General features: G+C 38.0%; 3 protein-coding genes across 4 annotated transcripts; 2 read left to right on the forward strand and 1 right to left on the reverse strand.

Annotated features, from left to right (window-relative positions):
* The first annotated feature begins 2,221 nt into the window (after positions 1 to 2,221).
* Positions 2,222 to 48,952, forward strand: LOC147222200 (integrin alpha-5-like). The gene is made up of 30 exons (XM_086169050.1): positions 2,222 to 2,674; positions 7,961 to 8,085; positions 10,657 to 10,757; positions 12,193 to 12,316; positions 12,590 to 12,651; positions 12,817 to 12,862; positions 13,027 to 13,152; positions 13,747 to 13,791; positions 13,986 to 14,029; positions 14,218 to 14,274; positions 17,659 to 17,711; positions 19,263 to 19,471; positions 20,314 to 20,505; positions 20,604 to 20,649; positions 20,734 to 20,847; positions 21,979 to 22,034; positions 22,549 to 22,703; positions 25,216 to 25,353; positions 30,338 to 30,405; positions 34,137 to 34,287; positions 34,391 to 34,483; positions 34,834 to 34,913; positions 35,265 to 35,345; positions 35,458 to 35,563; positions 39,091 to 39,249; positions 39,396 to 39,503; positions 43,143 to 43,256; positions 45,600 to 45,701; positions 45,784 to 45,906; positions 46,405 to 48,952. Exons 1-30 carry the CDS (start codon positions 2,469 to 2,471, stop codon positions 46,486 to 46,488), a joined length of 3,168 nt encoding a protein of 1,055 aa, XP_086025176.1. The 5' UTR covers positions 2,222 to 2,468; the 3' UTR covers positions 46,489 to 48,952.
* Positions 48,953 to 49,549: 597 nt separating this feature from the next.
* On the forward strand, positions 49,550 to 53,865 carry fbxo2 (F-box protein 2). The gene is made up of 6 exons (XM_086168922.1): positions 49,550 to 49,671; positions 50,975 to 51,034; positions 52,483 to 52,609; positions 52,716 to 52,808; positions 52,894 to 53,032; positions 53,457 to 53,865. The coding sequence occupies exons 2-6, from the start codon at positions 50,998 to 51,000 to the stop codon at positions 53,589 to 53,591; spliced, it is 531 nt and encodes a 176-aa protein (XP_086025048.1). The 5' UTR covers positions 49,550 to 49,671; positions 50,975 to 50,997; the 3' UTR covers positions 53,592 to 53,865.
* Positions 53,866 to 54,018: 153 nt separating this feature from the next.
* Positions 54,019 to 56,228, reverse strand: svbp (small vasohibin binding protein). 2 transcript variants are annotated; one of them, XM_086168923.1, is made up of 3 exons: positions 56,099 to 56,228; positions 55,711 to 55,837; positions 54,019 to 55,579 (listed from the first exon to the last, which is right to left on the reverse strand). In XM_086168923.1, the coding sequence occupies exons 2-3, from the start codon at positions 55,822 to 55,824 to the stop codon at positions 55,493 to 55,495; spliced, it is 201 nt and encodes a 66-aa protein (XP_086025049.1). In that variant the 5' UTR covers positions 55,825 to 55,837; positions 56,099 to 56,228; the 3' UTR covers positions 54,019 to 55,492. The 2 variants fall into 2 exon arrangements, with proteins under 2 accessions (XP_086025049.1, XP_086025050.1); XM_086168924.1 differs by having other exon boundaries at positions 56,095 to 56,146.
* Between the last annotated feature and the right edge of the window lie 15,861 nt (positions 56,229 to 72,089).

Consider the following 72,089-nt stretch of genomic DNA (forward strand, 5'->3'; position numbering starts at 1 on the left):
TCTGCCTTAGAAGACTTTCTGTAAAAGAAGACAAGTTTCCCCGATTTCCTGGAACGAAAAAAGTAAATTAAAAAAAAATACTGTTAATATTGTGTCTGTGAGCACTGACAATTCTCAGAACACCCACTCTGGACTTTCCTTTCAGAAAAAAAGAAAAGGTTTCACAATGTTAACACAACTGAAAAATAATTTCTGCAACCACCTCTGGGCTGAACACCAGTCATGAGCTCCATGGCTGGTATGACAAGACTTTTTTGCACATACATTATCTTTTCTTCCAAAAGGATTCTTACAAATGACATGGGATATATAACATTCTGGTTACTGAAAACAAATATAAAAAAACCTTATAATAAAAAAGGAAGTATAGAGACATTGTTTAAATACAATCAAGAAATTAAACAGATGATTCAGAAATGTAACAATGGTATTATATGCCCAAAGGTTGTAATAACAAAATGAATACCTCCATTTTTAAACTTGTAGCAGTTTTTAAACAAGTAGGAAGTAACCCCCCATTCCAGAGGGGACCCCTAATCTGGCTTTGAGCCTCCTTGTAATTCAGATCTAATCCCACCGAGAAATGGCACAGAGAAGACAAATTTTTAACCAACACAGGGACTGATATTCCTTCAGGCATACTTTTCTACCAGTGTATCCTGGCCACCCCCTTTCAATAAATAAATAAGTAGATAAAATCATCAAATAAATAATTAAATGGAGAAATACAAAATTTCGTAAATAATTAAATTTATATACACACACACACACACACACACACACACACAGACATACAAAAGAAATAATTAAATCAATCAGTAAAATACATCAACAATAAATACATTAATACATATATAATCAAATAAATCCATAAATAATCGTCTTCTTCTCGGCTTTTCCCTTCAGGGGTCGCCATAGCGAATCAACCCTTTACATCCAACCCTATTTTCTGTATCCTCCACTCTCACACCAACTACCTCCATATCCTCTCTCACTACATCAATAAATCTTCTTGGTCTTCCTCGAGACCTCTTGCCTGGCAGCTCTAATTGCAGCGTCTGTCTACCAATATATTCACTATCCCTCCACTGCACATGACCGAACCATCTCAGTCTGGCTTCTCTGACCTTCTCTCCAAAACATCTAACATGTGCTGGTCCTCTGATGGACCATGCCTGATCCTATCCATCCTGGTCACTCCCAAAGAGAACCTTAGCATCTTCATCACTGCAACCTCTTGCTCTGCTTCCTTTCTTTTTGTCATTGGAACTGTTTCTAGGCCATACAGCATCGCTGGCCTCACCCCGGTCTTTTACACCCTTCCTTTCATTCTGGCTGATAGTCTTCTATCACATAGTACCCCTAAAACTTTTCTCCACCCGTTCGAACCTGATTGAACCCGTTTCTTTACCTCTTTTCCACTCTCTCTACTGCTCTGGATTGTTTACCCCAAGTACCTGAAATCCTCAACTTCTTGATCTCCACTCCCTGTAGCCTCACCGTTCCACCTGCGTTCCTCTCATTCACACACACATATTCTGTCTTGGTGTGACTAACTTTCATTCCTCCTTTCCAGAGCATACCTCCACCTCTCGAGACTTTCCTCAACCTGTTCCCTGCTCTCACTACAGATAACAATGTCATCTGCAAACAGCATGGTCTATGGAGATTCCTGTCTAACCTCATCTACCAGCCTGTTCATCACTACTGCAAACAACAGAGCTGATCCCTGATGGAGTACCACCTCCACCTTGAACTTCTCTGTTACCCCTACAGCACACCGTACCACTGTCTCACAGTGAGCATACATGTCCTGCACCAGTCTAACATACTTCTCGGCCACTCCAGACTTCCTCATACAATACCACAGTTCCTCTCTTGGCACCCTGTGATATGCTTTTTCTAGGTCTACAAAAACAAAAGGCGGCTCACTCTGGCCTTCTCTGTACTTCTCTACTACCATTCTCAAAGTAAATACCCCATCTGTAGTACTCCTTCTAGGCACGAAGCCATATTCACAAATGCTGACTTCTGCTCTCAGTCTAGTTTCCACTACTCTTTCCCAAATCCATAAATAATCAAATAAAATTAATGTACAAATGGAATGAGCCTAAATAACATCATCAAATTAGATTCTTAAAAGATGTCAGTATTATAAATTCACAGGGCGATAATCCTTCACATAATCCTTTTTTTTTTTTTTTTTTTTTTGGAGGCAGGGGGTTTCGAAGGGAAAAGCTCCACCCCAAAAGGAGGTTGTAGTGATTCCCTCCCCTCCCCGTTACTCCTCCCCCACCCTCCGGTCCTCCGAGCAGATCGGTGCTCCAGACCTGCCAGAGTTCCACGGATTAACCGCCGCGCTCCTTTCATGACCACGACCCGCACAGTCCTTCACTGGGACCGGCACGGATGATGCGTCGTGCGCTGCAGCCGTTCAATGAAAGAACCGACGCTCCGAAGAAGAAGAGATGGGCACCCTTCCTGGAATCGCATCATCTACCCGTTCGCGGGAAAAACGCTCCCCCTGCGCCGCGCTGCTTCTACCTGTAGCGGCGGCGCTTCTGCTGCGCGGCGGCGCAGCGTTTAACCTGGACGAGGAGCGGCGCGTCGTTTTCACCGGACCACCGGGAAGTCACTTCGGCTACTCTGTGGAGTTTTTCAGCGAATCTTCCAGGTAATCCCCCCGCATCATCATCTGGAAAAAAAGTTTATGGAAAAGATCGAGTAATAGATAAATAAATTCATAGGCGTTTCTTCCAGTATCTGAGAGGGTTTGGAATAAGAGTGACATCTTCCTACATTGGAAATTCTCATTGATGTTTTTTTTTTTTTCTTTTTTTTGCTCTTTACCCAGATGAACGAAGCCACATTTCTCACAAAACATTTACAAAGTCGGCATGGATGTTAAAGTTTGATTTTCAAAATCATGATCAATGATGACACATGAGAGATCGAATGATTGAAATGTTTGAATATAATGTTACATCAAATCCTCAAATAAAACTCTTTTTTCCCCCCCAACACACACACACACACACACACACACACACACACACACACACACACACACACACACACACACACACACACACACACACACACGCCGGATTCCAGCTCAACTATGATTGGAAACAGACATGCGAGTCTGTGTGTAATGGCAGTGGATTAAAAGCAGGGGGTTAAACTGCAGAGCAGCGATATGTAAATCCTTCACTTAATAATATTCTACAGTCATAGCAACAAGGGGTTTCCTGCCGGATTCAATCTGTCGACAGATGAGTTACTGTGGAGTGATAAAGTCAAAGATCAAGCATGTTCTTCTTACCTTGACCCAGCGGTAATACCTTCAAGTGTGGAACACACACGTTTCCATCCTGTTAAATAGAGACACACACATGTTGAAATGTAGGTATAATGCTATACTTGGTAAAATCTATGGCAGGTTATTTTCCGAAAGCCTCTTAGGATGCTTGTGCAAAAAAGTTTTCCAACTTGAGGTTTAATGTCATCATGTACAGGAGTCACAAACACTGATAAATACCCAAGTTTTAGCAGTTTATGCAGTAAAATGCAAGAGCTGTGAGTTGTAACTTTTTGTCTGCTAACAAAGCTTTACTGCTTCCAGAAGGGATGTGTGGCTGCAGCTTTTTGAGCTGAATTTCTGTTCGAGGTATTTTGTAGTATTAAAATAAAAAAAAGTTTGAAAAATGTTGTGAAGCAACTCAGATGCATTGGAAAAAAAGAAAGAGTTAAATAACAGATGGAAAGAAGTTTGGTATGATCAATGAGTTACTTCAACTGTGTGTGTCTTTAAAAACATGAAAACATTAGCAATAGATATATTTGGAGGACGATTTGACCATAATACAGTTCACATCTGTTTTCCTAACATTTAAAAAGTTGTCCTGAATATACTCCGAGCTCTGGACAGATGTCCTTGTGGATAATTAGTAGTGAGACTTAAATGGCTCTATTCAAGTAGATGCATCGGGGTATTTTTTTTGTCTTAATAATGACAAAGGATTTTATTTGACATTGGTTTTGTTTTAATGTTGCATGGGATTTTGTGGTGGTGGTATTATGTGGTTTTAAGAGGCTGTGGTCATTGCACCCTTTTTTTTTTGATGTAGTTGGCTTCATGACATTGATTACTAGACAGTGCTGATGATGGGTCGTGATGTTTCATTTTTAATGTTTTATGTACTTTTTAGTTTTTCCACACTAAATAGCCACAGTATCAGTTGTTAACACTCAGTGTTCCTCAAACCTCAGGAGGTTGTGTTACGTCATCCGAAAGCTCTTAGTCGATGATGACAGGAATCCCATGCATATCTGCATTTAAGCTTATTTTAAAATCTTCAATCTGATAATCTGATAACAGCAGGTTCTAGAAGACGCCAATTAGTGAAATACAGACCTCCATTTGTTGAAATCAAACATCGGGATGAGGCTTTTATTTTTGTTTGATAGCAGCTTGTAGCAAAAAAGTATTCAGTTTCATGTACCCATGTGTACACAGCTGCTCAGTTTAAACTCTGCCATATGAGTAAGTATAACATGTTATTGATGTGTTTCCCTCACTTCGTCACATGTTTGAGGGTTAACAGTAGTGGAAGTAATGTTTTAATGATTGTTGATATTTTCCTGTGAGGAAATACTCAGTTTTTGTAACTAAGCTCTGATGATTAAAGTAATTTCCAAGATGTTGAATTGGATAAAGTAGAACTTTTATTCCTTTCTGACCTATTCTTTACTTCATAATTCTGCTGAGTAAAAAAAAAAAGATGATTTACAGAATTGCATGTAAATAAAGAGCTTCTTATTAAATATATCACAATAGGCAAATTATGGCAAACACTGTATTCATAATCGGTTTAATCTCTGGTGTGATGCAGTCGGTCTATATGCATGTTGTAGCCTGATTACTAGTTATGTACAATAGTGACTGCATTGTTTTTGTCTCAGCACAAATTTCCAGTCAGTAGTCAAAGGCGCATGCAGGTGCTTTTTCAGAACACATCATCACTCAGTGTTCCACTTTGCTCTGTTATACGTTAGTTCATTTACTGTATCATGCTCTCAAATGGCATTTGTGGACCAGCACCACTGTGGAATATGTGAGGTGTGACTTTTCCCCCATATTCCTTATGGCACATAATTTTTCCTAATTTAGACATTAAACACATTTTAATTACTTTAATTACTTTAATTAAAATGTTGTAATATGAGTTCTGTAACTTTTCAAGCCTGCATTCAATTTCTAAAAGGAAAAGAAAGGGATATGTAGACATTGATAAAAAAAAATGATGTTTTGAATATCCCTGCCAGTTCAACGTCTCAACCATAAGAGATTTATTGCTTATCTTTTGGTTGTTCCAGATGTTTGTCGTCACTTCTAGTGCTTAGAAATGTGAAACAATGTTTGCAGTAAAAGATGAATATCTAAAAATTGATTAAGTGATATATTTTTTTTTTGGTTCAGAAGGGTTTTGTTCAGTCCACTTTAATTGCATCAGCAATCCGTGAAATCACATATGATCTCATTCCTTTAACAAACTGGCCACTATTGTGACCTGAGTTTTACTGAGGAACTGTTCTAATCAACTGGTGCCTTCTGTATAAGAGTTCAATGCTTTTTCTTGACAATTTATGAAAACTTGGTAAGACCATGGAAAGATATAGCAACAACAAGAGAATGGACACAACCAGTCACTCAAGAAAATTATCACAGAAATTAATATCACAGAACGATTAATGAAAATTGTTGGCTTGAGTTGCTCACGTCCTATGCTTGAATGCAGTATTTGTATTGCAAAAGCAAAATATAACTGTACAACTACTGCAAGTAAAAACTACAATGTTTGCTACACCTTGTCTGAGCTATCTGTGTAGAATGAACCATTACCTATGTAATATGCAGAATGAATCAGGGAAGAAAAAACCTGACTAGGATGCAAATATATATGACAATTTAATTGTTTCTAGATGCTGCATTCTATAAGAAATCCAGAAATTCTTAACTGATACATTGTCATCAACATATGTAAGCTTTTCTAGTTTGATGTTTGAACCTTCTGGAGTGGTGTGGATGAGAGGGTGAATCTCTGAAAATCTTGTTGTAAAAAGAATGGATGAAACCATATTTGTCTGCATGCAAATTTTGAATAGAGGGGATACAATGGAGAATCTTTGTCGTAATACAAGTGGCCACACCAAGAGTACTTGCTGACCATTAAACCTCTAAAACAATTTAGATTTAATAGCTTGCACAGTCTGCATTATGGGGCAAGGTTTGGGTCACGGTATTGTAATTGCCCATTTTCAGGCACTCTATTGTGGAAGGGGCTTATGGGAACTGTGGTCAGAACGTCATCGGTACTTGTTATGGTGGCACTCAGAGAGCCCATTGGTTGAAACCAGCAGTCCAGCCTGAGCCTTAGAGATAGGTTGAGGAGAACAGACATCTTACATCTTTGGTGGTGGTGGTGGGGGGGGGGCTCTCAAAGTAGAGCTACTTCACCTCAATTGAGGTGGTTTGGGCACCTGATAAGGATGGCTCTTGTGTGCCCTCCATTAGAGGTGCTATTGACACATGCAGCTGATGAAGGGCCATGTGTTTGGGCCATGATGCACTGTTTGGTATGAGAACACCTCTCAGAACACTCTAGGAAGTTTTCTGGGAAGTTGAAAGGATGGGTTGACTTACTCATCTGGCTGCTACTGGACTCTAGTCCTGGAAGAGAAGTAGGACTTTGAATGAAAAAATGAATTACTTAATAGTAGTATTTTGAGCTTTCAAAGTCACAATTAAAAAGATCAATTTTGAAATTTAATTAAGGGGCACAATTAAGAAGAACATATGTCCGTTAAGTAGGATCATTTCTATTTTGAAGGTTTGCTGGCCATTATAAAGAATCAACGTTAAAGGGTCTTTGGCTGACTTTGTGACTTTTAGCATTTCAGATGTGGAAGCTCCATCCACTACTTGTATTCGGTCTCTGGGTGTTTAGTCTTTTTGTGAAGTCATAAATCCTTCAGCAAAATGATGTTATACTTTGAACATGTAATGCCTCTAAGCCATTTCCTTCATTAACAGATGTTCATGTTAAACATGGCTTGAAGAAAAAGAATGCTTATTTCATTTCCCATTAAACACACCAGGAATTTAAGTTGGATAACATCATATTATTGAGTGACTTATGCAATATTTTAGGTTCTAATTTAATAGTCTTTTTATTGATTCAGATTGTACTTGTAAAGATCATGGAGACTTAAAACATGCACTTACAATTCAGTCATCTATGATTCTTCCTGTTTCCTACACTTTTTTGAGTGGTGGTTGGGGGCTGGTACAGGGTCTGTTCTCTCTCTGCTAATGTCATCAGTCAACACTGCCATTCACTTTAGGCCAGGTCTTATTAGTATGGCTGCTGAAAACCTTGAAACTGCATACGCGCAGATACAGAGCCCTGTAGCTGTAAATTTGGACGTGTACATGCATATGTTACTCACACACAAACAGACACAGAGATAATGTTTGGTTGAAGCATCTGTTTTGCTGTTAGCCTCATATGCTTTTGCTTTGCTCTCAGTCTCAGACTGTACTGGAGTGAAAATATGCAGAAATACTTTTCACTTTTTGTCTTTAAACACCCTTCCTGTACCTTACAAGACCCAAGGAAGAAGTATGTGGGCTGGTTTTTGAAGTAACAGATCTGTTTCTTATAGCATTCCTTATTGATATGATGTGGTTTTCTCTAATTAACAAATCCAAGGAAGTTCCTTGGTTCTATGTATAAATATATATTTAATGCTTCCATCAGCTATGGGAATGCAGAAACCTTATTTGTACACCCTAAATGCATACAAGTTCAAATTATTGCAGCTGTTTCTTGAACTTCCTCCAGACTAATTTCTTCACCGCAACATTGCATTCTCTTTTCCCCCCTTTGCCTTCTAGTGTCAGTATTTTGATCGGCGCTCCAAAAGCAAACACCAGCCAGCCCAACATTACTGAAGGCGGAGCAGTGTTCGTTTGCCCGTGGAGCCAAACTAACTGCAGCATTATCAACTTCGACAAGCAAGGTAGGGTTTCCTGTTAAGTGTAAGCCAATGTTCAGCTCTTTTACAGCATCAGATACAAAGAAGCAAAGCAAGAATTGAAAAAGTGCTCAGTGTTTTAAGTCCTGAGAAGATCCCTTTCCCTGAATCATAATCACAGCAGCGGTTGGTAAATCACATGGTTCCAGGGAATAAAAAGCCACTTTCCTTAATGGCACTGTTAAACAGTTGAGACAGAACTATTTATGTAGTAAAAATTCAGCTGTGTCTAACCAGCCATAAAAGTGGCTGAGGATCGCTATGGGGAGCATCATGAGTTAGGGGGCCGCTGTGTTCGCCTCCGAGGTCAAAAGTGTGTCTCCCTGCCATCCTAAAGCTCAAAATCCATAATTTCCCTGTTTTGATGGAAAGCGGCCTTTCATGTCCCTCCTGTGTTTTTTAATGGTGGCTTTATCTTTCCTCCATCCTTCGGTAAGGTCTCCTTTTTGGGGCATGGGCCATGTTTTCAGTGTTTCCACAGAGCTGTGATTTCCTGTTGGACTCGGGCCCAGTGTTGTGATCCGTCTTTAATTAGAGCGGTGTCATTATGGGGACAAGGACCCCAGAGGACCTGGGCTGCCCCAAGCCCTGCTAGAAAGTAATTATCTTCATCAAAAATGCAGGAAGCGATAAGGACCTCAGTGTTTGATGATCACAGGGCTTTTCTAATCGCACGCATGATATGGAATTGTGGTTTACCCAGTCTGAGCCCCGTGACCACACAAACGCTGCGTACATAAATAGAGACTTACAACCTGTTTACAAACCCAACCTGCGTCATGTTTTAGACCTTGTTGGCTAAAGCTGAAATACGATTTAAAAGGCAAGAGAAAAACAAATATGTCGAGATATACTCATTTTTAAAGATAATTATGTTAGTTAGTTGCAACTTGAAACAACCTGTATGATTCTAAAATGTTGTGCAAACAAATTTTAACATCCAATAGCCCATATATATTTGTAAGGTTTTATATTGTGCTGTTGCAAAAGTCTCTCATTGCATTTTTCGCGTAAGAGTTTTTATAATTTTTCTTTGATAATGTGGCCTTCTATACAAAAACCTCCAAATGTAAACATCTTTGTATTTACAGTATCTAAGATTGCAGTATTAGTTTCAAAAGGCATCAAATACAAATTTGTATTTACCCCTGTAGCAACTGTAGGCTGTATTAAACAATCAGTAGTAACCCTAAAAAATGTTATTTGACTTATGATTCATTATATTTTTTGACAAATATCAAAGGCAGGTCTTGATTTATTTCAGTGCCACCTAAGATGCAGTTGTATGTGCTGCTGTTGAACTTGCTTGAGAATACAAATGTTTCATTTAAATGCATCGGGGTAGAGAAAATATTCCATATGTTCTTTACAACCCAATACATTTTAACCACACCGTAAAACACTGCCTCCAAAGTGACCTCTGAAATAAATCAAGCCCTCCCTGAACCACAATAAAAACCAAACATTATAATTCTCTTGAACATAGTAGTTGATCCAGCTACTGAATTACTGTCCATTACCTTCTATCTAGGTGTATCTTAAGAATTGGCCAGTGAGCACGTCTTAGTCTGTGCTCACGTTTTTTTTTCTCCTCTTTCTCTTGCATTTCCCATTACTGGCCCCAGAATTCATGGAGTGTTAGAAGACAGAGCCAAGTCTCCAGTAACCAAACAAACCCACTTTGTTGCCGCCAGAAGACTTTATGTCATCACTCTGTTGAAGACAGTCGCCACATATATCAAGAAAAGAGGAAAACTTATGGTTACTTACAAATTTATAAATTGTTTGGTGATGCTATAAGCTTCAGGCAGTAAGGTGTGTGTGGACGAAAGTTTTCTTTTTTGTCTCGCAGTAAATGAAAGAAAGGTGCAGAATTTACAAAAAGTGATTAGTCATAAGATTTTACTGAGCAGGTCGAAGGAAAGAAAGGAAAGGGAATTTTTTTTCATAGTGATTGATATGACATAAAGGCCACCTGGCTCACTTATCTGGCATCGGCAGTTATTTTTTCGACCAGGAAAAACAATTAAACTAGAAACATTTTGGGATACTTCCATTTGCCTCTCATTGTATTAACAGCATAGAGTGGAAAATAAAAAAAAACTGCATTGGTGCTTCAAAAGTATGGCCCCTACAGCTGACCTCCCCCTTCCCATCAATGTTTCTTGCTTAGCACTGCTCGGGCCTCTTAAAACAGACTCTGACAATGAGGTACAGCCGTTTGGGTTACAGTAACAACAAGGTCCAAGTCCCTTTGAGCCGTCTGATGTCTGCCATAGCATGGAGGATGGATTAAGACTGCAGACCCCGGGAACAGCGCCATAAAATATCCATGTAAAAAGCCAGGAACATGTGGGGAAAACTCCCGAACGAAGTTCCGACACCACAGATGACTCCAGATGACTGGATGATCATTGACTAACTTAAAATAGAAACTTATGACACATCATTTTTTTCCTTTCTCGGTCCCCTGAATGTAGTCAACTGACTATAAGACATTTTTAAATGAGTGTCTTGCACCCCTTTAATCCCTTCTTTTTCTCTGTCTTTATCCAGGTGATCAGTATTTCTATATAAACAGAGTCAAAACTCAGGTCGAGTTCAAATCCCATCAGTGGTTTGGAGCCACAGTGCGTTCCCATGGCAGCAGTATACTGGTAAGAATGATTCCTTAATGTTTGGTCAATCTGAGTTGTTAAATTACAGCCAGAATCCCACATCAATTCTATGAAAGAGCTCCAGAAATGCATCTATTGCCGAGGCTTGTTATTCACAGTATGTTCTAATGAAACCACAAAATGTAATGTCTTCCAGGTGGCTGTTTTCCGTATTTCCCTAAGTAGAGTTGCTTGATGTAGCCTGATGATCTAAAAAGAACGAATAGCTCGTTCATCTCAGTAACTGTTGTCTCTCTGTTGATGATGGCTCTAATGGAGCTGGTGCTCTGCATGCAAGAGGTGGCTTTAACTGGCATTACATGATGTCATGCTAACAAAGCAGAATGGAGGGGACACATGTTTTGTTTATTCAAAGGTAAATGGTCAGTTCCTCCATTGTTTGCACTCTTGTGTAAGACTTCCTTGTGTAAGAAACTGTTTTGTTTTTTTCATTATTTGACTTTAAGATAAGTCTGTGAACAGTTGTACCTTAGAGGCCACAAAGTTATTATAAGGTGTCACTGCGGTTGCAATTTCCTCCAGGTTGGTATCAGTGTCATACTAGAAAGATTAATTTGTTTCATTTATTTTTCCTCAGACGATACATTTCAATAAAGATTAAAATCAAGTTAACTAACAAACCCCTAAAGTTGAAACATTAAAGTCTGAAAGTGTATTGACAGCAAACTTAGGAGGAAGCACATGTGTTTAATAGGTATAATGGATGTCCTAAGATTTGATTTGTTGCAGCTCTTGCACTGTCAGTATTCAAGTGAGGGATGAGTTAAGGAGAGTATGTAACTGAAAGAAACTAAATGCCTTGATGCGCAGTTCCAATGTATTTTGAAATATATATATATATATATATATATATATATATATATATATATATATATATATACACATACACACACACTTGCATATATGTATATATATGTAGCAAAAAAGTATATATACTTTATGTATGTATATATATATATATATACATACACACACACACATATATATATATATACACACATACTTATATGTATGTATGTATATGTCATAAAAAACTATATATATCTGCATATATATCTGCATTCACACTTTAAATATTAGAAATAACCTAGATGTGAACCCAGAGAGTCACAAATTGCGCAACAGTCAAATTTCCAGTGATACGATGTCCAATCTGTCTGGTTAGATGATTGGTTCTTTTGTTGTCATCAAATTAATATTTTCTTCATTTTCACATACAAATCAAGGTCAAAATGGATCTTCCAATATTCAGTTTTCATGTAACTTTTTCAAGCTTACGAGTCTACAAGACCAAAAAAGGAGATTTAGGTCTTAGCCATAGTCATATGGCTAAGACATATGTCATATGTTTTCTAGCCATAGCTAGAAAACACAATCAGCTTGTAAAATGGCTCCATCTTGGTTGTTTTTCCAGGCTTGTGCTCCCAGGTATTACTGGAGGACAGAACATGACATCCCCTTTGCTGATGTGACTGGAACTTGCTACCTCTCCGTCGATGGCCTCAAAACATTTGTGGAATACGCTCCCTGCCGAACAGGTGAGTTACCGCAATGCAAGGCGTCCTCGAGGTCACAGGAATAGACCGCCAACAAGTTTGTCCATCCAATTTAGTACCAAACTTGCCTCAGTCCAAGAGAAACGTAACATTTATAAAGCGAAAAAAAAACAGTTTTGTATGTTTGTGGAATAATTTTTCATTCTGATTGCACAATTCAACCAGATGGTAAACTTGACAAAAGCAGAATGAACAAGAAGGCAAGAGCTAAACTCTTTTGCATCCAATTGCCATGTTTCTTGCTTTTCTCGACAGAAAGACATGGACCTGCTGGACAGGGTTATTGTCAAGGTGGATTTAGTGCTGACTTCACCAAGGTAGGAGCAATATTAGTTGAAGTAGTTACAGGTCATTGTTTTCCTTTTTGGCTGAAATAAGCACTGGAGATTACACTGCCTACATCAAAATCGCAGAGGTTGTTGTATCTCCTGATGAAACAAGCAGAGTCTGAGGTTCTGCTATTTTTTTGTTGTGTGTTACAGGATGGAAGGATTGTGCTCGGAGGCCCTGGCAGTTTTTACTGGCAAGGTGAGCTTGCAAGAATTTGCAACAACAAATAGATTTTTAGGAGGTATGAGGAGTCAGAGGACATTAGTTCATTTTCTATTTCAGTCAATGGGCTCCAGTTTGAAGGTCATATGTCCCAATCTAACGCTTTATCTTTTACCCTTTGATACTTCTCTGTTCTGCAGGACAGCTGATCTCTGCTGCCCCAGATGAGATTGTTAAGGCCTACTACCCCTCTTACTTTCTGCTCTCAGTTGCTGGTCAGATTCAAACGCGGCAGGTGCAGGGGAGCTATGACGACAGTTACCTTGGTGAGAAAAGTACAGTGCATTTATATCGGGGTACCATATCGTACCATCACAGCTATACAAAGCAGCGGTTTACAAGTGTTACAATTTTCAATGTGACCAGATGCAACACACTTTTCCATGCAGGGCCTTTCAAAAACTCCTCAAATTTCTTACCTTTCTCACCCACCCCCTCGTTTCATTGTTATTTTCATTACTATTTATAATGTAGCACAGCTGCTGCACACCCTGTACTAGGACTTTGATTTTGAAAAGAAAAGCTGGGTAAAAGGCCATCTGAGCTCAGCGAACACATCCACTAGCTAGTTGACCCCTTCTTCCATGTTTGTGTGTTCCTTTTTGTCAAATAATTCTTATCCTGCAGGATAAGTCAAAACAAATCTTGTCAATGGCAGGGAAGTGGTAAATCAATGTGACGTCTTCCCTGTGCCTGATATCCCTAACAAGCAATCTGTTGACTGTTCACATGTAGACACTTCATAAAATAGTTTTCAAGATACATTTCCATGAAGACTTTTCTTCTGCAATATTCATTGTAATAAAAACATTATTCCTCCAGCAATCATCCAACCATTTCTCTCTGTGTCTTTCCTGTAGGTTATTCTGTGACTGGTGGAGAATTCAGTGGGGACAGTGAGGAAGGTGAGGGTCATCTATATGCTGCAGAGTTCCCAAAATACCCCCTTATGTCTGTCTGAGTTGTCAGTCTTAATTCACATGATCAGGCTGATCTGATGCAGCTGGAACATAAAAGGAAAAACCAGAAAGATGTAAACTCAGCTGTACACTATCAGTTTTGGACCGACGATTCTAACGGTTTGCTCTTTGCTTTTCAGATTTCATCACTGGAGTTCCAAAAGGACTCATGCTGTATGGTTTAGTAAGGAGTCCCAATACATTTATTGAACTTTTTTTTTTTTTTACCATATCACAAAACATGAAACTTGCGTCATTATTGTTTTTTCACTTGCTATGCTCTTGAATGAAGATGACACACCTTCAATCATTCAGTTTGCTTTACATTTTGGAATTCTGAACCATGAACTCAAACCGATTCTCTTTTTACAGGTGTCCATATTAAACGGAAGGAATCTGGAGTCGTTGCTGAATGTCACAGGGGAGCAGGTATGTGGACATCTGGCTTTCGTCCAGTGTTGCTCGCTTATCGTGTGAGTACACATTTCAGTTGCCAATTGCAAAGGAGGATTGAAGGTAGAGGACTTATATCTGGGCGGAAGTGGAACTACACAAGTTTGAGCTTTTACAGTATGAACCACTGGCATTTTTGAAAATCTGTGAATCACACCGAGTTGCAGCCAATGCTGTAGGACACTGGCTAGAATATTGGTCATTATGCCATAAATAGAGGAACTATTTTCTTGCTTCAATGTTCTGTCAGTTATATTTTTGTTATGGGTAATAAGCAGACAGATTACTCACCCACTGTGCATACCAAAGCTGGAAATGTGACTAAGAATTTCAGGCACATCCATCACTTACTGACATGGTAAAGTTCCAAACTAAAAGTGGGAGGATCTAATGCGTGTCTGTTGAACAGAAAATTTCCTGCTCGGAAAATTGGTGTGTTTTGTCAGGTTAGCAATGAAAGAAAGGAATATCCTAGTACTGTGCTGGAATAAGTTATTTTATGGTGGCTTTGGCTTGTGCTCATAAGCACATCTTATTTTGAAGTATTTTTTCGTTTAAACTTGATTTATTGACCGAAGGTGAGAGGAGGTTGACACACCAGTGCATTCCCAAGCGTCTCCAAAGTCTATAACTGCTGGTCGCTGAACAGCTCAGTTGAGCGGGAGCCATAGTGAAAATGAATATAATTTAATTTCTCACAGAGATTTATTCTGGCTAGTATATCAAAGACACAATTGTGTTGTTAACTATTGTTTGTCTTTATAATTTTGCTAGTTTTCACTACTTAACATAGAGTAGGCCTCCTGGTTGGCTAATTGTATGAAGGAGAATGAAATTGAATATCACTTTAATCAAAATACATCTGCTCATATAGCTAGTAAATAGGTAAATGTCACAGGTTATTTTAAAAATTAAATATTCTTGTCCTCACTAAAAAGGTAAACAGGTTATTTGTAATATATTTCCAGGCATGTTATTATTCTATGTAGGAGATACTCACTACGTTAGTGGCATAAAGACAAGACAGAGTGTGCCAATAGTCAATGTATATCATCATTGCGAGTGTATAGAATGTGTGACATTATCATTTCCATGCTGTGGAAATGTTGGCATGAAATTGGTGAAACCAATGTGCTTTGTAATTGCCGTAAAGGTCAAACACGACTTTGACCTCACATCTTGTTATATGATAGTATTGTCCGTATATAGCAAGATATAAGTGTGCAATGTTCAGCTGGAGAGTGCTGAGTAAATTGTTGATATAAAATAATATCCAAGTACTTTCTCTCTCCAGCAATTTAAGTCTAATTTTTCTCTGGAAATGCAATTTTGTTATATAACCGAGAACAACAAAGATGACCAAGATATCTCTTTTGAAACCATAAATAACATTAAGCAATATATTCTCTTCAATCTGCTCTTGACCTCTGTTCTCTCAATCTGTCATGCATCATATCTTTCTACAGATGTTATTTTTGTCACTTTCCATTCCCTATTATTTTCTTGACTTTCACCTCTGCACCTTCTGCTTTTTGTCACATGAACATTACATAATCAAAATTCACAAATTTCACGTCATTGCACAAGTAGGATTTTTTTTCATATCAAACGCTACTGAAAGCACACACTAAGTATGAGGATAATATGCTTTGCAGATAAAAATTTACTTAAAGACATCTTCAACAGGATTTTAGTAGGTCCCTCGCAAATACCCATGAAAAACCTATAACTTCATATGTTAAATTACCTGTCCTACTGACATCTATATAAATTTGACACACCTCCACAATCACTTAAAATGTCTTTTGACTAACTGTGAAGTGCAGTGTCTTTGGATCCAGATTCAAACTTCAAATTTATGTTTTTAGAAATTCATGTTTTAGAAACAGTATCTGCTCTTCATCGTGAGATACAGTAAATCCAGGGATTTTTTTTTCCAAATGGAGAAGGATGCTTTTCATTTTCTATTTGCATAATTTTTAAAGTGTCACACTATGTTGTCATGTTTAAGGAAAGTGTGCCAGACCCAAAGGAGGGAGGGCGTCTTAAGGGGTTTTATTGACAAGAAAGGTGGGTTGGCAAGGAGAGATGTCTGGAGTCACAGGAACTGGGAGCTATCTAATGCATTTTCTTTGCATTTGTAACTTTTTTTGGCTTTTGCCAAATTTCAACTGAAAAACAGCTCTATTTAGCTGCTAAATTATGAACAGTATTTTTCATTTGATGCAGCCATCTGCAGATTAGGTGCCATTAGGGAGTGTATAGCACACATTGCAAACTCAGGCAATTCCATGTGGCCTATTAGTGCTTGCAAAGTTTGGAATACAATTTTATGCTATATTAGAGAAGGTGTTTATGATTTACCTCTCCCTGAATGCTTGTATTGATTTGCAGTGTTCATACAATTAGCGTTATTATTATTGTTGCAATGTAATTTTATAACAGGAAAGTACAACCCTTGCATTTTCTACCAGCCCTTTAATGAAACCAGATTTCAGATTGGACTAATTTGGTCAAGAGAATATTTTTAAGAATTTTCTGAATGGAAATGGTGAAAATGAACCCAACACCAGAAGCAGATACATTTTTATACGAAAAATAATAAGAGAATTTGTAAACGTTGATTCAGTAACTGAAGCTAATGTCTTAACAGATTTTTTTTCTGGAATCCTTACCCTTCAACTCCTTCTAGTACTTTTAACATGAATATATTTTGTTTTAGAGACAAAAAGAAATTTTATCAGTAGTATATTGGGATTCTGTTTTGGTTTCTTTAGTTTGCTGATCCCACATCTCTCTCTAAAACACGACTACATTTTTAATGACTGCTCTGCAGGAAGTGCTTGCTGAGCAAAAGTCCCTGGTTGCCAAATATGTCTAGGGGCTCGAAGTATCTCAGTGATTTGATTCATACTGATACGAGCCGTTTTTCATGTGCAACGCAGTAAGACAAGCCTGGGGATTGAAACATGGCTCTCACATGGGTCTCTACACTCACTAATGTGTGGCTGTACTACAAATCACTGTGAAGCCAAAGTCGCACAGGGACGTAATCTGACCCTAATTTATCATACGTGATATGAGATTAAACCAGAACCGAGTCCCTAAAGTATTTCTTGGAGTAAAATTTCCCCAAACCCCCTATCTCCTGTCGACTTTACAGAAGCCCGAACACTGCTCTCAGTGAAAGGCGAGCAGAGGAGACCCTAGGGGCTTGTGAGATTGAGAGATTGAGGAGGAAAGTCTCTGTTGGAGGGTACAAAAGCAAGGACACAGGGAAAGTAAATAAAAGAAAAGAAAGGGATCTATGCACAGTGATACAATTACAGGCTAACTGGGTCTTGTTTTAATGCGTTCCAGATGGGGTCTTACTTTGGCTACGCGGTGGCAGCCACTGATATCAACAACGACGGGTGAGTGAATGGTGGCACCAGTCCTGGTAAAGGGAGACAAGACGGTAAAGTGATAGAAAGCAGAGAATTATGAACTGAGACTAAAAGTAAAGAGTGAGGTTGTAGATATAGGGGTTGACCTTTTGGAAGTTTCCTACTCTGTGTTCTGTCACAGATGGATGTGTCATAAGTGTCTCTGAAAATATCCTAGGAAATATCCACTCATTCTATCTTTAGTTCTGCTTTATCGAGATTCACTTCTTGGCCTCGACAGAATCACACCCTTGGTCCCCGCAGCTGATTGTGCAAAGGTTAAATGGTCTTGTCAGTTATGTAAACTGACGAACCGTCATCCTTCAAAGTTTTGATTGATACTCTAACTTTCTCTACATGCCATAGTCGGACAGGATTGTTGATATGATGTTCATCGTCAGGGGCAATATTGGGGTGCAAAGTCCTCTATTAAAAATAATATGTACAAACATGTACTAACATGAATAAGACCACTAAATCACTGCGCACATTGATGTAGTGTAAATTAAGCTATACTGTTCCTTTTCTTATTCTTAATTATCAACCATTTTTATTTACAAGAACTGTAGACATGTAAACATACGAAACGACAGTGAATAATAAAATACTTTAATTTCCCGTTAATTTTTCATTTGTCATGTTATAATGTAGAGCTGAAAAAATGATTGGTCTCAATTCTTGAAAATCCTGATGGATTTAATTGCTGTTTAATTATTTGGAGTAAATGTAACTTTTGAAAAATGTGTCTCTAAGAAGGAGTTAAAGATTACGCCTGGGTAAAATCAAGTGGGATACAACAAGAAGGGCATCTCAATGCAACAGTAGACAGGCGAAGGAGTCATCCAACAATTATGAAATAAAACAAACATTTTATTTATTATTTTGTCACAAAAAAACATAGTCTATTTATGTTAAGCAGTGTAGAATTTTAATATGAAAATAGCAAATCTAAAATTAAATCTAGTCACTACTTAATCGCTTTGCTGTGTTTAATGAGAAAAACTAGTAATATGAAGATGGACAACATTTGGAGAATATCTCTTGAGATTATAACAACAGCAGCTCAACAAATTTTTAGTATTTAGTATTTTAGTATTTGATCTACTGATCCACAATAGAGCAAATACATGATTTTGAAGTGACTTTCAGTCAAATCACTAAGTACAGTAGAGAGTAAACTCGAGTAACATAATTTATAGCCATCCCCTCTCTGTGGGAGGTTGTCAAACAACAATGATAGCTACTCTCAGCAACTTTGGAGAATTCAAATGTTCTTTTTTAGGTTCTCCACTGAAGTTAAATCATGAAAATGACTGAGCAAAACAGAGAAATCTAAATGAGCATGTAAGGTAAATACTCAGTAACAATATGTTCATTTTTTTTTTCCCAGTCAGGGTTCCATGGAAATGTTACTCAAATAATTATATTAAGAAACATCTGTTTACTCAAGAGAATTTTTAATGTAACACACAGCATGGTTTTACAGTCCTCTCAGTTTGTACTCTGACCGCATAACTGATGCTTACTTGGCTTTCCCAGACTGGACGACCTGGTGGTCGGTGCTCCAATGTTCATGAATCGTGGGTCCAGCGGGCGTCTAGAGGAGCTCGGCAAGGTGTACGTGTACCTCCAGAGGGGTCCTCTGTTGCTGGAGCCCAGCCAGCACCATCTCCTTGGTCAGCAGCCGTTCAGTCGCTTTGGCACCTCGCTGGCACCTCTGGGTGACTTAAATCAAGATGGATTCAATGGTATGGGACCTTTTTCAGACACTCATTTACTGTTAAAATCAGAATAATCTTGTGTGCTCCAATGCCTGTCTGACAAAAACATCACTGATGGCCGAGAGGCAATGTGCAAAATAAACTTGTTACTGTGCTGAGAAATAGTGCCAGTGTGTTCGCTTAAAATATTGGTTGAAGACAGGGATATGATCTGCAATTATATATTAAGTCTCAGGTCTATGCTAAAAGTTTGTTAAACATTGGGTTTTCACACCTTAATAAGAAGTAATGCTTTCTTAATGACCGCAATTTAATTGCAATGACAAAAGAGTTAAAGTCTTATTCAATGTACAGTGTTTTGCAAAAGATAATCAATATGTACCAGCAAACAGAAAATAAAACCTTTGAAAGCAGAGCAGGGATAGCAATATGTCAGTCAGTTGAAAACTGAGTAACCCACTGTGCCCTCTTGTGTTGTGGAGGTCAACAATCTTTTGATAAGCAAAAAAAAAAAAAAACATACAAAACTGTATACCACGTCTTGCATGCCAGTAACAACTTCAATAACTGAATCAGTAAAATAGCTATTGTCTTTCTATCAACTTGTCAATTTCTTATTGTCAAGCACCAGTTGGAAAAAGTAGATGAGATTTTTTACGAAGGTATCTGTGATGGTTCTCAGTCATTTATTATTGTAGCTGGACTTTGCTTCGTTCCTTGCAGATGTTTCACCTCTTATCCAAGAGGTGTCTTCAGCTCTTATGTTTCCAAAAACATCAGTTTTTGGAACAAACCAGTTGATAGTTTACAGCAACTGGAATCTTATATTCTATCTAAACTACTGTGTTGTTGTTGTTATTTACCGTTAGACATGGCCATTGGCAGTCCCTACGGAGGAGAGGACCAACAAGGGCTGGTTCTGATCTATAATGGTTACACTGGGGGGCTGAAGGACACGCCTACACAGATGCTCTCTGGCCAATGGGCTGCAAGCTCTTTCCCGGCCAACTTTGGTTTCGCTCTGCGCGGGGACAGAGATGTAGATCAGAACGGCTACCCAGGTACTCCAGGTCCACATTGAGATCCCTATCATTCTCTTTTACAACTCATCTCATGTTTTTTTTTTTTTTTTTTTTTTTTTTCTTGCTTTGTTTTGCAGACCTGATTGTTGGTGCTTTTGGAGTTGACAAATCTGTCCTGTACAGGTTTGTTAAAGGAATTATAGTTACGGGGTTATTATAATTAAGGACTGCTATACAAATGTTTGTCTTTTATCTTTATTTATTCAGGTCACGACCAATAGTGAGTGCAAGCGGATCTCTTACTGTGCAGCCGAACATGTTCAACCAGGAAGAGAAGCTTTGTCAGTTGAAAACTTGGAATGACACCCTTGCAGTTTCCTGGTATGGATGTTCAATGTTTCGCTTTAGAACTCAGGCCCATAAATACTGAAGAGGAAGTCAGTCACTACTTGTCACTATTGAGGAAACATTTGGGTTGACAACAAGCCTAAATGTTTAGGAGCAGCAAGAGCTCTGTGACAAAAACATAACATGGAAAGTCTTGCAAATGTTATGTAACTCACATCTTAGTTTAATTTCAGCTTTCCAGAGTTTGACTCACGAGAATGTCAAATGACTTCATGTTTGCCAGTTTCCTGTCCAAAGTGCTAAAATACAGACTTTGTATTCTTAGAATTGGGAAAGGAAATATTGAAATACTCATTTCTGTTTGAATGAAGGATTTTTCCACGGTGTTCATTTAAATATCATATGAGATGTGAGGGGTTTAATTTTGTTTTTTAACTGCTACCGTTCACTAAACTGCACGCTGTTTTAGCATCTGGCCAAGTGGGAGAAGTAAGCCTTGTTTTGATGTTTATAAAGGTTAACGTTACCTTGAAAAGAAAAATAAGTGGGAGAAAAGTGAAGCAACTTCATGCAGAAACTTCAAAATGGGGAAATTAAGACTTACCATGCAATGTATGCAAAGTTTGATACATTTACGCTATTTTTATAGACTGAAAAAAAATCGAGATGAAAAACACGATGATGTATGTTACAAAAATAGTGGCTAAATACAAAATAGTAATTAAGGCTAACAACCTAGTAAATTAAAATGCATGGAGTAATTAGAGAAAACACAATAAAAGAAAATATACAATGGAAAAGAAAGAGTGTGTGAGAGGGTTTTAGGAGTTGGATAAATGTTTCAAAAAGTCAAGGGGACAAAAATGTCTAAGGTTTTGATTTTAAAAACAGACATGAGGAGGTCAATCCTACACTGTGTCGATTCTACAGAAAACGGTGTTATGTTACATTAAATAAATGAAATACTTTATGGCCTCAGTATTATGGCTCTGATCCATTACTGCACGAGTACGAGTGTGTGTCTAATGTCTGAACCATTTGATACTTATGTGAAAAAGAACACAGATGTATCACAAATCAGCACATTTTTATAAGCTTTGAATGCATCCATCTGAAGTTTGTTTTCATTTTTTTTTCCCTCATATTTCTGTCTTTAACCTCTAGTGTCAGTGTAGGTTTCTGCCTGCTGGCAAATGGAAAGCACCTTCCTTCCCATCTAGGTGAGGCACACACACACATTTGCTTGCATGCATGCATGGGCACACACACACGCACACACACACACACACACACACACAGATGGTCCCTATTACCTTGCTTTCATTGTGTGGCCACAAGTATGCTGGACCTCGCTGTGGTCAATTTGGCTGTTAAGATGAAGATAAAAGGACAATCATGTGAATGCAGGGTAACTTGGTGGCTTTGCAGCAGCGCTTGCATGTTTATTTAAAGTGTGCAGGTGTGTGTTGTCTGTGTTCCCTGCATAGTTGTTGTCATGTGTGTCTGGTAAAGCGCAGACATTTTTCTATATTCTATACAAAATCAAAGACACACAAGTGCACATAAACTATAATGAAGTTAACCACCATATGTGTGGATTAGCTTGTATAGTGGCAGGCATAGTGCGTCCGTGCATATGCAAACATTTATATCCATTTTGCAAATTTGGCATGCAGATCTATGCAGATCCAGTTTCTTGCCTTGTGTGCATGTCTAAATGTGTGTACTGTCAAGGCTTTGTGGTGGAGATCCAATTGGACAGTGAGAAGCAGAAGGAAGAATCTATCAGGAGGACTCTTTTCTTGGAAAGCCATCAGCCCAGCCTGCTGAAAACCTTCAGCATTGCCAATGGAGAACGTTTGTGCCAAGACACCAAGATTTACCTCAGGGTCAGTCAAAACAATTGCTTTACATCGTCATTATGAAGCAGTGTGATGAATAACATCTTTGAAGTCATCCATCATCAGATCACATCAGACGTGCAACAGTTTTTCATGGATGAAATGACTAAATGGCACCATTGCAAAATTACATGAATCTACATGAATAAACATAATATTGCCAATTTAGGTTCAGTCAAATATTGACATGTGGCTCATTTTAAGTAAGCAACCCACTAAATTCTAAACATCATTAGACTGGACAACTAGACATTCTAAAAATATGCAATAGCTTAATTGAAGATGAAATTGTCAGTAGGTGTCAGTTATAGCAGGAATGGCTTTATGTCTCCACAGGACTGTCTAAGAAAATTAGAATATTGTGATAAAGTTCTTTATCTTCTGTAATGCAATTACAAAAACAAAAATGCCATACATTCTGGATTCATTACAAATCAACTGAAATATTGCAAGGATTTTATTATTTTAGTATTGGTGATTATGGTTTACATCTTAAGAAAACTCAAAAATCCTATCTCAAAATATTAGAATATCATAAAAGTATTTTTTGTGTTTTTAATTGCATTACAGAAGAAAAAGAACTTTATCACAATTTTCTAATTTTCTGAGACAGTCATGTATATGTGGTATTGGCCACTGGTCCAGAGTGAACTCAATCTCTTAACCAGTTTCAGCTGGTATTGGCTCCACCAATCTGTTGCAGTATAAGCTATATAAACAATAAAAGAGTGAATGAATCTTCATTCAATCATAATACTGTGCCAAATTTCAAATGCAAGCCTTTCAATATTGAGTAATTTCTGTATGGATATTCAGTAGCAGACAAACAGGCCATTGTAACAGAGCTGCAAAAAGTGTTTGTTGGTATTTTTGCTGCACAGGCTTGGTGTTTAACAGCAGGCAGATGTTCCTAAGCTTGCAAGACTGCACATACCATATGCTGAGACTTATTAGAGGAGCTCATTGTAATTCCTGCTGACCCAGCAGTTATTGAAATAACACTGGCTCTACTGTAGATCTGCTTGGTTACATCCTCATAGTGTAATGTAGAAGAAATGTTTTGATGTTTTGAAGTTTTATAGTTGGATCTAGCCATTACTAACAAGCTCATGTTGGTGAGAAACTACATTGTGAAATGTAGCAATTTTTAAAAGTCCAAACTTTTATTTTCATTGCTGGAAACAACCTCCATATGTGCCACCCTCATCAAATAGTTTTCTTTTAATTGTATAGATGTAATACAACTGAATATACACAAAGATAATATAACTTGAAGGTCATAGTCAAGAAAAGATGACTGTGCGTGCCTGACAGCCACAGTGACACACATGATTAACGGCAAACTGATGACGTGAATAAAAGTCAGTGTGGTTACAGTTGTAAATGTGCTTCTGTTAAGTGGTTGAAATAAATAAAAACTTCTGACAAGTTCTTGGGAATTGGGGTCAGGGATCACGAACCAAACCCAAGGCAACCATATGATGGGCGAGACGCTATCTATTGAAACATAAAAGGAATTAGCTCAGATCTATAACGGGCTATATAATTTCAAATTATACGGTGAGGCTCCCTTCTGTTATCTCCACTTTTAACCAGAGAAGTTGGGGAAATAAGACTGATGCATGTTTAAAACTACTATAGTTCCTAAGTCAGATTGCAGGCTGATTGTTTTCAGTGACAATTAAAAAAATAATAGAATGCTGTTGTTAAGTCTAGAGATCATTAAAATACATACATTCATACATACATATCATCCTTGTTCTTGTCATCTGAACATTATATTCAAGTAAAAGGTCAAAATAATGTTTCAAATAAATCCTGACCTCTGCACATGCAGGTTCCTTTTTGAATGTGATTCAGTCTGACTGGTGTTGATGCATTCAGGTGAATGCAATCAAACCTAGCTGTTGGGATTAAGGTTAAGTCATTTAATGGACAGAGTTTGGCAGTTATTTTAAGCACCGTTCTATGATGTGCCCAAAACTGAAAATGGAGCAATTGTTTCATCAGTCAGTGAGGCCTGATCAAAGACTTGGCCTGACAAAAACCCTTACATCATACATATTCAACATAAGGACAAAATGATCTGAGTGCTTTACCCTTCAGCAGGATAAACAGTGCTATGACTTGAATCCACTCACCTGTCAGTCAACAGTTAACTCTGAACAATAGTCTTTTCTCTGGTTTGTTTCTATCCCTAAGGCTGGTGAAACTAAATTCTTGTTGGGATGTAAGGGTGAATAAATCCTACAGTACGAACGATGTGATAATTAGCTGCTCAAAATGTCATGCCATATGATTCATCTATATGTCTGTGACTGTACTTTGATCTAAAAGAAAGGCTAAAACCATCCGCTTTGATGCAAAACTGATCCCTCAACTTCAGCGTGTCAGAGTAGAAAAAACGGCATTGGTCTCTTATCATATACAGGCTTGATTCATGTCGCCAACAGACCACACAAGGATTTGTTTCTCACGCCTCCATATCTGTCTGTTTCAGGGTGAGGAGGAGTTTCGGGATAAACTCTCCCCGATATACATCACCCTGAATTTCAGTTTGGATCCTCAAGCCCCAGAAGACCAACATGGCCTGAGACCTATCCTGAATTATCTGACTGTTCAGCTTATAGAGGAGAAGGTGGGTACAAATAAACAAAGTTAGGTATTGCATTGTATGTTTTGTTCTCTATATAAAATAATCACAAGTTTATTTTAGATTTAATTCAAATCTGCATCAACCTACATAAAATATATGAAGTTAAGATGAAAATCAGAGGTGAAGACTTTCATCCAATTTTAAAATCAAATGCATAATGGTCCCTCGCTTATTTATCAAATTATTGTGCTACCTGCTACCTGATCGAACACCAGGTGATAAATCCAGCAGCAAGAGGCTTTTTACAATGAATGACGAGCAGTTGATTTCAGAAATTGAAGAATTTGGTGACTGAGCTGTATGGACTTTGGGACCTACCACACTAATTTAGAAAAAAAAAGCATAAATTTCAGCTGTAATAACCGTAAGCAACTCTAGTGAAACCACTATGTAGATGCTCAATTGTGTTAAAATTCACAATTCTACGTGACAATTCGGAGATACTTGCTATCAGTATATTGGCCAGACCTACGCTTAATAGTCTGTAGCTTTAATAATCTTTTTAAGTTATCGGGTTATATTTCAAATTCAGAATGGAAATTTTGATTTACACAAAATATTTTTTTTTGGATATCACAATTAAAAGACAATCATGCAATATAACCACTTTGCCAAAATTGTCCACCCGAATCCTCACTAAATGTGTTGAGAGTAAATCAGCCCATGGATGTGTGTACAGAACCTCCGGTGATTTAACAACCAAACATGTAGACCACAGCACTTCTCTTGCCACGTGCCTTGAGTTTTATGACCTAAACAGAAGGTCACCACAATGTTTCTAGTAGAGAGAGTATAACAGATGGCTTGATGAATATTTTCACAATACTTCAGCTTGGAGACCCTGAAACCCACAGCTCATCACGTTGTTTATAATTTGCAAACTGGAAACTCAGGGCATAGACTTAGGTTACAGGCTGCTATCTGAAATTGACAATATTTAAAACTATGATGAAACCCATATGGTTACAGGTCTAGGGTCAGTATCAATGGACTGCACTCTGTTCTGAGCTGGTATTTGTTTGTTTCTCATGTGAAGAGGGTTTATAGAGGGCCAGCAAGTCATGGCTCTGCAAAAACACAGAGAGGGGACTGACAGCTAGTCTGGGTGGGGCGGTGCTCTGCTCTCACACATCTGGTTGTGGTTTGTTTATGTATGTTGCCTCCACAAGGCAAAAGACTGCGCCTCCAACATGCATGTTTCTGTGAGTGTTACTTGATGATATATGAGTATCTTCTTTAGGAATGTTTAAAGGAACACAAAGAGAGATGTCTGTCTCTAAAGGAACCTTCAGATATTTATTAGACAGTTATCAGACACAGTCATTGAGCAGACTCTTTTATCCAAAGGGACTTACAAGAATTGCAATTCAATAACCAAAGATCCAAAGTACCAGTAGTCGTTATTCAAAAGTCACTACTCTACCAGAACATAGATACAGAAAATGCAACAGAAAGTTAAAGTTAAGTGACAACTTTAGTGCAAATACTTGTGATTGTATTTGTTGACATTTCGATGCACTTTCAATCCCTTGTAAAAGTGTGGAAGCTATGAACAATCGCAATCATGACCTACAGAGACTGAAAATCTTTATGTATAGCAATCAATTGATATGAAATATGAAAAGAAATGATTTAGACTTCTGATTGTCAATGTGATAAATCCTTCCTGGATCCAAGTCCAAATCGCTGTCAGAATGCAATCCTTTTCTCCCTCAGCTAAGATGCATCTCTGTTTTAAATTGTTGTGAAAATCCACCCATAACCATTATTTTCTGTCAGGAGACGGACAAAAAAGGACCCAAACTGAGACCCAAAACATAATATTCTTGGCCCCTCTTATTTATTTGGAAGGAGACTAGTATGCCTGCATAGAGTGGTTCTTGTTTTTTCTCCATGGTAGAACTTGATCACATAACATCACATCTTCAATCCCATACTTTTCTCTCCTTTAGGCCAGTTAAGATACGATAGTACTTTATTGATCCCCATTGGGGGAATTTATTGTCACAGTAGCACAACAGTAACCATATCCATAAATATGAATGTAAACATAAAATACAAGAGACATGTAAGTAGAAGAAACAAGTGACACTAACAATAGCAAGGTTAAAACTATGTAACAGAAAAAAAAAATAACAAGGGACAAATTGGATAAGCTGGGTAAGAATGTAGGACTGGAGTGACAACAACAAGGATAAAAAAATTGATAACAAAATAGGGACATGAGATGTGTGAATGAGTAAGGCAGTGGTAGCCCAGATGGAGTTGTGTGCTGTCTAGACTGCTGTTGCACAGTCTGATGGCCGTGAGCGCAAAGGAGCGTCTGAAGCGTTCATATCTACCACGGGGTGGGATGAGCCGTTGACTGAATGAGCTGTCTATCAGCTACAGCTCATCATGCAGGGGGTAGGAAGGATTGTCATGGATAGCTCCCAGTTTGTCCTTCACCCTCCCCACCGCCACCAATTGAAGATGGTCCAAGCTCAGTCTCACCAATGAGCGGGCTCTCCCCACCAGCTTCTTGAGCCTGTTGACCTCACCAGTCCTGGCACTGCCCCACGAGCACGCTATAGCAAAGAAGAGCGTGCTGGCTACTATAGACCAGTAGAAGGTTTTGAGGAGCCTGCTACAGACACCAAACAACCTGAGTCTTCTCAGGAAGAACACCCTGCTCTGACCGTTCCTGTAGAGTGCATCAGTGCTGTGTGATCAGTCCAATTTATTGTTTATGTGGACCCTAAGGTACTTGTTGGAGTCCACTATCTCCACCTCCTCACCTTGGATGGTGATTGATACATGGCCCCTCTAATTCTTCCTAAAGTCCACAACCACTTCCTAGGCCTTGGAGATGTTGAGTAGGAGGTGGTTCCGATTGCTCCACTCAGCAGAACTCTCAATCAGACTTTTGTACTCCTCATTGTCGTTGATACATCCAACGATGGAAGTGTCATTGGAGAACTTCTTGAGGTGGCAGGAACTGGAGTTGTGCTCTGAGTCAGAAGTGAAGAGGAATGGAGACAGGACAGTACCTTGGGACACTCCTGTGCTGCACACCTGGGCATCAGAAACATTGACATACTTTGGCCGAAGTAGTCCAATATCCAGGCAGTGTCGGGGTGAAATTGCAAACTCAGCAGCCTGCTGCTGCTGCTATTCTATAATGCAATTTACAACATGACATTTCATCAGAGCTCTGGGGGTGCCTGATGGCTAATGAAGGTCTGAGCCATTACCCTCAAGCTTCAAAAGCTGGTTAAGTATTATCCCAGGCCTCTTCTCAAACCTGTCTGGTGGCCGCCGTTGTAGTTTGCATTGGTCGTCCTTATGAAATTGAAGTAACATTATAAAGTTAATCTGTACATGAGTTCCTTAATTACTATGTTGCAAGACCACGTGACCCCGATTCACGCTGCCTTATATTGCTGAAATAAGGGATACGTTTTTGTCGGTTGTGCCTGTCCATTCAAAATTCTTATTACTATTTTTGATTATGTCGCCGAGAGTTTTCCAGTATTCATTCTAAACAAAGTTGTCAGGTGTTTTACTCACTTAATAGATCCAAGAACTCAACAATCCTTAGTCGCATGTCCTTCTTTTTTTAATTCCTCTCTTTAAAGTACCACAGATTTCATAGGAGATACTTCTCTAACTGATAGACACCTGAGGCATACATACAATGAACATTTTTTTTTTTTTTTCAAAATTTCAAAAATGTGGACACATTTTACAAATACAACCAAAAATCAAGGTTTTCTAAGCAAGTGGATGCACATATCTGTGTAAGACAGATGTCTAAAGAGAATATTTGACTACTCGTTCATGATGCATAATCATAATAGGTTAGGTGAGGACTCTTGTCATCGGAAAACAATGGTAGGGCCAGCACACAGCTATTTCACCGCTGATCTAATGAGGACAGCTCAGCTCCGCACTCAAGAGTTATTTTCATTTTTAAACTGAAAAAGTCATTTTTTTTTCCAACATATTGCTCCCTCAGGCCTGCCTGACTTCAGGGATCGCAGTTTTATTGTGTAGCACTAGGTAGCCATTTAGATCTGTGAGATAGTCACAGTGTAGCCAGTCAGCATGGTCTATTGAACCAGGAGGAAATATTGGTCAGACATGAAAGCGGAAAAAGAACAAACCCAAATAAATAAAAGTGGGTATATTAAAGATGAAGAAGATAACTGATCAAATGTTCTCTCTGGTTAGTGTTACAGGACAATTTGCCTTTATGTCCTGAGTGAATATAAAAGCTGGGATTAGAAAGAAGAGTTTCCAACGAGACATTGCTAACTACTGCCAGGCTGATTCTTTGCCCTCTGTAGCATTCTTTTGAATCTAATGTCTCCCACATGTTGGAAAGTTGAGGGTATGGCAACAATGACAGTTGGGTTCACTGCTCTACACAGGAGGAAAACAAATGCTCTAGACAGAAACAGAGAATAAAGGGGACACTGAAAATAACAAATGTACTTGCATTTATCTTTTAAGATTTTTCTGCCAGGCCATCTGTCGAGTTCGCCTGAAGGATCTCTTAAGACCCGCATTCTTTGTCAAACGTGACGTTTTCACCCTTTTTGATTGGGGCTTTGCCGCAAAAATGTGATACTTGTTTGAAGAAAATTCATCATCCTTTCATTCTCCTGAACCTACAGTTCATCCCCTCCTTTCTTCTTTGCCACATGTAAAGGCCATAGCACTTTTTTTTTACTGCAAACATGAAAGTCTTCTCTCTCAGAGCTCCTTTTGGCCATCTGGTTTTTGCATATATCTAGGGTATGTATAGTCTCTATCCTCTCTCATCCTTTCATTAACTGGTGAATCTAGTGTTCCTGCTTCTGTAAACATCCACTTCCTCCTGAGGTTTTCTCTCTCCATACCTTCAGACTATCCCGATACCGCTTTTTCTCACACCACGTCCATCTCATGCTCCTCCCTCATTCTTCTTTTATCTCTTTTTAAGGCACAGATTCAGCTGGATTGTGGAGAGGACAACATCTGCGTCCCTGACCTCAAGTTGGCCGTTTATTGGTGAGGGGAAACCACCTTTTTAGAACATTACCTGATTTGACAATCCTGTTCACCCTCTGACACTGACAGACTCCTGCAGAAGTTCATCTATCGCAAACAAAATTTTAATATTTGCCATATGAGACACTTGGTCTTTTGTGAGAATAAAAACTGTTAAGGCACAGCTGGTTCAGGCTCTGGTGTAATGGCATTGCCCCTTGGACCCTCTGCCATTACAGCCAAAGGATAAGTTATATTCTTCTTGGCTTCAGTGGCATTATTAGCAGCCACAGAATGGTGTAAACTAAGTGCCAAAATTCACAGGGCCCATTAGTGGTGTGATAGAGTATTGCCTACATCATATAATACACCATATTGTGGTTAAAATGGGCACAGGGTCTTCAGAAATGATTGTACTCAGAACTCCCCAAGTCCCGAACACCGCAGCGTTTTCAGTGCTGAGCACAACTCACGCTGTGGCATGTTACACTTTGTAAAAGCTGCTCAGTGTTTTTCCAAAGGTCAGCCACTGTTTTTCTGGCAACATGATGGTGCAGATGTTGGCATTCTCACCTCAGAACAAGTTCAGTCTTCATTAGACATGAAATGATGGATGATGGATAAATGCTGGGTGGAATGTTCTTCTGTCTGCAAGGCTATCTTTGGGTTATCTAGCTTATTCCCCTATAAAAGCATACAAGTCACATTGATAGAATTGTCCATAGGTGAGAATCTGGTTGACTGTTTATTCTGCAGGGTCACAGTGCTTGGCTCCAGGCTCCATTACTTGCATAAAATTTTCAGTATAAAGAATAGATCGATGTGTAATCTCTCATTGTTTATATTATTTTACCGTCAGACCCAAACCTAACAGTTCGGACTATGAAATATAGGTAGCTTGAGCTTATTACAGCGTGATACAAACTCAGTTCAGAACCAGTCAATATGTGTTTTATACTACCTGTACCTACTCAGCTAAAAGATTTGATATCTAGCTGAAGGAAGAAGAAAAAAGGCCCCAATGAATTGGTTAAGCTTAGTGGTAGTAATCACACCGGGATTCTGATGTTGTATTGAAAACAAACATCTGGCTGTGGAAGACTAGCATTGAAACATCACATTGTTTCTAGTGCAGTGCAGTGAATGCAAAAGGATTCAGAGTTAACTACTAGGAGCGCATAACGCAGTCATGGAGTTTTGTGAATAAACGCAGTGAAAACGTAGAAGGAGTGGGAGTTCAGATGGCTGGTGCAAACAAGCGAACCCTGGCAGACCACGATGAAGGCCTGGAAACCGGCGTTTGTCACAACAAAAAGAAAGCACCAAAAGTAATTGTATCAGTTACACTCGTGTTTACCCTGGCATAATATTTCAACATGGCTGCAGTTTTTGAAACTCTATCCTCTGAGTATTGGTATACTCATAACAGCAAAACATACTGCAAACACATGTGCTTTGTGTTGGGACTATATTTGCTTTGGTGACAGTTACTGACAGTTTACTAGTTTGCCAAAGGTTGTTTGTTTATGTATTTGGTCAACAAGAACCAATATCAGAATGAGGATTGTTATCTCCAGCCAGCAGATGAATGGAAGAAATTGTTCTCCTTTAACTACCAAAGCAAACCTTAGTTAAGTTGCAAAATGCTCTCCCATGTTTACTTACTTGTGGCGAACAGTGTTTTTTTTCTGCTTGGTTCTTGGGAGGTAGTGCAAATTATGTTTTGTAAGGGTTTGTTCAAGTAAAACAGATGCCTTTTGCTAGAAATAAATGTTGAGTAAAGCAGTGACAATGAAAAAAAACACATACATTGAAACACATACATTGGAAATTGTGATACCAAACCAATAATTCATGATAGATGTAAGTAGAGAAGAAAGTGTAGGATGATGTACAATTTACAACATATTACAAAAAGGCCAAACATCCCTTAAAGTTTTGTTGAGCTAAATAAAACCATGTTTATTTTTACAGTTTGTGCTAAGTCGCCAATGCAGGACTCAGCCAACCCGCTTATCCATTCATACCGTTATGCTGACTTACTGATAACTGGCTTGATGATCAACGTTATATCAACTGCAGTGAAGAATGAACTGCGAGCATGCATATGCCAAGGACAAACTATGCATATTTTAAATGCCCAAAGGCAGAAAAGCACAGTGAAAGACTGACATAAGGGTTTAATGTCCAACTGGAGAACTCAATGTGAATGAAAGTTTGCGGGAAAACTTCACTGCGCACATTTTAAGCTTTTAGTATGATGATTAATTAATTTCATGTAGAATGAAAATTGTTGCAGGGTTTATGTGCTGGCTATAGGTTGTAGACATTTGACAGATGGTTTGAGGAAAGATATTGGAAGATGAGAAGTTGAGGAATGATGTAGAAATAAAATATTGGCTCTGTGGGAGTACTGATACGATTCTGCTCAAAGTTTTTAACGTGTCTGCACTCAACTCCTGGCACACTTGCATATCGCTAATTCATCGTGTATCCTTGTGTGAGTGGATGTCAGCCAGATATTTGGCAATCTCTGGGTCCATTCACAGAGCAGACACACAGCCTGTTTCTTCTCCCAGTCAGCTCTGTTATAAGGAATGCTTTGCATTACACGGCCATGTGATTTCTCTTAGCTCCAGGAAAACAGTTTCAGTTTCCCACCAAAACTCAAAAGATGTGCAGTCGTCACAGGACTTTATTCATATGATTCAGCACTTTTTCTATAAAGTGTCCTTTCTTTCTCTGTCATTTTAGGAGACAGACCATTTTTCTCTTACTGCAAGAATGGTCAAACACTGGCTGTTTAACATTCACACAGCAGTGGTTTAGGTCTGGCTTTAGGTCCAGGCTGGTGTTCCCAACAACTCAGTTTCCAAACACTGTTCTGCAAACCTCTGAGCAACTTCTGGTAATATGCTATCAGTGTTACTTTTTCAATACTATCCAAACTGGCAGAGGCTTAATTAAATTCACATGGTGGTGTTCTTACCTTGCAAGGGGTCACTGCGTCCAGACCCTCTGAAGAAGGGGGATTGAGGAAATGGGAAATCAAAGATTTTGACCTCCGAACCAGACTCCCTTTTAGTCTTGCTCGTCAATGGAGACATAAATTCCCCTCCGTGAACCCATTTGGAGGGGGTCTGGAGCTAGAGGGTGTTGAGAGGTTTTATCACGACACTGAAAACCTATTTCTGCGCACTGGGGCATCACTGTGAACATGCAGAATGAGGTGGGGGGAGAGTTTCCTGAGACTAATCACAGTGATCAGATATGGGTCATTTCCAAGGTTGGTCATGGACATTATGCATGAGAAGTTGGTCTTGGGTGAGTGTTCCATACAAAGATGTATTATGGTGAAACACATTGCTTCCCTGCTTTTCATGACATTTTATAATCCTGTTGTTCTGCTGTGCACCTAGACTTAACATGCAACAGCAGCGGTGGAAGGATCAGCTCTGCCATTGTATAAAGTTGTTGTTTACTGTCAAGATATAAGTCCAAGTCATATATTATGGTTTGAAAGATTTATTTTGTTGGCAGACCTTTACCACTCTTTTGAAGAATGTAAGGAATGATTAACCTTCACAAGTTTTAGTTAGCAGCGCACACAGTAAAAGATGGTTCAAAAACAAAAAAACTCTATTATAAAATAATGGCTCTATCTATCTATCCATCTATCCATCTATCCACCCAACCAACCAACCAACCAACCAACCAACCATCGTGATGATGCTGTTCTTCTCATCCCCTAGTGATGGAATGGAGGTTTACTTGGGGGATGAAAACCCCCTGAGCCTCACCTTCAATGCAAGGAATGAAGGAGAAGGAGGAGCGTATGAGGCTGAGCTCTATGTCTTGCTTCCTCCAGAGGCAGACTACCGTGGAATAGCACGCAACAATGCGGTAAGAATGACAGGTGTCGTGTTTATTCTGAGAGTGACTCATTAATTTAACTTGTAGCTGCACCACGTAGTCGGAATATTTATTGTGTGTGTGTGTCTTTCAGAGCCTGTCTCAGCTAACGTGCAGCTATGAGGCAAAAAACGAGAGCCGCTATCTCCTCTGTGATCTGGGAAACCCCATGAAATCTGGTACCAGTGTAAGAACCAACAAAGGCGGCATGTTGTCTTCGGATTTTTTTTTTTCTGTTTTACAGTTTCAGTACATTTAAGCCAAATTAAGTTGTTCCTGTGTTACGTAAATCAAAGACGGGAAAACCAGACAGTATTATGCTGACCTGGCGAAAAATAGAAAGTCCCCACATTGAGTTTCATGCAGAAAGGGTATTTCCCATTTCCAAAGTAGGAGGCAATTAAGTTTTTATCCTCAGAAAGCTGTGAAGAAAATCATTTAGTTTGCCAAGTGAGGAACCAAAAACAAACAAATGATAGATTCAAATTGAAAATAAGACTTATATTATCTCTGTTACTAACTCTTATTTTTTCTCAGTTATGGGCAGGCCTCCGGTTCACTGTGCCCCGACTGCAGGACACTCACAAAACTATCCAGTTTGAGTTCCAAATAAGGAGGTAGGAACAGCCGTGCTACCCAAACCCATGGGTGACTTTGGATGGGTGGTTGATTTTTTTATATATTGTAAATTAAGGGTAGTTTTAGACTAACTTTATAACTTTACCTTGAAAGCAAACAGTAAGTTCAGTGACCCAAATGGTAGTCATTTGTTAACCACATAAAATGAACACATTTACCAAACTTTTTGAAAAGGAGAGTTGAAAATCATGTTATGAATTTGGGGTTTTAAGGACATTGCCCAATACATTTTTTGCTCAGAAGAAATAAATATGTACAGTACACAACTTTTCCAGGTGGTTTAAAGATGTTTTTTTTGAAAACCTACATTTTCTGTCTTGTGAATTTAGTAAAAATGCAAACAACTCAGAGAGTGAAGTAGTACTATTTGAACTGAAGGTGGTTGCAATGGCTGACGTCATTCTACAGGGGTGAGTCTCCCTACCTGCTTTAACTTTTCATGGATAAAGTGGCAGAATGTCTTTTACTTCACTTGTTATTCATACCGTTGAATGTGATTAACATTGAGTTTGTCTGTTTCAGTGTTTCCCGGCCAGATAAAGTAATATTTCCACCTCCCAAGTGGAGTGTTAAGCAGAGTCTGACCGAAGAACAGGACATTGGCCCCGAGCTACAACATGTCTATGAGGTAGGCAACGAATGCTGCCTGTCATAAGGGCTCATAGATTTGCTTAGATAACAGCAACAATTGTATGATATTCGTTACAAATAAATTTTCCTTTGGGCTGCTCCTCTCAGGAGTCTCCACATTGGACCATCTGCCCCCATCTAACTCCATTTCATATGACACAAACTAACTTCATGTACGCTTTGACTCCATCCATAAATCTCTTCTTCGGTCTTCCTCCAGGCCAGGGGTGCCCACACTTTTTCGCCTTGTGAGCTATTTTTCAAATGACCATGAGAAAATGATCTACCGCCACTAAAAAATGCTGAATATATATTTATTTATATATCTACTGAGTATACTTAACACAATAAATGTTTGTGGATCTTGCATAACTGCATGAACGGTTATGGCACACTACAACATACTATTTTTTTTTTTTGGTAAATACCTTATTCTGATGACTTGAATGGAGTCAGCAACATAGTTAAAGTTAACTGTGAAAAAATTGAGTGCTGTCTTGACAGGTTGGATTTTAGTTCCTTCTCCTTTCTCCTTCTCTGCTCACTTTTCAGAGGGAAGTCAGTGTTGTAGTTTTTATTAACAGTCTGAAAATGCCGCTCCACATTTCCCTTTTTCAGTATAGCAGTGGCAGACTGGCAGATGAGGCAAAACACACTTTGGGCACACTTGCTCTAGACCCTCTGCTAGGCAGTTCATACCTCAGCATCCTTCTGCCTATATATTTGCCATGTCTACTCGGTACATGTCCAAACCATCTTTGGCCTCTCTTGACTTTATCTCCAAAACATCTAATGTGCTTTCTCTGTGATTAACTTATTCCTGAATTCACTGCAAAAGACTGACAAGGTCTACATAACAAGGTCTTTCCTACCTGAGGCTATCAGACTTTTTAATTCCTCTTCCTTCAGCTGCAGGGAATCTTCAAATCTCTGATGTCAAGACCTTAAAACACTTTATGGCCTTGACTTTGACACTTTATAGTTTTATTTGTATTTCTTATTCCCCCCCCCCCCCTTTTTTTTTTTTTTTTTTTTTCTCTGTTTATACAATTTCCTACTATTATTTATTATTGTTTTATGTTTTACCTAAAACTCTGGCACAACAATTTCCTTCGGGATAAATAAAGTTGTTCTTAATTTTTTTTCTTATTCTTAAGTGAAATTGCTAGATGTAGCACTAAAATCACCAGATATATTTTTTTTCTCTCACTGTCCAAATACATGTGGCGCTATTGCATTGAAACCACTATATTTTAAATCCTGGCAGTGAAGTCAGGATCCAGCTCCAAAGTCACTTGACAGGTCCATCCTCCAATCTCCCTACCAGCCAGTGAAAATGTTTGATCATTGTTTCAGTCATCTTTTCAATTATATTTTTTACATCATCAACTGTGCATGAATCTATATATACTAAGGGAAAATAACTCTATTGTACCTTTTGACTTTTTTTTCTCATGTTTGTGCCACCATTGCTATATATAGCATATATATATGGCTACAGAAGACTTTTTCCTCAATTATGCTATTTTTCCAAGAGCATATGGGCCATGAACTTTAATGGAGATTGGGGGTTGGGGTGGAGGTTAACCTGCGTTAAGTGGGAACAACTGCCGTTCATCATTATTGGACCACAGGTGCAAACAATTCTGCAGTTTAAAAAAAAACATGGGAATCTGTCATAGACTTTTCTTTGGAACTCTTTCAAGAACCATTTTTTTGTAAAAATCTTGGGAGGATGTTTGTGAAGGAGGCCTATTCATGACTCTCAGTTGGTCCCACTGTGTTCCATCTGGAGCCAACATCCGGTCAACTTAAATAGGTTTTAAATGGGTGCAACTGGTGAACAGCTCAAAACCCAATGTCACTGCCCTCACCTCAGCAATGGTTGTTGGAGTCGGTGATGCTCCCCATTTTAGTAACTTGTTAACTCCAGAGGGTAACTGTATCCACTTAACATCACCATTTTAATAGTATAATTTGAATTAGTTCAAAGCAGCCTAATAGAACCAGGGCTGTATATGAGGTACAGAAACAGGTATTTATTGGCAAAGGAACCCATTAACTTAGTTTACAGTTGGATGGAGAAAATAGAAATTGGCCAGATAGGTGAAAAACAGACCTCTGGACCAGGAGTCCTTTATTTTAGAAACAGTATAACTCATTGTGACAACAATCAGGGAACAAAGAGACTGATCTTAATACTTGGAAATGAGGGACAGGTGAAGATCAGGGTGTGGAAGTGATCTGACAGGAATTAGCAAGGAGCATATGGTGGACAGACCGCAAATGTCTCAATTTAATCATCAAGGCAGTGAGGGAAACATATCTGTAGACTTTTGGGATATATTTAAATTAATGGGCTGCATCCATTAAAATATTTTCTCGACCACCAAGGCGGAATGATTTTCAAAGGGATTCTATGAAGAATTTCTATTTTAAATGCCAGCCTGGCATTACTAAGAGATGCTTCCATCTCTATAGAAACCTTAAAAGTTGCAGCTGCCTCGACCCAAAGCTAATGCTGCTTCTTATAATGTGGTGTTTAGTGACCTCTGGGTATAATGTCTCAAACGCTGTAGTGATTTATTTAACCTTTCTTCCTGTCGCAGAGAAACCCTTGATTTTTTCAAATCAATGGTAAAAAAAAAATGTATTCTGACCTCATGTTTTTATATATATATATATATATATACATGTATACATTTGTGAATATAATCTTTTACTGGCAGCAGTGCACTCTATGTCGGACAGGAATTTAAAAAAAAAATCCTCACATGATAGAATTGAATATAGTTCTTCAGACTATCTATTCTAGTAACAACAAACTACGTAAGTGTTTTGGCAGCAGATATTCTATTTCAGATATGATCTTTTTGGAGTTGCAGGGGTTACTTGTTTATAGAAATCCAGCCGAGCGTGCCTTAAAAAGCAAGTTGTAGCTTGTTACTATTGCTCAATTTGATTCTCGCTTCCATCCATTTAAAAGAAAATGTTCATAATGTATTACTACTTTTCCTCGCCGCCTGTGCATTCTATTTGAGACATAGTTCATTGAAGGGATGTCTGACAGAAAGCCAAGTATTGATCTTGAAACATTCTCAACCTGTGCCGCTGCTGTCCCTTATTAAAGTTGAGAATATCTTCCAAGATTTCAGTTGTATGTGTTAACATCACGTGAAGAATCTTTCTCAAATTCATGTCAGATTGCCATTGCTTACTTTAAATCTGATCCAAGAACTGATGCTACAAGCATTATTTTTCTTACAAGTTCGTGGTCCACTATGCAACTTGACACAATGCCTGAAGGACTATTCAGTGAAGGAGACCTCCTGTGTGTGGCTGTTGAAAACTTGAAGCAAACACTATTTGTACTTTCAGCCATTCTGTATTTTTGGTTTGTGCAACTTGAGTTTCACAGATTTCTATTTTTAAAAGCCATATCAAATGTATATCATAATTCAAACAAAGCATTTTATGTCTTACAGCAAGTCTAGAGGGTGTCTTTAAGATCTCTTTTGCTTTCAGCTGGTCAATAATGGTCCCAGTGTGGTTAGCCAAACCACACTGGAGGTGAGATGTCCCCTGAGGGCTCAGGGCCATGAGCTGCTCTACCCTGTGGAGGTGGTCACTGAAGGGCCACTCAGCTGCTCTTCAAAACACACTCTTAATGCACTAAAACTCAAGGTGCGTGCACACACACACATTCACATACACACACACACACACACACAACTGGTTTGGCAGATCAAGCCTGTTACATTCTTACACTGCAGTCTATTTTTGATCGTGGCTGCAGTTTCCACTTGGTAATGACTGTGAATGTCTTACAGCTCCAGTCTCAAACAGCAGACAATCTAGCATCCCTGAAATCCATCACAGAGCATCGTGTCCACAGGAGGGAGGTGTCTGCAGATCTCCTTGCAGAACAAGGAAACCTGGTGAGACAATTGATCCGAGAGACGTATTCATTTTATATATGCCTGAGGAAAAAGTGCTGGTAAACATCGACTTAATACATAAACAACAATAAAAAGTCAGTGGGTAGTACAGAGTATGTAGTGGACATACCAAAAAAGTAGTGCAAATTGTCTCAAAAATTTTCTTTACTCAAAATAAGGTTGAATGCTAATCATGTATTTATTTGTCTTCTTCTTCTCCTTTCGCTTTTCCCTGCAAGGGTCGCCACAGCAAATCAACCCTCTCCATCTAACCCTATTCTCTGTATCCTCCTCTCTCACACCAACAACCTTCATATCCTCTCTCGCTACGTCCATAAAATCTTTTCTTTGGTCTTCCTCGAGAACTCCTGCCTGGCAGCTCCAATTCCAGCATCCGTCTACCAATATATTCACTCTCCCTCTTCTGTACATGACTGAACCATCTCAGTCTGGCTTCTCTGACCTTCTCTCCAAAACATCTAACGTGCTGTTCTTCTGATAGACTCATTCCTGATCCTATCCATCCTGGTCACTCCCAAAGAGAACCTTGGCATCATCATCTCTGTGACCTCTAGCTATTTATTTGTAAAATTGTAAAATACACTTTACTGGCTCAATGGTTAATTCTAGCAGTGTATTTTAGGAGTACTGATGGACCTGCACAAATGACTTAGGCTACACGTCACTCAGCAGCATCAGAAACAGTGCAACAGTGACGATGGTGGAGTCCTAAGGAAACACTTGCAGCTCAGCAGCAGTGTGGCTGTCTTACGTATAAGAGATAATAAATGTTTTGAGATTAAGGATTGAATTGATATAGTTTTGATAAAGAAGTCTGAGTGCCAGAAACAGCAAAAAATTGAAACGCAGATAGCATTTCAAAGGCAACTGGCTCCGCAGCAAACATTTAAACATAATCTATTTCTGCACATTTTTCAAGTCCAAGTAAAAATACCACCAAACTATGAAACTCTCAGATGGGTCATTGCATTATATTTTTTTACTCTAACAGCTCAAATGTGTGGAAAATTTCAACCTCATTGTCATTTCGATGAAGTTTCCTGCGATCCTCGTCAGAGCAGAAATATGTTTATCAAGCTCTGTCTTCATTTGTAACCTGGAGTACATCTGCCAATTCAGAAGCATAAACTGCCAAATAACTAATTTTGGGAGGGTTTACCTTCTATTTCTCAACTTCTTGAGAACATTTGTTCCCCATCAGGTTGGAAGTGTTGACTCCAGCTGTCCCATTAAGACTCCAGGAGCTGTTTGTTTTTCTCCTTTTCTGTCTTCCAAGGCTCTGCATGTGGAAGGGATCATTGTGACAAAAGGTCTGTAGAGCCAGTCGCTCTAAACACACCACAACAGAGGCCCTGCAGTAAAGTCCATGGCTCTCATGTTGGGTGTTTAACCCCACTGGGTTTTTACGAGTGGGTGGCCCTCTCCTCCTCTTCTAGCCTCCCGGAGGGTGGGGGGTTCTCATACACCAAAATGGTTTAATCAAACTGCCGGAAGAGCGAGCCCTGCGCTCTGTGCTTGTAATGGATTTGAATTATAATGAGATTATTTTAGTACGAGAGAGGAAATTGGAATAGATATAATGAGCTCTGGTCAACATATCCTGCTGTTGCTATAATGGTTTGTGAAAGGAAGTTAATTATGTTTTTGATTTACTTGGATGCATATGCGTGTGAAATGCATCATGGACTGCATTCGGCATCTGTTTAAAATGGTGAATCCAACCGCTGCAAAATATTCCCACATTTGTCATATTTTTTGATACTGAATGTTATTCAATCTTTTCTAACTCAAGTGGTTTATCCTTGTTGCATCATGGATCAGGTGTGTGACATCTAGTGACACTGGGACTAGGATTCCCTCTTAGTGTGTCGAAATGTTGTTGAGCAAGACACTGAACCCCTAACAGTGCTGGTTGACGGCAGCCTACTGCTTATGGCTCATCCATGATGGGTTAATTGCAAGGAATGAATTTCCCTATGGGTATTATTAAAGGATAAATTATTATTATGACATCAAGTGTTAAAATTAGAGTTGATCCCTCCATTAGAGAACCTGCTGAAGCCTGCAAAATCATGGACATTTAACAGAATTCTTCAAAGTTTGGAGCTTTAAAAATTTATATTCCCTAATCACTTTTACTTTGTTAGCCAATGATGTCCATAAACAGTGAGGTAAGAATAAATAATTGTTTCCAGTTCTGAATTAATGAGACAAGATCGAAATACCTCTGATTGCAAAATACCACGATTCTAATTTCTTGTAATTACCATGCTTTGCAAGGTCTTTCTGCTAGACTACAATGCTACATGCCTGTTTCCCAAATGGATTTTGTATGAGTCACAGTTCTCCTCCCCTATTTCATTCGTCCTCATCTGTATCCTCTGTTTGCCCTAATTAATTCTACCAGAACATCTGGTGCTTCTTTCGTCATCTGTTCCCTGGTGTAAACAAGAAGACTGTGAACTGATACTCAGATGCATTCACCAAAAAATTAAGTTAGAGGACAAAATTGAAAGTATGTTGAAACAAATAAACAACCAAATAATAAACCCCAGAAATCTTCACTTTTCTTTGTTAACCATTAAAATTGTTGGGGGGACAAAAAATGGAATGATTGATTGTATAAAGATAAAATGTTGTTATTTCATGAGGAACGTTATTTCATAACGAAGGAACAGGATGCTCATTATCTTTTACCAAATAGTATAATAACGCTAATGGTCCTTTAACACCATGCTTTTCTGGTGTGATCAACAACTATGTGAAACCAAACCAAAGAACCTAGTCGAAACAGATGTCTAATGTCTCAGCCTTTATCATGATGAACCTTGGTTCTGTTTGTTGCAGTGAGAAAATGCTTTTCTAATCATACACATTTCTGCAAATCAACATTGTTACGACAATTAGATGGCTAATAGATCCTGCAGCCACGTGAGACAAATGCCAGGAAAATTATCATGTTGATGACACCAGTCAGATGGCATGATAGACCCCGGAGTGTATATTCAGTTGAGAGATGGTTAGTTACTGCGCTCTTTTGTTCCAGTGTGTCCTCACCCAGTTGCCATCTAGACCTTCGAAAATCATAAAGGTCTGATTGGCCTTTCGGATCAATAAAAATTGGGCACATTTAATAATTTGGATCACAACGATTAAGTAATTAAGATATGCCTCTTTGGTCGGTCGTAGTACCATAGCAATAATAAATAATGTAAAATTACTATATAATAAAGCAGTTCATTTTATATAATTGTATTCAAAAAGTAAGCGTTCCAAAAGTCCAAATGTCCTACATCAAATAAACATCCAATGACTAACTAGTCAATGTAAAGTTGAGGCAGACCCACTCGGCTAATGCTGAATTTTAGTAGTTACATTACCCAGAATGATAACAATAAAATGCAAGAAAACAAGATCTTTAATGGAGAGGAGCTTTTCTACTGTTTACCTTTCACCCAATTGCTTTTGCTCCGATGAAAACAGAGTTGTGTTATTATATTTCTACCTAAATGTATTGTAACGCGTCACAAATGTTGGCGTTTATCCATAACTCTTTTTCCTTGGTCCGTAAAATCAGTCTCTTACTGATGCAAATATTTTTTGGACTCTTCCCTGCAGACCTGCTCCTCAGTGGACTGTTGGCTGCTGCGTTGTTCTGTTGGGCTGCTTGAGAGAGGAGCCAGTGTTATTCTGAGTGTTCACTCTAGAGTCTGGGCTGAAACATTCATTGAAGTGAGTATTATTTGATGTAAATGTAACAGTGATCCTCCTACTAGAGGATAAATGTGCTTATACTGCCTTCTAGTGGAGGAATTACGAATCCACAGTTATGTTTGGCATACCGAATAGTCTTACTATTTTATTATAATCCCTGTCTGAAAGTGCACAGATCTGAAGGTTGTCAGCACAAGATGTTAATCAGTTTTGAAGTTGTTCTTGATTCAATTATTGCAAGGATAACTCAATGCAAATTAAATGGAAAGGAGTACAAACAAAAAGTTATTTTTTATATATTTAAGACAAAGATATTTTATGAAGCTGTGACTCAAAATTAAACAGTTAAGAAAGAGATGGGAAGAATGGGAGGCAGCACCAATTACATAATGATATATGTTGACTGAATAAGAGACACAATTCACACAATCTAGTTGGGAATGAAGAAGTAATTGTATTCTGCACATGAAATCTCTGTAAATTGGATCATGGTGCTCAAAAGTGACTCTGGGTTACTCAGTCGCTATTAAATTCCAGCACGGCTCCAGACAGTTCTTTGAACTAAAGAGGCTGTGGATTTCTAATCCTTCAATTGATGAAAAGTTACTGTTAAGCATCAGGAAAACCCATCAATGCTGTGTTTTCCTTGTCTCTTCAATAAGTATTCACATTTCTGAAATATCAACCATCTGGATCTCTTGAGAGGACCTTTGTTCAAAATGACTAAAGGTATTTCAAAGCAGGTCATTTTCAAAATCAATGTTTGTCTTGAATTGTTAGTATCCACAGGTGATAATGACGTATTCCATACTTTTTGCAATGCTGGCTAAAGAGAAAGGGCAACCTGAGTTCCTCTATAAGAAAGCACTAGTGAGTCTCTACGTTGAAGGTTATATGGGACAAAAAAGTCTTCCTATCAGCTTTTCTTATCTTGTCCCTATATCCTATACTACAACTGACTCCCCTTTTGTGTTTAATTCATGTCAATTGTTAATACATTACATTAAAAGTGTTCCTTTAAGCAATTAGATTAAACTATTTTGCTACTCCAAAATCAGTCTTCCGCTGATTGCCATCTGACACTGACCTGCAATGGAAAATAAAGGAATGTTCTAGAGGACAAGATGGATGAGAAATTCTCTTGATGTGAAGCCATTTACTCATTTTAAGGGAAAAAAACTATTCAGTAGACTTTCAAATTCAAAAATATTCATATGGAACAGTTAGAGAAATTGAACATATTAATTTGGTTCCATTCGATTACAGTTAAAGTATGGTTACTATATATCAATAAAGTGTATCTGTTTATCAAAACAACATTCAAAAAAATGTCTGGCTATGCAAGACCTCCCTTTTGCCTTGGACTCAAGAATATTTCTAAACTTATTTCCGGTTTTATATCAAACCCCAAAAGGACGATAATGTTTAAGCTCTTTGAAATGGCTTGAAGGGAACTGCTCGTTATAAGCTGACAAAAATAAACAATATCCAATCCTTTACTTTCCCCAGTTAGCCTTGGCAATTTAGTCTGTTTTTTTTTTCCAACTGCTCATATCTGCAATGCATCAGTTTCGAGGCTGGATAACTAATTGGTATCTTTAGTTGGTTTAGTCGTAGTACACCCAGAGGCATACTCTAAATTTCCCTTTGGACATATTTGATTATTATTACTGAACAGTCTGCAAAAAGCAAATTCTTTCCATTCTACCTTTCAGGCAGTTAGATCAGGGTAAGAATTCTGCTCTTTTAATATACCTCACTATTCGGCCTAGACGGGGTGATGGGTTTTGTGAAGGGAAGAGACTGCGCCAAATGACAGATATTTGCAATACATCAATTTGCCAAAACATGTATTCAAAAAATCATTATGATAAAGCGAAATGGCATCAAGTACGGTTAATATTTTCTTCACGCACTGAATGTTACGAATGGCTTATACAGTTGAGACGTCATAGGGGATCTATTTAGTCAGAGAGTCTTAAAAACTACCTAATGCAGTACACAAGCCGTATTCAAGCTCCTTTTGGTAGTGTTCAGGGACATAATAGAAACAAACACGCACACAAACAGAACAGTGAATTTCTAATCTAAATTGCCAGACACTTTCAACTGAAACAACTTCTTATTACTGAAACACCATTAAAGATAATTTTGTTCTTCTCTATTTGATTTGGAAAAAATGAGCAAGTAGATGCTCTTGCTTTTCACCATGATCGTCTGTATCATAATCATCTGTTTTACATTCAAAAATGAAAAGCAATTGAACGATATACTTATGTTTAACATTTGAAGGCAAAAGGATTAAATGTGATACCAGGTTGATGTAAAAATATTTTCAATTGTTTATATGTTTTTGCATAGAGAGCCTACAAGCACTATGCTCTGGAGTGTTCCGTTCACTTCTCGGTGGACAAGATGCCCTATTCTATTCCTCTCAAATTCAAGCCATCTGGATCCAAAAAGGTACTTTTTGTATTGTTTCTCTACCAAAGCCTGCAAGTATTAACGTGTGCGTGCTCATTTGACTGCTGTGATTTGCTTCCAGGTGGTGACGCCCCTGATGTGGACCAAACCAGACAGTTTGTACTCTGTTCCAGTCTGGATCATCATAGTAGCTGTTCTAGCTGGACTGCTGTTACTCGCACTGCTCATATATCTACTGTACAAGGTAATGTGCTTTTACATAAAAGTATTTTTTTTATTCCTCAGATTTTATATTATTTTTGGTGACCTATTCTGCTGTCATTTTGCCCTGCAAATTACCTGAAAGTGAAGACATTTTTTTTTTTAAATTTCTTTTGTTATTCAGTAATTTTTAACAACGTTAATCTGCCAAAAGTAGTGATGAAACTTTGTGAAAGAACAAAGATGTTTTTAAATTTGTGTGCTGAAGTCATTTATTCTTTGCTGCTGACAGTTGTAAGAAATCTGATGTTTAGTTTCTACATTTGTGCATATTGATACATGTACTACATTAACACTTGTCCCATATTGTCCCTTCTCTGTTTAACACAGTATTTTTTTTTTTGTTAAGCAGCATTTTACGACAATCCATACTATGCATTGCAAACAAGAAAAGACTACTTTGGATACATATCAGTCATTTCTTTAGATGTAAAGTCTCGGTTTTGTGTTGGGCTTATTCATATCATCTTTTTTCCTCTAGATGGGCTTCTTCAAAAGGTCAGATCCATATGGTACAACTATGGAGAAGGCCCAGCTGAAGCCCCAGGCATCTTCTGAAGCCTAGATCCAAGACGGAGCCTGCCCTGCAGCGATTCCATAAAACTGGAATTATCATCACATTCCTGAATGAATTAGGAAACTTGCAAATGCAAAACAGCAACCCCATTTCTGAAAAGATGATTATGGGTGCTGTATCACTGGAACACATCATATCTAGTGCTGCACTAAAATGAAAAAGCAGGAAAGACTGTGCAGGCCATGCAGTTGATTATGCACTGCCATTGTGGACATTAATTTATATAGTCAGAACACAATTAAATGAAGCTTTTTTTCAAGAGAGCATCATGGACCTCTTTTTTTGAGGTCCATGCGTAAGGTGTTTCTTTCAAAAAACTGCCTCTTGCTCAGTGACTTTTCTCTTTCTTTGTGTGCTTTGCGTAATGCATAATACTCATGCATTACTGCAGTCAGTAAAGGAGTCAGTGGTTAATATCTGACAAAGACTACTTCAGATTTACTAGGTAACTGTTATACACATAACAAACAATGAAAATGTATGGACTAAAGCTCAACAAAACCAAGGCCACTGTTAAAATACCGGTCATAGTTGTTATGTATTAATAACGATAATTTGTAATTCTAATGTGAGCAGGTGAGTACCTCTAATGGCATTATTGGCTAAGGAGAAAGAATATGTGCATTGTGACATCTTAACCATTTGAAGCAGAAATAAATACCAAGGTCATGGTGTCAATAAGCAAATGCGCGCAAGATTCGGTCAGCTAGCAATGTGTATGAAACATAAGCCCACACTGAAGCCAGCTCAGTGCAAGAGGTAATCGATGGACTGACCAACCTTCTTTGTAAGGGAAATGATCTCCCCAGAAATAATTTATTTTTGCTACATGTTGAGACCATGTAAATCAAAACTACACACCAACCTTGCATATGACAGTGAACACTGAACTGCCAATTTCCAAATTTTGTTCTCCAAAATCACATGTTCAAAAATTAGAAGACATATAATGAAAGAAAGGTTTACGTGTTTAATCTTTAAGGGCATATATACAAGGAAAGGAAAAAATAAGTTACTAATCAGCCAAGGAGAGAAATACACAACTGTCTTCCAACTGAAGACAAATGCATGATCTCATAAAATCCATCTCAGCTGATCAAGGTATGTCCCTTGAGCAATACTATAAACATACAGCACACAGATTCCAAGAATACCATGCTGCGATGTTTAGACATTTTGAAAATGTCATTTTGTTTTTACGTTCGATCCACAAACTTTACCTACAGGATCTGGAATATTCAGTAAAGGCCACTGAAAAAACACGAAAAGCTTCAAAGGATAATTCCATGTGTGATTATACAGTGTAAGGCTAATTCTGAGCTAAAAACAAGTCTTTAGTTTGTGGATTGAACACCAATGAAACTATGCACATTGCTTTTGTTTTTGTCACAAAAAAAAGTTTCTTACACTGTTATCTTAAAATAGTGCCTTCAGTCCTTCTGATTACAAAAAACCAACCTTACCATTGTGTATCTGAGACCAGCATTAGTGACACAATACTAATTTGTCCAGAGTGGATGCTTACACATACATGCTTACAGTGTTTATCAGCTGCAAAGCATTTTCACAGTTTCCCAGCTGGTGCTTGTCCTCTACACATATATCATTATTTACATGGATGATGGGATGTTGTGTTTGTTCTATTCTGATGGGTGTCTAATTTTTGTGAATCAAGCTAACTCGTGCTTAGTTTTCACCTCGGGGTATGACACAGGTTGTAAAAAAAAAAAGAAAAAAGAATTTCAAACCGAGTTACTTTCCGCTGGCGGAAATTCAATAAATCTGAATTGATGGCAAATATTTCCATTGTTAAAATGTCCAGCAGGCATTTGCAGCCCGTCATGGTAATCCTGTACACATTTCAAAATGTTCAAACAAGTATTATATATTTTTTAACAGCTAGACATCCTGCACATCTTGAACACTTGTATCAAGCTAGAATGAGCGACAAAAGACACTAAAGCTTTAGTATTCCCCACAATTTTAAATGTTTTTTATATTGAATGGATTTTTTGTAAGAGTCACAAACTTTACTGGTTAAGACTGTTTTTAGTTTCTTATGAGATTGATTCTACTGGTCAAGCCAGGAAACCAAAGATGGGATTACTTATTCATTTAGTAACCACCCAAAGGTTTTAGCTTTAGTAGGTCTGGAGATATTTCCCACTCAGCTTTTGTCATGGAAATAAGCATAACATGGCCTCCAAGCCATGTTTTGCAATTCCAGTGTTCGCTGTTTCTTGGAAGTTCTGGTCCCATTTATCTTTGAATGTTGTACTGTATAGTCTGCGAGACAATCCTGATCAAACTGCAGTGTTAGACTTGAATCATTCCTCTCCCATATTGGGAGGTGTTTTGTGTATACTGTAATGTTTGTTATGTATTCATTGTGTTATGAACCATTGGTGTTGTGCCCCAGAATAAAGCCTAATTTTGTATACCCACCCACAAATGTTGCATGTCATGCTAGCGTATATGACTGTGTCTGTGTGTGCACAATGTAAAAAATCTATTGTATGCTTCCATGTGTGCTTTCAAAAGGAGACTCCAAAAATTTTACTGGCAACAAAATGATATGCCATTTCAGCCCGGCCGTGTCTGTGATAGAGGAAAAAATAGAATGTAATTTTATCCAGCGCAGGGACTCGCACACAATACTAAATTGATGTTCATCCCTCCTTTATGAACAGCACTGGCTTCCAAAGTTGTCTAGATTCTCTAACACCACTGGCCTTTAGACGTATCCATTTTTTTTCTAGATGCGTCGCCATGCACAGTACAAGCCAAACATTCATGTGATGCAAAACCAAATCAGTTTTATTCATATCATCAATCCTGTCAAGAAATATGTCATCATGACAATTAAAAGAAAGTTCCTGAATTTTCCATCTTTTATTTTTATACCTGGCACACAGCTGGTGTAACCATGCATAGAAAATAATACATAGCGGTACATGTGCTGACATAAATGCTGAGTCTGTGCATGTGTCTTTCTGCTGAGTTCCACTGGCTGTGCTTCCTAGTGTACGCTTCTCTGCTCCTCCTCTTTTTGTTGAAGGAGGTGTGTATGCCAGGAGATAAAAGCTCTGCTGTCACATGGGTGTTACAGTGCAGAAATAGCTCAAGCACCGGTCTCAGAAATACAGACGAAAAGAGAGGATTCCCTGGACTGTAAGTAACCCTGTGCCAGGTTTGTAAACAGAGAAAACTAAGACTGAATACAAAGAGAATAATTCATTTAATTCGGAGCAATATTATTTGCATATTTTTTTGCTTTATGACTTCTGAGGTGAGGTATGACTCGGGTGTTTGTATTTATATGGCTTTGAGAAAAAAGATTTTTATGCAGAATCTATTAGTTTTACTTCAGATAAAGGATTTTTCAAGTGTCAGTACATAGGTTTCAAAAACTAAACTAAACATCCGAAAGAAGGATATTTTGATTATCAATCATGCGTCAAACCACTATATCAGACAAAATCCTAGATTGTTTTTCTGCTGACTGATGTCTTCTTTCTGTCTGATGACTGGCTTATCTCTGTGATGCATCCCATTCATCATGATGTAAAGGTGGCTTCTGCTGCAACTGTTGAGTCAGTGAGTGCAGTGAGTCAGCAGATGGGGTATTAGTGTTTGGGTTTAGAATTTATATGATGACCTCATCAGTTTGGGCACTTCAGTTCCTCTTCAGTGTGCAATTGTATTTATTTGGGGAAATGATTGTTCAGATCAACATGGAATGATTGTCCATACTAAAAATCTAAATAAAATCAGGTATTAGAAATCAGATGCTAGCCTACATAGAAAGGCCATGATTGTGCAGTGATTTTGTTTGCCTGTGCACACTGTGGTGTTTACAATAGCAATGTATGATAGCAATTTTTAATGCAGATGAACCTGTTCCAGGCTGGTCAAATCACCTGCAGCCAGAGCTGCAAATAACAGACTTGTTTTTCCAATTCAACCTTCAAGTTAAAACATCAAGAAATTGTAAATGAGATACTCTTCAAAACCTTATTAAAAAAAAATCCTAATGTTTTTTTCCTCATTAATGAATTGGTCTGTAATGTGTAACATGTGTCTAAATAATGAATACAAAATATCTAAATAAAGAATAATAATTTTACACAGATTTAGGAGTAATCAGTAATTGGATAGATTGTTCAGAAAATTGATCAAGATGTTAAAAGGATAACACACTCGGGATTGCAATTTAGGATTAGTACATGAAGTAACAAATCATACATTAAGTATTAAACAGTATGAAGACATAGTCTGACAATGACGGTCTATACTTTGAAAAGCATTTACAAAAGTAATTCAAAGGTTTGTAAAGCCATGATAACTTTCTTAACATAATTTCCTCAAGTGGAAAAATAAAAACATAAATTGGAACTAGATTTTTACAAATGGTTTAACAATGTTTTGTCATACAAGTGTTACCTCAAGTGTTACCAGTTTTTTCCACATCCAGGCGCTCCAGCTTGACGTGTTAACATGGACCGGAACTTGCTTAAGAATCCCAATGGTGAAGGTAAGGTAATTATTTTCCACTAACAGATCTTCCATTGATCACTTTTCTTTTTCTATTATCAAATATGAACAAATTATCATCACCTTGATGTTAATTTAGGCCGTCAAAGAGTCTAACTGTTTACTGTCATGCAGAATAAGGAAACATGTTTGGGGCTTTGCAGTGAGTGCCCTATAGAATAACAATGTATTAGTAAATAGAAGAGACATAGGTAATTAGTAATGACATCATAAAAATAAATACATAAAAGCACCTTAAAGGGCAGTGAACAGAAGATGCAGTGGAACTATAGAATGTAAACTTTGAAATTCATCATGCACTAATTAAAAATTAAATAGAGAGTATGAGTTCAAAGACAAAATGATGAAGTGCAGGAGGTCGTTGAATATTCTGTTCATATCTGTTTGATGATTTTTTCCAAGGTACAATTGGACTGGTGAATAATAATGATAGTATTACTATTAATACTATTATTATACTATACTATATATACCAACCTAATGATCTTCTTCTCCTCAGCTTTTTCCTTCAGGGGTCACCACAGCGAATCAACCTTCTCCATCTAACCCCATTCTCTGTATTCTCCTCTCTCACAATAACTATCTCCATATCCTATCTCGCAACATCTATAAATCTTCTCTTCCTGTAGACCTCCTGCCTGGCAGCTCCAATTCCAGCATCCGTCTACCAATATCTTCACTATCCCTTTTCTGTACATGACCCAACCATCTCAGTCCGGCTTCTCTGAGCTTCTCTCCAAAACATCTAACGTGCTGGTCCCCTGATAGACTCATTCCTGATCCTATCCATCCTGGTCACTCCCAAAGAGAACCTTAGCATCTTCATCTCTGCCTCCTGTCTTTTCGTCATTGGAACTCTTTCTAGGCCATACAGCATCGCTGGTCTCACCACTGTCTTGTACACCTTTACTTTCATTCTGGGTGATAGTCTTCTTTCGCATAGTACCCCGTAGGGGTACTACTTCATAGGTGGGTACTACCCCTACCCACCTCTTTTCCACACCCTCTGTTGCTCTGGACTGTTCACCCCAAGTACCTGAAATCCTTCAACTTCTTTCTCTCCGCTCCCTGTAGCCTCACCGTTCCACCCAAGTTCCTCTTATTCACACACATATACTCTGGACTTGCTGCGACTAACTCATTCCTCTCCTTTCCAGCACATACCCTCACCTCTCTAGATTTTCCTCAACCTGTTCTCTGCTCTCACTACAGATCACAATGTCATCTGCAAACATCATGGTCCATGAAGATTCCTGTCTAACCTCATCTGTTAGCCTGTCCATCACCACTGATAATAATCACAATTATGAGTATAATAATAATAATAATCCTAATACTAATAATAATGAAAACAATAATAATAATAAGAATAACAATCATGATAATACTAACAGGAGTATATAATATGACTTTGCATCTCCTTTCCAGAGCAACTGGAATTTTGGGAGTTGACAGAAAATGGTGGAAACCAATGGAAGGTCGAGGACATGCCAGGAGACTGCGGCTATGAATTTCTCAACACGGATGTGACTAAATACTTTGCAACTTCCTTTGAGTAGGTGTTTATTGCTGTGGACATGCAAATACACAAATACCTTGGTAGACATTTAAAACTTGCAATTTCATATTTAAGTAGGTGAGCTTTTTTGTAATTGTTCTAGACTGTGTTTGAAGCGGCAGGTGATTGATTTGTTGGAGGAGGGTTTCACCCAAGAGCAGCTGGATCAGCAGCCAGTTGTCATGGTGGAAGACTGGTGAGATGGAGATGGACAGTTGAACAACACTTGCAATCTGACTAGCTGACTTTAATTTGTGACAAGTGGGTCGGTCGTCTTGCAGGTATTGCGGAAGGCAGGACTGTGGCTGTACCTACCAACTGACAGTGTGCCTGCTTGATGAGAATCAGGAAGTAATAAAAGATTTCAAACCTTCACCAGTGACTCTGGATCCCGAATCCGGTGACTGTTCATGGAAGCAGGTAAGCAGAGATCAAGTGAAGACCAGAGATGACTCAGTTCACCTTGTCCTCTGATGAATCAATGATAGATGGTAACTCGAGTTCTTACTACTGGTTTTGAATTCCTCAGTCAACCTCTTTCAGTCTCTAATGTCAATATAGATGTATTCACTTTTTCATATTAGTATTGTTTTTTCTGGTACTGCACAAGATAACTAGTGGGATTTTTTAAAATTTACAACACATGGGATGTATTGTTCACGAAAAGGTGAAGTGAGGATTCACATCTTTCACTTCTGCTGATTTAGGTGAAACATGTTCAACCACGATAAACTCCTGGAGATTCATAGCAAAAGTGTTAATCTTTTTTTTTTCTTAAGATGAACAGTGAAAGATACCTCATATGAAAATAAAAAACTACACTGTCTTTCCCTCTGAACTCTAGCTCATCCATAAATTCCAAGACTATGGCCCTGGTCTGCGATTCATCTCCTTTGAACATGGAGGGCAAGACACAAAGTACTGGAATGGGTGGTACGGAGTGCGGGTCACTGGGAGCTCTGTTACTGTGGAAGTCTAATCCCAGAAGAAAAAAAAATGAAGGGGATAAGTAATATATTTATAAAGGACAATAAAAGGCCGTGCCTTACAGTTTCCACCCCTATGCTGAAAATAAATGGCAGTTCATGCTGTGAAACGCAATACTGTGATGAAATTTGTAAGACTACAGAGCGTTACTATGTTAGAAAATGTCACTTAATAAACCCAAGATCCTAAAATGCTTGAAAGCAACAGTTTGTAATGAACACACACACACACACACACACACACACACACACACACACACACACACACACCAAAAGAATGACAACAGTGAAATGACTGTCACAGAAATTGCTATTTTTTTTCAAGGTAAAACATTGATTGACAGCTCAAATTGTAACTCAAAGATTGCAAATAGAATTCTGTGATTTTTGAAAACTGTTGAATGGAGTGAGTTTCAAACATCACCTCATTAAATGACAGTCTAACTTATTGAGTTTTATCTATTTGAAAATCTAGCCAACTTAAACACTATCTAAAACACTGATCTTTTTTCCCCCCCATCCAGAGCATTATAGAAGGTATGGATTGTGCAATTTTCTCCTGACATGCAGGATTGGATTAAACCAAATTATATTGTAAACAAAACAAAACAAAAAAAAAAGAGGACACAAATGCAACATTGGGAACAAGTTGTATTTGACAATATAAAACTGAATACAACAGCACTTCATGTACAGGATTCGTCAACTGCTTGAGGGTCAATGTGACCTAGCTGTGGTGCTGTGGCAGCTTCAGTGACGAATATAATTTATTGCACCATGTTACCGTCCCTTCAGTGTTTGAGCTCCTTTCCTACAGAAATGCTACATGATTTGCAGTATTTCTGGAGATTTACAATGTCTTAATTAAACATCACTACTTACGGCAGTAAATGATAAAACACAGGACATTTCCAACATGAACCTCTATTTTGTGGTAGAAGCATTTTGTGGTAGAAGCACAGTTCTTTCAATGTGATTACAGCAGCCCTATAATACTCAAGATTCAATTGGGATATGTTTCCTTTTAAAAACGTTAAGTGTTATTTGCATCTTTAAAGAAGCCCAGAGAATGGAGTTGTAACACTAAACTCTTTGTTTGGCGTGAAATTATATACTCAGCATGAAAACTAAGGGAGATATTGCAGTTTTGTTTTTTTCTGCCTATAAATTTAACCATTAAAATCAATTTTCTTCATTGTTTTACAATTGTTCATTGTATAATACAAAATCAAAAAAATGTATTTGATTAAATAAAAAGCAATTCTTTGTCACAATACATAATTATGTATTATTTGAACCAATCTGACATTAATGTTAAATTAAATTTCAATGATTTTCCTGTGATTTACATTTTTCTGGTTATTTTTCAATAATGTCAGGACAATTGAGATCAACTAATACTGTGTTTATTTCCTATGTATTTTACATGGATTACATGGATCCGTAAGCACTCAGGGGCTTTTCACAGGCAATTCTGAAGTAATGGGCACATTCAAATGAAGATCTGTGGGAATGGCCATTATTTACTGGTTAAAAATTTGCCTTGTGTAGCTTTACATGCATCCCAAGTGGAAAGGAGATTGTCATTCTGTCAGAAATTTAGAAAATTATTGCTTCATCTTCAGTTATTTTGCTAATCCTATAAAATGCATGAAAGTTATATTCCCAGTAGGACGTATACCAGAGCACACAAGCTCATTCTGTCGAAAATACTGATGGCCAAGCAAATGTCTGACCTGACCTGATGCGGGGGAAACACTGAAATTTGCGCAAATGTTCCTTCAAATGCTTTTTGGTAAAAATTCAAAAAGCAGCATATGGTGCAAATACCTGACGGCATAAATTAAAGGTCCGCGTCTACCAGGAAGATGGAGGCAGATTATGGGCAACACAGTCACTCTCCTTGGGACTGCATTTGTTTACAAAAGGTCTCAAACTGCTGCTGCTCCAACTCTGTCATCACCTTGTTCAATGCATAGATCTGTAAGAAATTTAAAGACTGACTGATGAATCTGCCGGGTTGAAAAAAAAAATCAACAAACATTTGAAATACATAGCTAAAATAAATAATGTATGACTCTATGCTGTGACTATGATTTCATTATCAGTTACCTCTGCTCTCTGTCGTTGTTTTAGCTCTTGCTGAGCAGTTCTCTGCCTGGCTCGGTCTCCTCTGGTCGGTGTAGAGTTTAACTTCGGCTTGTCTTTACGGCAGGCGGGCTCCATGGTGACAGGTCTACTGTAAATCGACCAAAAAGCTTCAAGGCATGATTTTTTTTTCATTTTACAAACTTAAGCTATTATTTAATTTGGAAAACATCCACCAGAAAGACAGCGTTCACACATTTCTATTAAAAAAGCTAAATGCATATTACAAACCGCAAACGTTAGACGTCCACTTACAAACCTAGCTAATGTTAGCCGGTTAGCATTTGAGTATTTAATGATTGAAGTTCCAAAACCCAGTAATGCGTTTGCGTTCACACTGTAGCACACCTACTTGTGTTAATCCTAAGATGTTGTCACTGTTGCTTTGTGAAATTCTGCGTAGTAAGTAAGGTATTTCGGTAGTAGCAAAACAAGCAAGCGAGAAAAACACAGCTTGTCTTCGTGTGTCACCAACAAACAAGTTCGACCTTCTCAGGGAAACAACTGTTCAGTGGTTCCGGTAGTATCGTGTGTGTGTGTGTGTGTGTGCGCGCGTGCGTGCGTGCCCAAGTAAAAGCTCCCCAAACATTTTTTTTTCAATTAAATTATTTCACTCAATGTTATGGATGCCATGTCTTGCATCCCGATTCTTGCAGAATCTTCATTTGAGAAACTCCCTTGAGTTCTCTCCACATGTTAAACAGTTTTTAGAGACTTTTTTTTTCTTAAAAATTTACATTCAAAGATAAGACAGTCACAACATCTACAGCTCATGATGTCCTGTGAGGTAGGTTTTTGGCAATGATAATGAAACTGACTTAACTTTAATGCATTTAACACTATCACTTGCGTTTTTGAGTGAAACTGTGAACACTCCTTTCCACTGGCATTTCTGTGTCTTCTAGTATAGTTTGTTTTCATGTTTCATATTTTTTCAAGTATCTGCATTATTTGTTAAAAAAGAACAAGTGTTGTGGTTCTATGTTTATGCTGACTCAAGTGAAGACAAATCAATGTTATTTATAGAGCCCAGACTCAAATGCGTAGGTTGATTTTCAGACCCTGATAATCTTTAAATGGTGATCTATAAAAATGTATCTTCCCTTTGCTTGAGAAATTACTGAAAGCAGAGCCTCACATGATGGATTTCTATCCCAGAAAGGATACTTTAGCAATAGACATCAGTGACATACCAACAGACTTAATATATAAGACAAGAACCCAGTGCATTTCACTTAACAATACAAGATAGATTCGGACAAGGTTACACATCAAGTACTACCACAAGGGCCCTGATCCAAGATTGTCTGCTTGATGGTACTGGCTAACTTTTCTGGGTTTGTGCTGTTGTAAAATGTGTGGAGCCTTTTAAAAGGATCCTTATATATAAGCTGCATAACAGTCCCTTAGTCACAGAGACAAAATTAGTCAGCAGTCCTCAACCTCTTTTGTACCACAGACTGCTTTCATGTAAGACAACATTTTCAGATCCTCCAAGGTGTGGATGAAGTGAAGAAATTATTAAATAAAATTATGCAAATGGGATGAAAACAATTCCAAAGAGAAATATAACATGAAAAGAGAATGAAAAATACAACTCGTCATAATGCTGAACGACTTGGAGCCCTGAACTATTATTATTACCAATATTTTTTATCTACTTTTTTTAGCGAGCAGTTGGCTTAATTCTAAAGGTCACATGTGATGTGTCTGAGACAAGCATCTTGACATGTCAAGAGGCACAGATGGATGTAATTGGGAACAAATCTTATCATTATTCAAAATTAAATATCTTTCACACATATTACTAGATGAAAAACATAAACAAAAACCAAACAAAAATAGCATTACCTATTTCTTCTGTGTGGCCTAATACTAAATAATCCAAATACTGGTACCAGTCTGGAGCACAGTGGTTCGGGACCTCAGCAGTAAGGGACGAATCACCTGATCTCAAGGCAAACATCGATAATTGAGAGAAAAATCAGAGTGACAAAGGGAGAGAGGAAGTAAGAGATACAGTATCAGGGGGGTGGAAGTTTGACAAAAAACGGTATTGAAAGAGAGAACAAATGACAATGGAGATGTTGCCTATTTCAGATATATTTACCAGTGTCACCTTGGTCAGTATGACCATAATAGATGATTGTTCTTGTAAAGTTAGAATACTTATTAGGACTAGGGAGATCCTATCATAAAGATGCTTATACAAGATTATTAGAGACTTGTTGTAATCTTGTTGTAACTGGACCTGCTCAAATTTTGAAAAACATTTAAGTTCTTATCTCAACTTCTTAAGTAGAAATGAAAGAATACATATATATTTACAGTTTTTTTTTTATTTATGAAGCACCATTTTACTAAAAGCCAAAATAATCCTTTTAATGTGATAATTATAAATTCAATAACTAAACATGGCTAACTGTGGAAATATTTTGTGTAAATGCTTAAAAGCCCTGATCATATGAACTTTAGTTGGTGGTTCAACACTTGGTCACATTTGACCAGAAGATGTCACCCTACTACCCATTAAAGTTTCTGCAAGTGCAGTAATGTGTCTGTTTGATTTGAGTGGCTGACATGAATCCAGAGAATTGACAACCCCCCACCAAGACAAACCCCAGCAAAACAAACTCAAAAATACAAGGATATTAAATGGTTGTTGTGTATAATAATTATACAGAATTGCTTTAAATGTGCACTTAAACCCTTGACTTAAATGTTCAGCCATTCAGCTGACCTTATTTTTGTTGTTATAGCACTGAGAATTGGACTTGTATGGGTGCTGATCAGAGGAAAGAACACTGCACTAACCAGGTAAGATTATTTTCTATTTTGTTGAAGGTTGTAGTCAAACGTAGCCTGTGTAGCTAATTTTTGTTCTGAAAAATTGCCAGAAAGAGTCTTTTTACCTTCTGGCTGGGTGACGATTCAGAAGCAAATTCACTTAAGTTCCTTACTAAGTTTTTTAACAGTTCTCAGTGAAACTGTGAGGAACTGAACTGTTCAGCAGATTCTCTCCAACACATACACACACACACACACACACACACACACGCACACACACACACACGCACACACACACGCACACACACACACACACGCACACACACACACACACACACACACACACACACACACACACACATCCCTTATAAATGTCTTTGCACTCAGCACCTCTGTAACAACACTAATTTATTCTTCTCCTTGAAAATGTATTCATACTACAGACAATGCAATGGAGAAAATATAATCTGTTCTTCATCTGGGATTCAGTGACACTTGTCACCTATAGTTCTATGAAAGGCATGGAAATACAGTTAATAGAGTTTATGATGCAGGCTTGGATATCATCTCATGTAAAAGTAGAGATGATTATTTGGCCTTTCTGATTCTGTCTATAAGATTGTCTTCTGTTGAAATGATGACCTAACAATATTCTCAGTTTTTTGTGACTTTGTGCGTGTGTGCATGTGTGTGTGTATGTGAGATATGTAAGAGCGAGACAGACAGTAAGAGAGATGAGTTGTTGACTATAGTTGTGCTGCAATTTATTTGGATGAGAATATTTTGCAGTTTAAGGTGTAATGGTCGCGCAGTGGTTAGCGCTTCGGCTTCACAGCACGGTTCAATTACAAAGGAGGATCTTTCTGTGTGGAGTTTGCATGTTTCCTGCGTGGGTTTCCTATCGTTTCCCCCCACAGTCCAAAAAATGTGCAGTACAGCAGTTTATAATAATTTACCCTTTATTAATCCCTCGTGGGGAAATTTAATTTCTGCAATTAACCCATCATGGATGAACCATGAGCAGTAGGCTGCCCTCGACCAGTTATGGGTTAGCGATTCAGTGTCTTGCTCAACAACACTTCGACACGCTAGGAGGAGCCGGGAATCAAACCAGGAATGTTTGGATGCAAAGAAAATTGCTCTACCTCCAGCACGACGCTGCCCCTAAATTGAAAAATTTTGGAAAATTGCCCAGATGTGCGAATGAGAGAGTAAATAACTGGCTGTATAAGTGTCCCTGGGATCACACATGTGACGTCTCACTATAGATTACATTTGGATGGCAATTTGGACCCCTTCAAATGCTATCACAATTCCACATATATGAAGTTTTATTGTACTTTCTCTGAGCCATTTCTTATTTCTACTGTAGTTGGACCTAAATCTGCTCATTCTTGCTAAATATTTAAGTTAATTTTCAAAACTATTTGTTTAATTATTTTCCTTAGATTTCACTCCTTGCTTAATCACAATTATTAAATCATACACAGACATTAGTGCATAAATCAGCTGAGAGAGGAGCAAGCATGACAGCACTGAGCAGCAGTCCGCAACCCATCCATCTCCACTGACAACAACAGTAGGGACACCATAAAGGGTCACAAACATTCACTCAGGAAGTGAGGTGATGAACTGCCCTACCTGACAACTCTGCTAGTTTCTGATGTTGTTGTGAACTCAGATCTGTGAGCCCTCTGGCAGAGTAGCGCCAAAGAGATTTATCGCACAGCATACCAATGGTTTACCTGGATTTATCCGCCGACTACAGGAGAGAGTTCTCCTCTGGAATGATATTCTGCCAAAAAAAACTTTTGCAGAAAGAAATCGACATCAGCCAGAACTGTTGATCCATAAGTAGAGCAACATAAAAGGAACACGGTGTCTAATGCGGCTTAACAGGGTGTATGTGTGTATGTTTCATATAATCCAGTCATTTCAACATTAATACTTTCAGGTGAAAAACCTTCATTTATAGTCACATTTCAAGGTAATAATGAAATCTTAATGTTTATTTTTCCTCTTCTAGTGCCCCAAGTCCAAAGATAATGTTATGAACTGGATGATTGTCACAACCATATGGTACATATTGTGGAATTTCTTCTCACAATTCGGAAAAAAGCCTGAAGACATGATGGGTCACAAGGAGAAAATTTTAATTTTCATAGAGACAAACTTAACATGCAGAAAAGAGCTGACAGTTACACGCTTCTTTTTTAAATGCGAAACAAATATTTGTAGGAACCATTTAGAAATACCACAGTAGACACTGAGAAGCTATACCAAATTCACAAAACTGAAATAAACCAGAATTTCTTCAAAATGAACCATAAAAAACATTTGACCTCACAATCCTGTCACACAAAACAAATGGAAGCAGCAACAAAGATCAGACCGCCGCATATTCACTTTAAACAACTTAAAACATAATCAGTGTAAATCAAGCCAGTCAAAGGTTTGTGATATATTTAGCGTGTTTTTTAGGTGTGTATGAGTTCTTCTTCCCAGCCAGCACAACAAATAAACCAAAAATGTCAAGCTCAACAAACAGTGACAATCAGAAACTCAGTTTTGTGAGGGCCAATGCAGAAATCATCAAATGGGGAATGTTTCTGACCAACTCTTTGCAGCTGGAAAATGTTGTCATTGGTGGTAAAAGTGCCGCGCTCTAAATCTTGTCAAAGGTGGTGAAAGAGTTTAGGGTTCTTACATTTTTTGATTGCAATGTAGAGAAATACAGTCATCAGGAAGTTCCGTGTTTTCTTTAGCTGCACAGTATCAGCGCTTAAGTTAATATATAGACAGCAATTTTGAGAAAAAAAAAAACAAAAACAAAAAAAACAACAGCAATAAAGATGGCCTAATTTCTCCTGCATCTGGAGCTTCTTAAAATGTTCTTGGCCTCTCGGAGTAGTTATGGGAGGCTTCACTAAAACAGCAGTTGAGTACGTCCATGTAAAAAGAGAACATCTCAAATTTGAGAATCCTAAATTATAAAAAGGCCACAGAATAAAGTATGCATCAATGGCTTTTGCTATCTGTTAGCCATCACACTTGAGGAGAGGCAAGGGTGAGGAGGCATTGAAAGAGGACAAGAGATGAGATGGTCAAAAAGTAAGTAGTGAGTAGAATGAACGTTGGTTTTTGAAAGGGTTGAAGAGATGAACCATGGAGACGGCAAATGTGTGAGGTGCGTTTTTCTTCTAAATTAAACCCTGGCTTCAGGGTGAAGCCCAGCTCTCCCTGCACTTTCATACAAGTGGCATTGAATACACAAACTCACCACAATCTCCTAACCCAACTTACCATCCCACTGCCAACACACACACACACACACACACACACATACACACACACACACACACACACACACACACACACACACACACACACACACACACACACACACACACACACACAAGCATGGAGTGTACAAAACCCCCACAGACATGTACATATGTAAGCCTTTCAGGACTAAAAGTATATGGCCATTATGACCATGCCTAAAATAACTGGAAGCTCACATGCATATACTCTTACTGTACATGTATCCTAGCAGACAAGAAATGCAAAACACCATTCATCTTTTCACGATTGGGTCACAATAGTTGCAGACACCAAGACAAGCAGAAAATAGCAAAAATGCAAGAGATATGCACAGGATATGATTTGTGTGATGCAACACAAACATCGACAAACTTATTCTGGACCCTATGACTATGTATCCAAAGTTCCCTTTTTGAAGGGGGTGAGGGTTATTGATATTTTACATCTTCTTAATGGTACTGTGCGTTTATACATACTTTGTTCCTGATTGATATGAGCGCATTTTATCCTTTTACAGTGCTTCTGGGTGATATCATCATCGATATCAGCTCCAATTACTGGTCAGTCATCCCCATAATAATTCAGTATTTCAGACTTAGCCAATAAAAGTACAGTCATAGCCAAAAGTTTTGAGAATGACACTTTCACAAAGTCTGTTCCTTCAGGGTTTTTTGGTGTTTGCCAGATGTTTCTATGGCTGTGTCATTCTCAAAACTTTTGGCTATGATTGTATAATGCAGAGATGAGCATTATAAAGCCTCTACATCTGTGGTCTTCACTTAGAGTGAGAATAGATGTCAAAGGCTTTGAACACATTAGCACCAGGTGAACCTAAAAAGAACCTATAAATGTTGGGATATTCCTTAGCTACAGCAGAATGAGACATATTTATTACTTTTCTACTTGGATATGGAACCAGACTAGAGAGGGTGTGGCAAAGTTGTTGAGGTAGCAGAAACCAGCATTCAAAAAAAAGAAAATTTGTATTAAGAAGTCGTAAATGTGGCTGAATGTATATACAGTATTTAACTAAATGCAGTCTCAAGTCCAATGTAGAGTTTCTGTGGTTTCTTACCCTCTGACCATGTAGAGTGAAAGGGGTTAAGCATCTACTTTGGCCCTGAATAAGTCTTCCCTGTGTACCCTGATTTAAGTCCAGCATAAGAGCATATATATATATATATATATATATATATATAAAATTGAAAATTGGATAGCTTTCTTCTCTCTCTCTCTCTCTCTCTCTCCCTCTCCCTCTCAGTCACCCTCTCTCTGTGAGAAAAAAACAAACAAGTTCTGCCTCAAAGCTGCCTTTCAAACCTGTGCACATGAAAGTCGTGTAAATTTTAAACACCATGAAACAATTTTGGTCAGATTTTTGGTCAAAAGGTCATTTTAGACCACAGGAAAGTCCAGGAGACCTTAACTGTTTTTGGTGAAACATGGTGAATATAAGTACTTTAAAATTATACTCAAGTAACTATAAGCGATTACAATTGGTAGGTTTATATTTCCTTGGATTTAATCTATTGTGTTTTCTATTGATAGCCAAAGTTCATTAACATATTTCTTTTATTTTATGGTATGCCATTATATTTTATTTTTCAGTCTTTTGCTATATTTGTTGAGTTTCACAGTAAATGATTTGGCTTAGTTTTTTTCTCATTTTGAACACGATCTTTATTTGTGGATACGCTTGATTATTTGAACCAAATAATTCTGGAACCATATGGCATGATAGACATGCGGTTTAATTTGATTATTTTTTTAATTTTTTTAAGTTATATGGCCCCAAGACAGTATTATGACCTGTGTTGCTTCTAATTTCATTGGCTACAGAGATAATAATTGTAGTGATATAGGCTTGTAATTTTCGGAATGGCAATCCAGAATTAGCGCCGTCTCTGATCAACACTTGAGTATATGATTGTAATCCAATGATTGTAATGTACCTACCTGCAAGCCCTGGTAAGTTGCCTCTGGCACTATACATGGCTACCACAGAAATGATATGTTGGCCCAAAAATATATTTGTATTTCGGTACCTTTGTCGTTAATCCTCTTGCTGAGTCACATACCTTGGCAAAACCACTCTATTTCATGTAATTAGTTAGTTCAATCAGCATAAAGTGAAGCTTTGCAGTAATTTTGCACCTGTTAAAGTAAAAATGACTTCGACCGTCGTTCAACTATTGATGTGAAGTTTACTTATTTAACATTTGCTGTCATCAGCAGCAGCATCCAGCATGGTCATGAGACTCTGTCACTGCTGATCGGTCTACTTGTATCTATCCAGGTGGTTGCCATTATATAGTATAAGACCCAAGTCCATCAATAACATACAGGATACTGTATATAAACATCTATATTGCACTCTTACTTACTGTTCTATTGCAATGTTTACATTCATATCTATAATCATATGTACAACAATGTTCACACTCTTCTACCAGCACATATCCCAATGCACTGCGGACAGCAAAGTAGGAATTTCACCGTACAGTGAAACTGGTTTCTACACTGTACATGTGACAATAAATGCTTTGAATCTTGAATCTTGAAACCTCAATGGCTTTAAGACTGGGCTATATCTTGCTTATTTAGTTGATTTTGTGAGGCCAAATACTGTATATGCATACTTGACTTGGATGCTTGAGTCAAGTGCAGTAAAACAAGCAGGATACTAACACAGTCTGGTTTTAGGAAATACTTCGTGCTCTGCCACTGTTTTTTCTGACCAAGCTTTCCTTGTCATTTGTTCAAATTTATATTCAAGGCACATATCAGACCTGTTTTTTCATACATCTGCTGCTGTTCTGCTGCTGTTAGACAGTCCATCTATATCACATTAAATTGAAAGATTGCCAGTTCCTATTTAATTTAGATGTATTAGATATTTCAGTATTATACAAACATTCACTTGAATAACAGTGCTGCAGCTAAATTCAAGTTAGATATTCATGGGGGCAGGGCTCTTTTCTGAGCTGATCAAAATAGACTGATTCCATTAACTGTCCCAGAAAGCCATGTCAGTTAGTAACCATGCACAGTACCAGAGCCCTTAAATGGTCTCACCTCAATGGAATGTATCCTCTTAAAGGTCATTAATTCCATATGTGGTTTTTCTGCTTTGATGAGATACAATGTCTGTTAACAATTCTTAAAACTATTAATGATCTTGTAGCCTTTCGTGCAGAAAAATAATAAGCTTAACTGAGTCAGGTGCTTTGGTATATTGACTGATCTGCCGCCATATCAGAAACTCTTAGGATAGTTCTGAATCAAGTTCTAATCTGCTGAGTCCCAAAACATCTGTGTGTAACAGCTAGTACTGGACAACGCACCCCTTTAGCACCAGAATCTTCCTGGATTGTGGGACTTTAGACCTTAATCTCCTGTCTCCTCTTCTAATCTCTCACTTTCACATAAGGAAAACACAGTCTTCCCTGTTCCTAATTGTGTTCACACTGACGCAATACACACACATACACACACACACAAAGTATATTTCTACATCATCATGACCCTGTCATTATCTTTGTCATGTATTTTGTCTTTCTTGCTTTAACATTATGCATCAAATGTAATGCAAGATAACGTACTTCTATCCAATTTTATCCAACATAATCCAATCTAACTCTAAATGCACCCAGTGTAATCTAACTCTAAATATAAACCCTTAACTTTAAACAATGGAACAAAATTTAGACATCAAAAGCACAACAAACCCCGAGCAGACAGCAGGTATGGATTGATGAGAAAGCACACACTTACTGTTGCACCATTGGCATGGACTGGGCCATTACATTGATATATATATATATATATATATATATATATCAATGTAATATATATATATATATATATATATATATATATATATATATTTTTTATCATTTTCACAACTGATCTCATACCTAAAGTTTCTTCAAATTCTAGAAAGAAACTTGTACATTTTGAACTTTTTCTTCCTTTTTGTGGCTGTAAAAACATAATATCTATCAATAGAAGGTTTGTTTTACTTAGAGATTACTCAGCAAGACAGGACATCAGACAGAAAAACAAATTCATACTGAATTCATTTCATATTAGAACTCCTGCCAGATGCTCTGTCCTGTAGATAATGTACATTGCAATATATGTGCTGTGACCTCATAACAACTGTTACTAGAACACAGATGTAAAAAGAGGAGTTTTAAATGGAGTTCAGAATATGTGATTAGAAGTTGAAAAACACATTGTAAGTACAGAACACCGTGTTAACTTGGTCTTTGGGATGAGGTGCAACAAAACAGGAAGGTAAATCATTCATTACAGTTTGTAGCATAGGCTTTGTATCTCTGACAGCGATATAAAACCCAGGGATAAAAAAATCAAAAATATGAACAGTTATTATAAGCTGCAGTGTAAACTACTGACACTGCCGTGTTATAGTCAATGTAACAACATACCAGCTATGCAAGAAATAATTTAGCGACACCTTAGTCAGTAATTTGATGTAGATAAACCACATGCATTTTCAATAATTCATTTGGTCTACAAACCTTGAGGGCCATAAGAGTCTGACAGTATGGAACCAAGTAGGCAGAATAATTATCAAATTGCATCTAGACTTATGAACTAATGCAGAACAGATGTGTTTCCAAGTAGTCAGGTAATTTGTGGATGGAGCAGAACCCTTGGCCCCCAGTACTGAGGTCAGGCTTGTTAACAGTGTTTAAATATCCACAACTTGTCAATCTTTCTGAATTTCAAAATTACTAATGAGGAAATACAGACACAACACTCAAGGACATTAATCAGATAGTGTCTGACAATGCTATATTTAATACTAAATTCAACATCAGGATTATCTGAGCTTCTATACTTTATTTACTAAATTGTTCTGAAGTCTTAAGCTTTATTTAATAATTTGTTCTGAAGTCTTAAGCTATGACCAATGACACAAAGGAGTGAATCGGATCACATGAACTGAGGATCATGTGGATGTTACCGGGGACTGATTCTGGCAGTGGGTGTTTCCTGTTTGTTTGGAGGGTGTAGATTGGCCTGGTCCCTGTGTGCAAATCCATCTTGGTATTGATCCCAGCATGGCTATATACGTTTGTGAAAGTATGTGTCTTAGTCCCCCTCCTCTATTCAGAGATGTTTTTTCTGTTTCGACAAAGATGGGTTCTTTGACGCTTCTCGAACCACCTATCTTGGTGGTAATACAGTGAGAGTCCATATGTCCTAATGTCTGATGTGGATTCTATTTCCTAGCTTCTATCACTTTATTCGGTATCCGACAAAGACTTAACTCTATCGCTAAACAGTTTGATTGCAAAAAGCTTTCACAGTCATTAACATTCAAATGTAATGAGATAAGATAAGATAAGATAAGATAAGAGAAGATAAGATAAGATAAGATAAGATAAGATAAGATAAGATAAGATAAGATCTTCTTCTTCTTCTTCTTTCGGCTTTTCCCGTTAGGGGTCGCCACAGCGAGTCAACTTTCTCCATCTAACTCTATTCTCTGTATCTTCCTCTCTCACACCAACTACCTTCATATCCTCTCTCACTACATCCATAAATCTTCTCTTTGGTCTTCCTCGAGACCTCTTGCCTGGCAGCTCCAATTCCAGCATCCGTCTACCAATATATTCACTATCTCTTCTCTGTACATGACCGAACCATCTCAGTCTGGCTTCTCTGACCTTCTCTCCAAAACATCGGACATGTGCCGTCCCTCTGATAGACTCATTCCTGATCCTATCCATCCTGGTCACTCCCAAAGAGAACCTCAACATCTTCATCTCTGCAACCTCTAGTTCTGCCTGCTGTCTTTTGCAACCTCTAGTTCTGCCTGCTGTCTTTAAAAAAAAAAGGAGGCAAGAGGATAAGATAAGATAAGATAAGATAAGATAAGATATTGAACGTCATAGGGGAAATTCGTTTGTCACAGCAGTGCAACAATAACACAATCAATAAATATGAATATAAATATAAATAGAAGAGGCAATTTAAAGGACAAAGACAATAACAAGGATAGGATCTGATAGCAGAACTACAACAAGGATAAAAATAATTCTATCAATTGAAAAAAAAATCAAAAGCTTGCTTAAAGAAAAAGAAAATCACCTCCCATTCCTTTTCCTTTCTTTTCCTTTTCTTTCCTCCTCTACACACCTCTTATGTTCAACACTGAGGGATTAGCACGACAAGTGTTGCCAGTGATAAATATGAATCACAATTATCTCAGATATGATCATGTATTTATGTGATATTCTTGTTATCCTTTCTGAGGCTGCCTCAAATACAATGTATACAATTTCAGAAATTCGTCAGAATCTTTGACAGCAGTTTGGGAACAGCTAATCATTCAGTGCTTCCTTCTGCATGCATACCAAAATGATGAATGATTACCTCTGCTGACGCAAATTAATCTCACCTTAAACTATAATTTTTCTCTGCATTTCAGTTCTGTCACTTCTCTGCAGCCAAGCCTGTCTCTAATGAAGGACGTGCTCAACATAAGGGCACTGTATTTCCTGCACTGTAGCAAATCTTCTTCTAATTGCCATCACTCATCTAGTTCACCACCTCACACCTTGGCAGTGAATGGCGAGGTTAGAGTCTGAGACAGTAAAGAGAGCAGAGAAGTGAGGCTGATGAAGGTGATGGTCATGGTATCGGTCAGGGGGGAACACTGTATCCTTTAAGTCCATATGTGAGAGACAACAGGGTCAGTGTGTTTGGTCTGGCTCTTTCTCCACCATTTCTCTCACTCACTTTCTCGTTCTCTGTCCCTGGAGCTGCTTCTCATTAAGCCTGTTTTTGTTGGCTGACACACAGTGGCACTTAGCAGCAACACGGTTAGTGACATGTGCACGAGCAGACATAAATGCATCTTAAACCCATGTGAACACATGCAACGACGCGTCACACACACACACGCACACACACACACGCGCACACACACACACACACACACACACACACACACACACACACACATACACACACACACACACACACACAAACATGCACAATTGTTTGGTTTGGCACTAACCTGGTGCCACTTCGAAGAGCCTCTAAACGCCAGTAACCAGCTGAACACGCCCAACTGCTTACTTTCACCAAGTGCACTCACACACACACACACACACACACACACACACACACGCTCATACAGTAACACACTCATACACACACATCTTTTAATTGTCCACATGCCTAATCCTGATGCCCAATGAACACCAACCAGGACATCACATCTGATGTGCCTTGTCTGATAGTGTATTAATTGCCTGTTAATGCATTAACTGAATGTCAGTGCTGAGCTTGCAGAATGTTTTGAAAGGGTAATACTGTAATATAGAGATAGCGAGGATATTCAAGAGATGGACACAACAGCTGGAAATTTGAATATATACTGTTGGTACTTTCAGTTGCTTTGTGATCAATTCATCAGTAAATGAATTTTATAGCCATGCTAATTTGGCAGTTTGCAATCAGAAAGAGACTGCCATGCTATTCGTACTATGATATTGCATTTCCCATCATAATTAACAATGACAATACTTTTATCATTTGAAAACGCACAGATTAAGTGCTTGTTTGTATGGCACTTGATAAATAGGGTGCTAATCTGTTTTTCTTTTCTTTGCTTTTCTCTTTTCCAAGCAAAAAGAATATTCTTAGTTTGCCTTCTTTACCCCAGTGTTCCCTGCTGTGTCGTACAGACTGGCTAGCAAATTTGATAGGCTTTCCAGTTTCATTTTTACATTTACACTAGTAACCAGTCTGTAATTACGTTTTACTGCCAGTACTGTTGGTGTTATTTTTTGGGGGAATAAATTCTACATTAAAAATTAAAAAAAATCTCAGCAATGCATCAGTTTTGATGGCAGACCTGGTTGCAATATTTTTTCAACTGAATGAACCATGCCTTAGCGCTTGATCAGGCTGCAAAAAATTCAACTAAACCAAAAGCCCAAAGGATTAGACATAATTAAGGAAAACAGATGAGTTGATGTTAAGCTGTGGAGGGGCGAGTCAAAAGGTGGGTTTTTTAAGTTGGGATCTTTCTCAACATACTGTCAAAAAATAGCGCACATGTTATTCATCTTAGGACAGTATTCATCTATGGTTAATACAATGTTCTTTCATTACCAGCCCTCAAATAAGACCAATGGTGCATTGATACATTTTAATGTATGAAAATAATGTAGTTTTAAATTAACTCACTTTGCTCAGTCTGCAAAAGTAATTTATTTGTATAAAAGTAGGATAACAGTCATATTTTTGTATCACAATACTTTACTTCATATCCTACTGAAACCTCAAAACTCTCTAAATTGATCTTATTTAGAGTATTTGAATTTATATTCAGAAAAATGGGTATCCTGTTAATTGGAATGACATATACATATGAAAGATGATTTCCAGAGACCATCCAAATATTTTACTGACCATAGAGTCAGTAAAATATTTGGCATTATTACATCATGTCAGACCTAATTTGACATTTAATCTCTCTGCTTTAAATATTTTTACATGCATGCTTTATTTATTGACCACCCGTAGGGTAGATTGCTGAAAGAAGTGTGTTTGACTCTCTCTTCAAATAAACATCTTTGGTGTATTTGCACTGCTAGTTAGTACTCAAGGGGAAACGTCCATTCTCACAATGTTTCTCAGTCTCATGTTAAATCATACATTAATGCATATGTCGACATGAAGTACTATGAAAATCTTAAATAGGGCAAAGCATGACAAAATACTAGCTATTTTATAATCTTTGAGAGACTTCGGTGTTTCCATTTCTGTCAACTAAAGTCTGTTTATGAGACAAGAGGTAGTCTGAGCTGGTTTTAACCAAATGCAATTAAAAGAGAAAAAAAAACACCCAAATTACACTGGTCCACCTAATCAGCATAAACGCACCCCTTTCCACCAGCTACGACACAAACACGTTTGTTAGGTGCTGGAAAAATGCTTGTGCTTTAGGAAAATGCATAAAGACTGTGTTTTCCTTCATGCTGGCTGGAAAATAGGGTCCATAGAGCTGTTGAAGAGTCTGCGTGATGCAACTCATTGGACGCCACACCTTCAAGCATGGCTTTGTGAACTGGTATAAACCTACTTCTCCAATTCAACACAAAAAATATTTGAGAATATCCGTGTTTGTAGCTGCAGACGTTGTAAGATGAATGTGACAATTTTTTCCCCTGACCAAAACCATCCTTGACACCACTAGCTATCTATTGAATGAGGTGTGCTCTACATTAGATTTACTTATTTTATTGTATTCTATTTGAATTTTTGCAAAATTTGATTTATCTACATGGGATGAATAGGAATTATGGGAGCAAGCGATGACATGGAGCCAATTACTAGATGATTTTTTTCTACTAAATCATATACAGTCATATTCAATGCATGTTGTATAAAATTTTTACAATGATAATTCGTGATGACCAAATGTTGTTCAAGCTGGGATTCAATCTCATATTTGTTATTGTCATGCCATTATACCAATTCAAACATCGCTCACATAGTGAGCTTAAACTCAGTACAGATGTACAGCACAGTATATACAGACATCAATATGCATTTTGTATGTATATGTATATTTGTATGCATGCATATATGTTTGATATTTAACTATAAATTAATATATACATACTGCATATGGACTCATGCACGTATAATTATATTTAACTGAAAATATTATATTGAATTTTATTGAATAGATATTGTATAGATTATATAAATTACCATTGTGTTGTTCTTTCTCATATTCTCAACCAATATTTTTTTTTTTTATGTGTGCTTTGTAGTTCTTGTCTTAGGTGCAATCATATGCCTTCCTTTGTGAGTAACATTTTTGGATTTTAAGGGTCCTCTGCTGCAGTGACATGATGAGATTTGTTAAAGTGATATCTGCATATACAGAGAAAAGTACAGGAGTTATTTTGAGAAGACTGCACTATTTGTGAGTAAGTGTGTCTGTGTGTGTATGTATGTGCGTTGGTTGTATCGTCTAGTTTCAGTGAAACAAACCACCACTCGCTCAGCCACTCGTCACTGCAGGTTTTCCGAATGAAACTGCCACCTTTATTGCCAAACTGTGAAAGCAAATGTCATTAAGAATTACACAGTACGAATTTGTGTTAAATTTACCCTTGCTTATCCCTCGTTTCTCTCTCAGTTGCGCGCGCGCGCGCACACACACACACACACAC

This window comes from Fistularia commersonii, chromosome 21 (assembly GCF_037954325.1).
Source record: "Fistularia commersonii isolate RoL2024-O1a breed Wild chromosome 21, RoL_Fcom_v1.0, whole genome shotgun sequence".
Classification (NCBI taxonomy): Eukaryota; Metazoa; Chordata; class Actinopteri; order Syngnathiformes; family Fistulariidae; genus Fistularia; species Fistularia commersonii.

Bases quoted from the DNA above. Each gene is read 5' to 3' on its own strand.
- LOC147222200 (XM_086169050.1), top strand. From the start codon at position 2,469: ATGGGCACCCTTCCTGGAATCGCATCATCTACCCGTTCGCGGGAAAAA. The intron at 2,675-7,960 runs GTAATCCCCCCG...TTTGCCTTCTAG, and splicing joins TTTTTCAGCGAATCTTCCAG to TGTCAGTATTTTGATCGGCG. The intron at 8,086-10,656 runs GTAGGGTTTCCT...GTCTTTATCCAG, and splicing joins TATCAACTTCGACAAGCAAG to GTGATCAGTATTTCTATATA.
- fbxo2 (XM_086168922.1), top strand. From the start codon at position 50,998: ATGGACCGGAACTTGCTTAAGAATCCCAATGGTGAAG. The intron at 52,610-52,715 runs GTAGGTGTTTAT...TAATTGTTCTAG, and splicing joins TACTTTGCAACTTCCTTTGA to ACTGTGTTTGAAGCGGCAGG. The intron at 52,809-52,893 runs GTGAGATGGAGA...GTCGTCTTGCAG, and splicing joins GTTGTCATGGTGGAAGACTG to GTATTGCGGAAGGCAGGACT.
- svbp (XM_086168923.1), bottom strand. From the start codon at position 55,824: ATGGAGCCCGCCTGCCGTAAAGACAAGCCGAAGTTAAACTCTACACCG. The intron at 55,580-55,710 runs GTAACTGATAAT...AATTTCTTACAG, and splicing joins AACAACGACAGAGAGCAGAG to ATCTATGCATTGAACAAGGT.